Source organism: Platichthys flesus, chromosome 17, assembly GCF_949316205.1.
Source record: "Platichthys flesus chromosome 17, fPlaFle2.1, whole genome shotgun sequence".
Taxonomy (NCBI): domain Eukaryota; kingdom Metazoa; phylum Chordata; class Actinopteri; order Pleuronectiformes; family Pleuronectidae; genus Platichthys; species Platichthys flesus.
Genome location: NC_084961.1, coordinates 14,184,573 through 14,236,463, shown reverse-complemented (window position 1 = coordinate 14,236,463; position 51,891 = coordinate 14,184,573). Strand labels below are relative to the sequence as shown.

The window sequence follows — 51,891 nt, the reverse complement described above, 5'->3', positions numbered from 1 at the left end:
CATGACGGAAGTAAAGCGAGATGTTGGTTCCTTATTTATTACATGACAGTTGGGGCCTCGGGTGCACATGCACGCGCACACAGTCCCTCTGTTATGAGATATCATTTTTGCGTACAATCTTTTTTTATTTACGTCCAAATCACTGTTTATTCAGGAGTCTGTGCCCCGACTGTACATACAGAAGCTTCCTTTTCTCCATACGATGCTATAGTATCTGCCTGCCTCTGTCTTTTTCCAGTTATAACTTCTGTCCGGCTCTCCTGTGTCCTCCTGCCCTACTTTCCGCCTTCCAGCCGTCGCACTGTACCGTGCAGCCGAGTGGACACAGGCCGCCTGCAGCTAATTCCACAGCCTCTTCACAGAATGTGCCCGTGACCGGCAGTAAACCTCAACAGCTCATATGAAAGTGATTAAACCTATCAGTGCTGTTTAACTATTAATCTTGTTTAGAACATCAGATGAATGCCGTCGTTTAATGATTTAATACTTATCATAATCAATATCTCCTGATCTCACGTGTCATCAGTTGCTTGGTGAGGTGCTTCTGTTTGGATCCAGACAGCGCACGTTACTGGAATGTACAGTATACTGTATTTCTTTAGGGGTTTGTTAAGCAGTCTTCTAAAAATTAAGCTTTTGCTGCCCCCTTGTGGTGATAACACGGGACATGCCTAGAGACAGCCGAACACGACACTATTTTTATTTTATTTATTATACATGTTTTGTGCAAAAATAATAGTGGCAATAATGATAAGGAAAATAATAATGCCAGAGGAAGTCATCCTCCCCTGAATCCACAAATCATGCAATAAAATAATATAATGACGTCAATGTTGTAAAACTCAGGACTGTGATACAAAGTGTGTTCATTTGTTACTGAATGCACATTTACTTAATGAACTCATACTTTTTTAATTTACTAATGATACTCGGACTGCGATGCCTTGTTATGGTAAATGATTTTTTTTTGTATTTATGTAGCACCTTTATAGTCTTGTCCTCCACTCAGTGATTTACAGCGCAAGCTGCATCGACCCGTTCACACATATTCATGCAGCACTTCTATAGACAGCTTTTCTTTTATTACACACTATTAATACATTGTACAGAGCTGGTAGAGGCAAGCTGGAGTTCAGTATCTTGTTTATTTCCAAATGCAAACTTGGATGTGGAGGGAATCGAACCACCGACCCTCTGCTCAGTGGACTACCCTCTCCCCCACAACCGCCCTTATCGTTACGCCTCTCTAATTCCTGTCTTTTTTTGGGCACCTTTTGTTAAAAGCATACATAGTTTTCTTTCATTTGTTATCTTCATACACCACCGAGGCAAAATTATTTTTATTGCACAATTCAAAGTGATTTACATTAAACTGAAAGCAACAGAAAGTAGCATTAAAAAGGAAATAATACATAGAAAATCAACTGTCCCTTTACCTTTATGTTTGCTTGTGACCGCTCATCACAAGCTGAACTATTTCTATTTCTATATTTTTATTATTTAATCAGAATAATGTAATTTCTTCATCGCCAATTCTTTTTTTGCTCACGTAGAAGACACACTGTCAAATATGTCAACTTAAAAAAGATGACATGTCTCAGGGGCTTTTGGTGATAAGAGCTAACGCCATGTTTTGACGTGCTGTAGACAAATATGTGACCTACGCAGTGGGATCTATATGTTTTCATCCTGCCTCCTACCTGCTTTACCCCCCCCCCCCCACGCTCCTGGGTATGGGACATTATTTGTGGGGTTGGCAGTGTGTCGCTCTTCATTTTTAGGACATTCACTGTAACAATATGAATGGTAATTACAACAGATTTGAACGATTACTAACATTATGCATCTTACTAACATTTTGCTTGGATGTAACTGAGCTGGAGCCACCATGGTCCTCCACCTCACTAATGACAACTCCTTCACTTTTCGAGAGCCCTCCACGGCAGAGGGCCTGACGATTTCTGTGTCTCTGGTCGAGCTCCATTTCCACATGCAGCCCCCCCCCCCCCCCCTCTCAGTTTCACTTAAACTCACCAACAGGTGGTTCAAGAGGAATGTTGAGCTCAGGGAGCGAAAGCAAGAAAGCTTGTTCTTTAAATGAAAACCACTCAACAGAATTAATCCCCATGTGTGACAGCAGAGGGCGCTGTTGCACACTAAAAGTTTCAGAGCGTTGCTTTAAACGTTGGTTTAATGCCAAACATAACAGCTTTATGAATAATAAAGAGACGTTTATAAACGGCTATAGATACACAACATCGGTGGTTAATGTAATAAATGACAAGTTTATTGTTGCACAAAATGTACAAAATAACAAGCAAATGGACAGCCCCCACCCACCCCTCAGCGTCCCTCCCCTCCCTCCGGTTCTTTCGCCATAATGAAGCTGAAGTTCTGAAACCTATGACTACGGCAAGTCCGATGGTCCAAGCCAAACGCATGGTAATTCTGAGAGACAACACATACCCAATTTCAGCATCACTGAACAATTAAAAATGAATAAAAACACCTTATTTACACATTTCTGTCAGAACTTTTACAACATGCCATCTATATATTTATACAGAATATGCTTGTGCACATACCCCTGTATAGAAAATATATTATAAGATCAAATGAAATTAGACTAAGGGCTATAGACATCCAAAGTACAGCACTTCATTTTTAATCTCCCTTTGAGTCTTTTTTGATTCTCCTTTTTTGATTTCCCCACTTATTCAACAACTTCATCGACCTCGTACAAAACAAAAGAACTCTAGTTGTATGCAGATGTTTGTCGTGTTTTTCCTCGAGGACCCGCGCTGACCATGGAGATGCCCGTTGAGAAAAAGCCTCACATATTTACACGGTGAACACTCGGGTATCTCTCCTGAAAGGCGTGTGTGCAAATTTTGAGCACCACCTTCTGATTTGTGTAATTCTATCATTCTAATCATGATGATGATCTGTGATGTTTTTTCAGTTTTGTTCAAGACTCCATCCCCCTCTCAACCCCACCTCCTCCAGCCTTGGAGTGATGATGTATTTCGAGCGTGAACCAGTCAGCTTTGGCACTGGGTGAAGAAGCACGTGTGCTAGAATGACTTACATGATTCCTTCTCAGTTTTGTCCCAGTTTGTGCACTAAGGTGAAACCACAGAAAAGCTGAGAAGCTCATCCACTGATATTAGAACATGAGTTTCTACATATTAATGCAAACAGGAAGAAGAAGACACCCTTTGTTTTCCTGCTAAGTGAGATCTAACAAAGCTCTGACTGTGATATCTAAACCACATTAGCACCATGGAGAGAAAGAGAGAGGGTGAACAATGTTCAAGTAAAGCCAGAGGACTTGTGAGAAGAGTCCTCTGGTGGAAAAGAAACACGTGGAGGGATCGATCGGGTGGGCGGAGGGGGTGATGGGTACTGGGGGAACAAAATGTGGTTGAAATAAAAGCATCCTAAAAAAACACGTGTGCCTCCTCTCCTTCAGCTGCACCGATGTAGAAAAGAAAAGAAAACGGGTGGAAGCAAATCTCCGGAGTCGTGTCTCCATCATATTGCCTCTCTGGGTGGAGATCGGTGCGGCTGAAGGATGCCGGCAAATCTGAGCGTGTGAGGGGGGGGGGGCCCTGGGGAAAGTCTGCAGGAACCAGTGTGGGACCAGATTTCGGGGGGGAGGGAGGAGATGGCGTTGTTTTCAAAGTGTGTGCAAAAATACTTGTCAGACTACCGTTGGAACATGAACCCTTTTTTTTTTGTACATTATCACTTAACTTCAAGTTCTGACCTTACATTTTTTTCCCAATATAGCTTCTTCTTTAAACTACCTATTTTTCATCTGCTGCGTGTGTTTCACTTGTTTTAATATATATCTATATTTTCTTTTCTGGCTTTTTTCTCTTTTCTTACTTTACAAAATGAGAGACAGAATGATGGACAGCTGACAATATATATAATTACTTTCCTCTTCCTATTATCATCAGGTTGCTTTGTTCATTGTAAACAAACAGGTTCATCAGCCACTGGTGTTTGTTTCCTCCTCCTCCTCTTCTTCTTCTTCCTTCTCCAAGTGCACACCTTCCCTCTCGCCCTCGCTCTCTCCTCCTCTGCTCATTGCAGGAGGGCCCTGATTTGTTTGGAGGTGCTGTCATCATTTAGATGCCGTGTTGTGTACCTGCAGAAGGAGAAAAAGAGAGACGGGGTGAAATCAGGAATGCCTTTTTACAAATCCCAGTGTGTTTCTTCTCTGTCACATTCATACACACCTCAGCGCGTTCAGAAGTCCCTCCACACTGTTGGACGGTTGCTCTTTCAGCACCTTGATGCAGCCCTTCATCTGCCACGCACAGGGACAACACAGGGAGTTAGAGAAAGGTCAGCGGGCTCAGATCCACCTCATCCCCTGCTGCTGCTGCTGCTGCTGCTGCAGCCAAACCCACACTCGGAAACTAGAAATCTACACAACCAATGTGATGTTGAACCTGTATCATACAGACTTTATAAGGTTATATGGTTCATAAACCTCTGGGACTTATGACTGTGTAAACGTCTACCTTTGTGTGGATAGGAGTTTAGAGAAATTTAATCAAAAAGCGATTTTCAATGAGGTGATTTCGTCACAGTTTATTTGTCGGCGGGATTACACAAAAATTACTTAGATGCATTTCTATGAAACTTGGAACATGAAGTATAAGAGAATCGTAAAATGTTGACACAGATTTACTGTGAGACGTTTTTGACTCAACATTTTTAAAGCTTGAGAAGGTGAATTTATTTGTGTTTTCCCCTAAAGAAACAATATATTCAATGATCTTGTGACATCTTTTTGGGTCTCGTCCCACCGGGTTATACCGATGTATGAATAATAATATATTATAGCATTTTTGTATAATTTGAAAACCCAAACATCTGCACAGACACCAAGCAGACTAATAAAAGCCTTGTGTTGGCTTAGCAGATTCTAAAAGCAGAACAAGGCGGCTCAGCTGACTCTAATGTGAGATCATCTAGCACCACACTGTGATGGACTATTGGATAGAAATCAATTAATGATAACACATCGTGAAATGATATGGAGGGTTGGAGCATGACTGGTGAAAGAACCCATATGATTTTAGTCGTGATCAAGGATTCTTTAAGGTTCCTTTACCATTGAGAGATAGGTTGTCCTCAAAGAATAATTCATGGGTCTTGATGTTAAAATCAGGCACAGCTATTCATGTGTTTTTGTCGCAATTTGATTTAGATCCAAATAAAAAGTCGGGCTTGGCGGCGGTATCGGCTCTCTGTCTGCTCTTCTAGTGTTTCGTTTATAGTTGTGTTTATAAGGATGTGTTTAACAGTGTTGGTCCAGTTTTCTGGACTCGGTTCATGAACAAGAAACCTGCAATCAATGATTATTTGTGTTTACTCACATCAATTTTGGAGGTCTTGGCAAAAGCTCCGACAGGGTGAACGTGATCGTAGAGGATGATGACACCGACCATCACCCTCATACAGAACAGCATGGTGTCTGTGTTGGTGAACCGACAGCGGTACTCCCTGAGAGACACACACACACACACACACACACACACACACACACACACACACACAGACAAGAGGAGAGATTGAGGAGAAATTAGAAACACAATGCGACCAGAGAACAAGCTGAGTAAAAATAGCTGCTATTGTTGAAAGCACTTAGTGATGGCCTCGCCAAGTTGCTTCTGACGTGTTCACATGGAGAAATCTAGTGTGAAAGGATTTAGTGTGAATTGTTTTATTAAGTGAATCAGCGTTGAATCAGTGTCTGAAACTTGAGAGGGCATCTTTTGTCTTCACTTTGAAAGGACTTGTTAATTACGACTCTTGACCTTTCGAGAAAATGATGTGGAGAAGAAGAGATGGATGGAAAGAAGGGATGGTGTGGAGAGTACTTACGGAGTCTCCAGCATGACACGACACACACAGGCCATGGTGCTCAGACAGTCAGTGGTGTCCTCTATGGGCAAGGTCTTATTCTGAAGGTTAGGGAGAAACAAATAAGGAATTAGCACAAATCAAAAAAGCCTTTCTATCGCGTCACTGAGAATGTCCACCAATTATTATTACCACTAGGTGGAGACAAAGCTCAAATGCAGAGGTCAGTAACAGCACCAGGACATGAGAGTGACTTTGCTAAAAGGCAATAATGAACAGCATGTCCTCTACATTTTGCATAAGTTCCAGGAGTATTTCTCAAACACCAGAACCATCAGAAATCACTGAGGTGTGAAGCCAGGATCAGACTGCTGCCTCCACACTAAAATACTGTTGTGACAGCAGGGGGAAGCAGAAGTTTTCTCTCTACGCTGCAGCACTTGAGTTGATGACTTACCACGGATTATAAACTGACTAAACACTATAATACATGATACATCCATGCCGCTGAGAAAGGTGCAAATAATAATGTAGCATACCTTTTTGAACTATTTGCACTCGTCTAACTCTCTTGGCATTTGTTACAGGAAGTCTCTGCATTGACCGGCAAACGGTAAACATGATCAATAATGATATTATATTGCAATATCCTGGGTATTTTCAACAGCACCAACTCAGCTGGATTTTTATTTATTAGAACAGATTCAAAACTTTAAATATTATTCACTATTGGTGCTATATAACACCCAACAGCAACTGCTTCAATGACTGTAATTGAAGAGAATAACTAATTTAGAACCAACTCACAGCTTCGTCCCAGGGTGTAGTGGGAGGCCCCACCCATCTACCCCCAACATGCTACGTTGTTGTTCAATCATCGTTCTAATTATTAGTGATCGGTCCTCGATTAAGGTTTGATTCCACTACACATTGTCTTTTTGCAATTCGGTGCAGATTTCTGGGTATGTTTGATAAACTCCACATTAAACCTGTGATTCTGAATTCTGCCAAATGGTGAAGTATTATTTTTCAGCAGCAGTGGAATGTAACTAAGTACATTTGATAACTACAGAATATAATGTGAGTATTTATATTTTAATGCGCAATAACATACATAATGTAGTTTATGAACCACAATAAGAAAAAGACTCAATAGTCTGTAAAATGGATCAAATGAGCTCCACCTTAACCATCTACAGGTGTAAATTTACTCTAAAACACTTGAATGCAGCAGTAGTAATAATATCATATATAAAAATTGTTTAGCATGAATAGGATGTTTTTCTTTACTTTTAGTACTTCTGCCATCGATACTAATAGGAACGAACATTTTGCTGATAATATTTAAATACGTCACATTTCCTGTGTTCTGAGTGTTCTACCTTGTGGCACTGTTACTTTGACTTAGGTAAACAATTCTTCAGAATCTTTTTTCTGTGACATTATCAAAAACTTTGGTCAGTTTTGACTCAGAACACCAGCGGGCTTTAGTCTAACTCACCTCTGAGACAAACTTGGTGGTGGCGTTGCTCAGAGTCTTCAGCATTGGCGTCGCTTCGGCGTAGAACAGGGACATCCGATTGGCCATCTCGTTGTTAACCTCGTTCTCGGCTTCCAGCTGTGAGCCAATGGAAAAACGGCAATGGATATCATAACTAATGTTATCCAGCTGGTTAAATACAGAGTGTAATGATGGAAATAATATATATATATATATATAATATATTGACTACACATGTCTTTGGGTTGTTGGGAGGACAACAGAGGAGGAACAGAGACACTTCCTCTGGGGTCATGAATGATTAAAGAGAGAAAGTGAAGCCACGCTGCTTTGACTCAACACTTCATCATGTGCAACAAAACCAGCCTGATGCGTGTTTTCTGCGCGGACCTCACCTGCTGGTTGTTCAGCCGGTTCCTGCTGATGGTCCTCCTGTAGTAGCTGAAGTCATTCTGAATGGCAGGGTTTGTCATCTGTGTGGTGGGAGAAGAGCTGGTTTATGTTTTCATCACGGATCCATTGAAAGAATCTATCGATTCGACTGTCGGTGCAGTGAAGGTCAGACAGAGAGGGCTGTAATTAGAGCAGAAATCGTTCCCCTTCACCTTTAGTTCATCGAAGCTGAGCGTAAAGTGAAGGATCTCAGCAAACTGTTTGGCCAGGGCCTGCTCTCTCTCCAGGTGCTGCATGGGAGCGTAGGGCGGGCTCGTCAGCGCCTCCAGCAGGCTCCGCAGGGCATTCTCTGCAAAGACATCCCTACATTATTATAGGAGAAATGGATGAATTCACTTCACCTCCAGATTAATACCTGTCGGGCTTTTCTTTCTACTCAGCACTTTGAAAGCACAGTGGGATCTGGCTTCAGGCAGAATAATCGACCTTTGGACGCCCCATTGAAAACAGGGTTTAGGTTTTAAGTCTGAGCCTTTGTGAGGTAATGTTTGAGGTGACCAGATGTTTGGCAGGAGAGCTGGCATAGCTCTACAGAGAAGCGCAGGGATTTTAGTGTTCCCTTAAAATGGTCCGTTTATATTTAGTGCTTTTCTAGTCATGCTGATCATTATATGTCCTATTCTGTGTGCAGCCCTTTCTCTCACACATCAATCAGACACTGTACAGCTGTCAGGGGCTATCTAGGGTTCAGTGTCTTGCCCAAGGACACTTCGGCGGAATGATGGAGCCGAGGATCAAACCACTGACTTTCTTGTCGCTGTACCTCTTCAGCCATAGCTGCCTGGTTTAGCACTAGTCCCTTATAAAACTGTTAAACTAGAAGGATTGAAATGAATGTATCATAACATCAAGCATGAGTTATTCTTTTTAATTTCCTATTCAAACCTAGCCCCTACATTGCCCAGAATGCAATTTACCACTATCAGTTCAATTGAAGATACATAATGTAGTCTATAATAATAATGTAGCCTCAAACCACCAGCCCTGACCATGGGCTGAGGAGGGAGCTCCAGAGGTCTGATCAGGTCACTTTTGTTTAACTCCACACCCGCAGATTATTTGTCTCCCTTTCAGACTCGTACTGTCTCTGCCAACCTACTTTAGGGATTTCCCTCTGGAGCCATAAAGGCCTTTCTATTTTTAATTCCCAAATATGCAGCATTAGCCCTGCTAATGCTGCATTTATTTATTTATTATTTAGCACCGTCATCAGGCCCAAATTGTAGTTTCAGTCATAGTTCAATATTATGGCTTGTGCCTGCAGAACTAATGACTCTGCTCAGCCTCAGTTATACTCTGTCTTTAGTGCTGATTAGCAAGCGCTAACACATAAATTAAGAACGTGAACATGGTAAACACTGTTCCTAATAAAAATGCTAATATTGTCCTTGAGCAGCGACCATCTTAGCATTTAGGTCAATGCACTGCAGTGACTATAACCAAAACTTCACAGAGCTTCATATATGCAGCTGCTGTACACTCTCAAGAAGTTGTCTTCTTGCAGAACTTAACTTGCACATTAAAAAGTAGAGAGGACTTTAATGTGTGAACTCTGTGTCCTGGTTTGACTGTGCTGAGCCCAGAGGGTTTGACCTTTTCTAAGGTTCTGCACTGCAGCTGCACTCTTTTTGCCCTCATGACCACAGGCGTTAACGATATAAATTTCCCTCTACGAGACAAACTAAATGAAGTAAATTTTCGTGTTTCTCCACAGAGATCACATCATCCTACAGCCTGAGCGTCCTTGTGGCCGCTGTATCTGTGACCATACGTATCCCCTGTGTCACACATGCTACTGCCTTTTTCCTTTGCCTTGTAGCCTCTAACAAATCAGACACCATCCAGATCTGGGCGTCGGAGGCCGAGTGTAGTATTGATGCCTCAGAAGAACAGTCTCCAGAGGCTCCATCCGTTCCTCGGCATTAAAAATGCATACGGTCCTTCTATAAATACAGCACACAAGTGTTTCATGTGAAGGGCCTGGACTGAAACCCCACTCCCCCTCCTGCTGTTTGCACAGAGGGTACAGTCCCTACACTGAGCACTGATTCCTGAGGGTACGTGCTGACAGTCTGCAGCTGTTTGTTTTCTGTGCAGGTGAACCCTTAAACTTCATAAGCCCATTTTGGTCAAACACATAAATCCAAAAAATCTGGTTCGTAAACTAGCAACCAATTACAGAAGGGATGATCAGGTCAGGTCTTGAAGATTTGGTCCAGAGGGGGGGGACGTCCACAAGCTATCTGTTGAACTGTATCTCATACACATTAGCGCTGGTACATTATCATCAATTATTAGTCAGCCCTCGCTGTGTGGTAAGCTGAGAACACCATGTCCATGAGATCCAAGTGTTATTGGAAGGCAGAGCAGAGGCGGCAGCCCAACTCTGTTTCTCTGCACACATTTCTCTCTCTCTCTTCATACTCGGTGTCTCTATCTGTACCACTGTTTCCGTAGCAACGGCTGCCTGGCTGCTGGGTCAGGATGCTGCAGAGATGGCTGTGAGGACATCATAGTGTGTGTGTGTGTGTGTGTGTGTGTGTGAGCGCGTGCGCGTGTGCGTGTGCGCGTGCGCTTGTGTGTGTGTGTGTGTGTGTGTGTATGTGCGTGTGTGTATGTGCGTGTGTGGGTGTTAAAGACTGCTGCTGTATGTAAATCACAGTGGTGGTAGGAGATCTGTATTTATTACAGCTTGTAATGATTAAATACCTGTTTTCATTAGTATGAGATGAACCTTAGGTTCAGTGGATGTGCGATGCGTTCACTGTCACTCTCTTTTACTTGTTTATGTCAGTGTTATATACAGTGCATGTCACACGTGTCACGTCCTTTAACTGTTAATTACTTGTCAAAACAATAGATAGTGATTCAAGTGGTGAACAAGCCAACCTTCACATCTCATGTACAACAAATGCAAAATAATATAATTTCATATGTTTCTGATGCACAATGTGACAAAACCATAGAAAGATAATAGAACGCAAAAAAAGCTCCTCACCTAAGAGGCATGGATGTTAGTGACTCTCTTTCGTTCAATGCTTTCACCTTTTAAGCAGTAGCAACGCACCACAGAAAGCCACAATGAAGGCCTTGCTTCTATGCTCACCAACTGGCTAAAATTAGTCCTTGGCTGTACCTGCTTCAAGCTATAATATCAGCTCCTATTGGACGTCCACTATGCCCACCAGAGATTGTGTTACATCACCAGTAACCGTTCTATATGTGTATGTGTGAAAGCCATGCTCACCCAGTCGGAGGGAGAACTCGTAGAACCTCTTCAGCTTGGCCACCAGGGGGCAGACTGCGTTCCAGGCCTTCTCCTGCAGCGCAAGGTCACCTGGGTTCTGGATGGCCTGCAGAAACACAGATGTTACTTTGCAAAAGTGTTTTTAAATCTCGCCATCTCTTTTTTCTCCACCTCGCCCCTTCTTAAAGGACATCTTCACTTTGGTCAAAACATTTTCTCCTCATTCAAGTTTAACGACACTCCTGTACTGAAGCGATTTCAGTTGGGGTCTCATAGCATCTTGACATTTAAAAGTTTTACAAGGTTATGTTTACCACAGACTAGAGCAATCTCAATATAATATAATAAAAAACTAATAATACTGCTATTACCAATAATAACAATGATAATATCGTTATATCTCACTTCCTTTAAAGTAGTAAAAGTAACAATGAAATACATAAAATATGAGACAGTAATCTAACCGTGACCTCCCAATACAATAATAAATACTAGAATTAGGTAAAGTCAGGGAATGTGGTGCCAAAGGTTACGTTTTAAGTTTTGATTTAAAGGCTGCTACAGCCTCAGACTAAAGGCTCTATAGTCCTAGGAACTAGGGACACCGAAACTAAAGGTTCCTAGTAAGCAAAGTTCACCTGTGTTTCCACAGCGTTCTAAAGACCAGAGGAGAGTAGCAAATTAGCCTGCTGATGTATGAACAACTGACAGCCACAACAAGTTGTTCCACTCTTCTGTCATCTAAGTCATCAGTCCATCTATCATGAAATGAATGTATACAGGCCTTTCCAATTGTTTAGCGCTGCAAGCCCCACCCCGAAGGGTCCTTATTCAAAAGTACCACCTGCAAGATTCCCCCTGAACTTAATTTAGACCTTGGTCCCTGTGGCGGAAACAAAGAGTTCCTGCTAAAGTTCCTATAGTTCCTGGAGGTGAAAACACAGCCACGGTTAAGAGGATAACACTTCTATTAGGAAACGCTTCCCGAGTCCTCAGGGTTAGGAAGCAAGGAGAGGAAACGATTCAGCACTATTTTCTAACAAGTACAGCACTGCTGAGCAATCTTCCATGATCCTTACTGCAGAGGGGAACTGAAATCTGAACGTGCTATACTGTAAGTGGTGGTCAGGATCAGCACAGCAGCTTTCGAATGGACTATATGTCTGTGCCCAGTGTAACACTAGCACTAAAACAACACGTTTGATGCAATGTTTCTGTGGAAAAAAAAAATACTTTCACACATTTCTGTCAGTTCCTGTATTTAGTGCCCACTGCGCGGTGCATGACGGTCGAGCAACGTGAATCACACACAAGTGTTACTTTTCTGTACTTTCGACACTTGAGTGAATCTCTGCACTTATGACTGCTCGCTGCTCACTTCTCGTATCTCCTGGCCCGCGCCGTTATAGGACTGCAGCTCGGCCAGGATCCCATGAGCCTCCTCCAGCACAGCGCTGACCTGGTTCCACACGGCTGTCTCTGCCTCCGTGGGCTGGGCATCTGGGAGGAAGGAGGGAAGGAAAATACAGAGGGAACGAAAGAGGAACAGGGCGGGAAAGGGAGGGAAGTGAAAGTGGGATGTGGAAATGGTAAAATTGACGAGAGGGGGTAGACAGAGGAGGGAAAGATGGCGGGGAGGGCAGTGAAGGCGGAAATGAGAAAGGGGGGAAAAAATGCGAGAAGGTGGTTAATGATGAAGGAAGAGGTGAAAAGATAATATCCTAGAGGACCAGATAAAAACCTGAGATAAGTGATGACTCAGCACATGGCTGCAATAAAAATGAAACAAACCTAGAAGAAATGGCTGCATCTCATAGTTTTTTAGCGGAGGTTGCAGCTGAACATGTCCAGGGCAAAAATCTGGATGAATGATCTAATTCATCAGTTACATCAAGAGACCCACAAGTCACACTCTGGCACACAGCGAGGTTTATATTGGAGCGCGTGGTCCCGGAATAATGACCAGAAGAGGACAAGTTTCACTTTCACTTCAGGTAATCACTTGAAAGAGGATGTGGCCACTAATAGTTTCACATTCGAATGGTTTCAGGTGTGGTGGAAGTGTCTGCACCACTTGCACAATGTGTCTGACTCCGTAATCGTCCCTAATGTCCATTCACTAGAGATTTATTCAGGCCTGGGTGGAAATATTTGTCCCATCTGATTCATGTAATAGTCTTATCCATCTTTTTCTCACTTTATATCCCCCCCCCCCCCCCCACGCTCTACCATGAATGAATAATAAATGAAAAATAGAGAGACGGGTTTTATTGCCCTTGAGCTTTAAATTGTGAGAAATGTTAAAACAAACAAGCAGCAGGGAGGACAACCGCTGGGCATACTTGCTCTTTCTCTTTGTCTGTTTCGCATGTAGACACCGAGCAGTACGTGTACTGTAAACTCAGTGTATTTAGCCGCGGGACACCTCCCAGTCACAGCTCTGCGTTGTTTGCCCATGTGGTGCGTTGCATTCTTATGCAGGAGGGACTAAGTGTGAAAAGGAGACAATTTCTGAAGTGTCAGAATCATCGCCAATGTCCTTCTCTTTCTTTTCTTTTCGAACGACACTCACCAACCTGGATGTGTGAGTGGGAGTGTTTCCATGGAGTGGTTCCCATGGTACCACGTGAAGAGGTAGTAATCATGGAATATTTGCTAACCCACCTGCAATAACAGGCACAGCAGGCATTACTATTACTATTAGTAGTAATGGCTTCTCACTAATGCTTCCCCTGCATTATTCTGGTTAACAAGGAGTAGATGGCTACATGTTTTCTTTAATGGATGATAATTAAAGGAAGCTGTGGAACATTTATTTTGAAAGAAATTATCATATCAGCATGTAAATTATGCTGTTTTAAAGAAAATAGGTCACTTTCTTGTCGAAGTTTTATCTGATCTCTGAATAAGAGCATTTAGGCAGATGATCCAGCAGATGACCCAGCATGAAAACTGAAGAACTTGTGCCAGACAGGTTTTAATGAGGTTTAGTTGCTCCATTATGATTTGGCTGTGTGCAGAGACCCCTCACAGTTTGTCTCAAATGTTAAAGACATGCAGCCATTTTTTTAATCTTGTTCACATTCAATAAACTACATAAAACGTGTTTATTTGATAGATTGAGGTGGATTTTAAACTCTTTGGACAGAGCCATGCAAGACGCACTGGTCTCGGCTGAAATCTCATTGGTCCCTGAAATGCCCCTGACCTGTCAGAAGTCTTTATTTTCAAAAACTAACTAGTCACTTACTAACAATAATAACAATGAATATGACCATTTGTTAAGACCTTTTATTTTCTAAGCATTTTTTAGGTTCAAAATGTGCTTGAACAGGAAACGTTCTTTCAAATGATGTGTGGCTTAGATTTAAAGCTGTAGCGCCAACAGTAAACAAGGAATGACCGAAGTTTGCACCTTACTGAATCAGGAATTCGGCATGAATGTTGGACATATAATCGGCCCCTTTGCGTAAATTGTGGCGCCCATACCCCTGATTTGGAGAAATCCTATCCTCCACTGTCAGGATACTGATCCCTCACAGGGTTTAAACATCATATAAGGTTTCTGACATTCACCCACAAATAGCTACATGAGAACTCAGCGTGGAGGTTGACCCAAACTTTGAGCTGTGTGACAGAGTTGACAGTGTGACATGTGTCTCTGGGCTGAGAGGGAGAGCTTACAGATGGTTCGACACCGGGCAGGGAGGGACTGAAGGAGGAGGGGTGGGGGCCGAGTCTGACACATTGCTTTTGAACACATGTGAAAATCCCAGGCATATTAAATGAGGGCGAAATTCAACCAATTTGACAGCTGATGTCTGTTTCCAGGAGTGAGCCCTCCCTCTCTGTACCGTACCGTGGAGTCAGTAAAAGGAGGCGGAGGAGGCCAGCTGTTAAAGAGGGAAAGTGCTTGAGGAGGGGAAGAACATCTCGGGATAAAATGCAAAATATCTCCTTCTTAACATTTAATTTAGTCGTTTCAGAATCAGTCTTGAAATCTTCTTCGGGAGTATTGCTTTAAGTCTAGTAGCAGCACTCTGTTTAGTGCCAATTAGCAAATATTAGCATGCTAGCCCAATTAACGAATAGGGGGAACATGTTCAGCTACAGACTGTATATACAGATGGGTGACATGATCCAGAAGTGAAGCCAAAGCGTCCCAATAGCCACCTGAGGGCTGGCCACGATGTTGTAATCATAAACCCTGCCTTCTCCATGTTACCACATGGGACTTGGACCAAAACAAAAGTCAATTGACAAGTAAAATATGGCTTCTGTCACTTTAGGTAGTTCATGTTTGTCAAAGTGTCAATTTTTGGAGTAAGTTGGGTTTTTTGGTCAAGTGCGTGTATATTCTTATCAGTAGGTGGAAGTGGTGACACGTCATCCATCTTTGTTTACAGTCTGACATTTTAGTAAACATTAGCATTTGAGCTCTTTCATAACAAGCATGGTTGCATGCTGACGTTGGCATTGAGCCCAAAGCAATGCTGTGCTGGACCACAGTAGAGTCTTATAGAGGTTGTTGCTTAAAGATTTCAATACTGTTGAATGACTGGTTAAGATGGACACACTGCGAAGATCTAGTTCTCCGGGAAATGAGAAGAAGGAGGAAATAGAGGTGGTTTTATTCACCAACCTCTCAATCTCTCTTTCACACACATTATCCAGTGCTGCACTCGCACACACATTCTCACAGACACATTGGGTCACACAATATAGGATGAGGAGTTGAGGAGGCTGTGGGATGACGATGGACTTTTTGTTGGCCATAGTCATCCCTGAGCAACAGGAACCAACAGAGAACTGGCATTCACTGTTTATTTCCCCCCAGCTTTTGTAGCTCAGGAGACGAGATCAAAGCATTAACGTTGTCGTTGTGCCACAGCGTCAACAGCCATTGTGCGTCTGTCTGATTCAAATAAGATGTGGCTCGTGTGAATAAGACCCTTCAGGAAGAAGCTCAAAGTTTTTCGAATGCCAGTCTCTGGAGCATGATTCACAACACAAAGGAGGAGAAGGGAAAAGCGTAAAAAAGCATGTAATGATGGCACAATGGTCGGCTAAGATCGATGGAATGAGAAGGGAGGAGAAAAAAAAGGCAAAAGCAACACAGAGAAAGGGATAACTCAAAAAAATAAGAAGCGGATGGTCTCACGTTCAAAGTCAAGGAAAACTATCGGGCCATGCTCAAGTTCGGCGCAAGCCAGCACTTTCAGGAGGTTTCCCATGAGCCCCCTGGAACAGAGAGAGGGGAGAATACTGTGGGTGATGAGGGGACAGGTGTCGGGGGGGGGGGGGGGTTGTGCGCACGTGGGTGTATGTGTGTGAGTGTGGGAGCTGAGTGTGTGTGTGGTGGTGGTGGTGAAGGTGTCATGGTGGTGGCTGGATGAGAGGGGGGGGGTTGCTGGAAAGGCATGGAAGTATGTCCTGGGTGAAGAATGGCCACATGAACACAGAGCCTCTGTAATCCCACTCTTACAGTATTGATTATTGGATTTGAACTGGAACCGGTCATGATGCTGTTGCATTAATGCGAGTAGTCCTCAAGTTTAAAGATCAGAATGTGGATGTGGAATCAAAATCTTATTTTCAAATGTATAGTTTTGTGTCAAAATAAGTATTTGAAATTATTTACTGATTTCTGAACTAAAATCATTAAATTATACTTTTTTTCTTAAGAACTGAATGTAATCTTCAAAGATAAAAAAAGAGATTCAATAAAAATATATAAATAATATAAATTCAAATTCTTTTAAAAAGCATTTTGACAAATTTTGTTTAAAGAAATTATAAACCCTGAACAATATTCATCATTTTCTGGGGGAAATGTTATTTATTATATTATTTACAACATCTAATATGATATATTATGTTACAGCATCATTTAGACAGCGGGGTAATTAAATCATTTGAAATTTAAACCAAAACAGCATTAAAATACCTTTATTTAAACTTTTTAAATAAAGTTCCTGATTGAATTTGAGTAACCCAACTCGGGGCAGGTGTTTACCCTCACAGGTTCTGTGATAGGGAAAACTTAAAACACTGTATTTTTATTGTAGGTTTCACTATGGGAGATGGTGGATAACACAGAAACATATTAAATATCGTAAATTACCTCACTACTAAATTGAATCAAAGTCAGAAACAGTATTGGCAGATAATATATCAATCTGTTGAAACTTTCTTCTTTCTGTGACGTTATTTAAGGACATCGTTGATTCAGAGACAACTGCTAAATTTACTCTTCTCCGAAAACAGAACTGGTTTTGATTCATACTGATGCTTGTTTAGAAAAAACTCACTGCATTTACGCATCATTTTATTTGAACCAACACACCCTTTATATTTCTGTTATATCACAGGTTATTAGATAGAGTACCTTTTTAATAGAGAGTGGGACTAGAGAGCGACTGATAACGACAAACCACACCCACAACAGCACTTCATCAGCTCACACCCGACCCCCACCAGGCGACCTCCCAATGAACACCTCTGCTCCACGCACATGCACACATGCTCTCACATGTCAGGCACACGGACACGTGCCCACAACCAGGTGCTCACTTACTTTCAAAGTCCAGGAAAAAATGTGGACAGTTCTCTAAATCCTTGCCAAGGACCTTAATGAGGTTCCCCATGGCTGGCGACCTGGACAGGAGGGAAACAACAAAATGCATACAGTACGCAGAATCTGGCAACCTGCATGAAAACACACGGCATGCACACGGAGAACACAGCAGGTTGTGATGGTTTCAGTTTTCACTTGTCTAATTATCCCTCTCCCCCTGTCCTCCTCCATCTGTCTGTCCAGAGCAAAGTTGGACGTTCCACTCATGAATGACACTGATCACAGTTTGCATCCAATGCGCGGCGTATGCTGTATTCAATTAGAGGGGAGCCTAAATCCAGTAGTGAATCATTTAGCGCACTCATTGGGAGTCACTAGTCCTGGGCAATGGATTTAATCCATTTATTTGACTATAGTAACCTAATAAGAGCCTGCTCTGTACCGGCTACTCTGGCCTAATGCTCCTCATGCACAGCAGTCTATAGATACTTTATGACAAGCTCTTTATGCTTCATACCCAAAGGCCAGATGCCAGCACTTTATGCAACTAATGATACAAGCTTCATTAGATTATACTGCAGACGAGCAGGGTATACAGGTCTGTGTGCTCACACGTTTGTTTAGAGCAACAGACAAAACAAAATACTGTGTGCCAGTGGTTCCTGGTTTGAATCTCCTCAGTCCTGGCTGGACCAATCAGAGCTAACACAGGTAGTTGAAACAAATATTGTTCAAACTAGATAAAGGTAATCCCTCAAAGACTGGATCTGATATGATCAAAAATGCTGATTTTAAATACAGTTTTTCTGCTAAAAATAGAAAGCATTTCTTCTTTTATTTATTCTCTACTTACTTAACCACAAGCATGTTGTATACAACACTAAATGAATCATGGTATTGTGAATTCTGGGGGATTTAAATAATCCTAAAACTTGAATTGGTATCAGCCGTATTGATGCTGACCTTAAGTTCCAACCCACCCTTTATTTCAATGTTCTAAACTGTCGTGAAGATCTTGAGTTTTGAGTTTGAATGTAAATATTATACAGATTCAATAAAGATTTGCAACAAGCTGACACATATGCAATATTGGAATAACATGATGTTTACATGATCTGTTTGTGTGTGTTGGACAAAACAACACAAGTGGAATCCAATATTCATAAATGACCCTGGCGTATGAAAGCCCTCCTCCTAAATCATCCTCCGCCCGACCCCCTTCACAGTCATGGAGGTGCTTTAGTGTCAGAACGTACGCAGCTGCCGAATTTCACTTCCTCCTGCCGTACCCTCTGTGTGTATGTGCAATGTAAGCACGCACAACAGGCCTCTCAGTTTTCTCACTGCGAGTGCAATTTATGGCCGGTATTAGCATGTTTACGAGAGAGGGGGGGGGGAAGCCAGGACATTTCAATATTACTCAGCAGGAACGGGTGTTGCAATGCAGCACTGAGGTTCAGATAAAGAAGGGATGGAGTTACACCACCAGGCCGCTGAGACAGCTGGCGGACGCTCTGCATCCACGGGGGCTGCTCCCCTTTCAAAACGTTAGTGTATCCTCAGTATTATGTGACGGCTCCGTCTACAAATGGTGTCGGGTGGCAGAGGAAGAGAGCTGTATGCTGAGTCACTGCTGTGACCTATGAGCATCAGTCCGTGGATGTAAAACACACCCCGACTTTCAAACCACCTGCTCCACCGCACACCGAACCGGGGCCGTGCATATATGAATATCGCATGAATGTCCTCCGCCTGACAAGGTGAATACAAAGGCCAAGTCAAGGTTAGATTCATATCAGAGCCTCGTAGGAAGCAATGAGAGCTTCACTCTGACACAGATGTGTGTTAGTAGAAGCCACACATTGGCCACGCACACCTCTACACACACACACACAAACACGCTCGCACATTGAATCTGGAGCAGCATGTGGTCCGTCCAGAGAGCAGAGCTCGGCTGACGGTTGCCAGGCTACTGTTGGCCTGGTGATATCGTCTCCGCAGAAGATGTGGGGGGAGAAAAAAAAAGCATCGAGCTACACACAGAGCCTCAATCTGTACAACCTGATCAGAAATCTGTTTTTAACAACACACAGCCAGGGAGGAAACCAGCCGGCAGCCTCTCACACTTCTCTCTTCTTACCCCTTTTTTTTCCTCCTACGAGTGCTTCACCTCTTCCTCGTTCACACAGTTCCTCCCTTCCTCCTCCTGTCCTCGTCTTTGGTGTCCTGCTTTGTGAAGCTGCAGCTGTGAGTAAAGTCCCAGGTTAGCCCGACTCTGAGTGTTATCTGGAGTCCCTCTCCCTCTGCCACTTTCTGCTGTATTACAGACTGATGTAAACTTCTGTTCTCTTGCTTTTTCGCCCTCTGTCCCCCCCGGCGTGTGTATCTCTGTCCACTTCACACTTCTCTTTTTCAGTCATCTATTTAAAGGCCTGTGGTTTTCTGTCTTCGCTCTGCGTGCAAGATGCAGCACAGAGGGGATAAACCCTCCTGGGTGAGATTGTTAGTGTAAAAGAAGCACAGTATGATGTCTTCAGGTCATTTGCATTTCTCTATCATTTCAATCTGGATGCAGAGCGTGAGGCCTCTCTCTTATATTTGCTTCTGACATCAGAGCAGGTTCCTCAAATATATTCCCTGCAGCTCTCCTCCGCCCCACTTCTCTGTTTCACCACTCAGCAGCACTCTCCCGGCTCCTCTGGCCGTGTCTTGTCACAGCACATTTCTGTCATGGTGCCATTCAGTCCCACTGGTGGCCCAGCTCGAAGTGGCTGAACTGAAATAGTGACCGAGCTGCGCAAACACACCTTTGCTTTTTAAACTTGTAGATCAAGTCCCATAATGTTTGGAAGTCACGGTTTTGTCATCAGGACGTGGAACTCTGTGAATTAGGAAGTGCGTTTTGGTGGCCACTGGTTACAGATTCTGTTACACGCAAACACACCATGTTTGCAGTCAGCCAGCGGGAAAGTGGAGCAAAGTGCTTCCCTTATGCAACGGTGCAGCACACAGCTCTCATCTGTAGTCCGGCAAGGGAAACCAAGGCGGAGTCCTCCTCGAGTCTTAATAAAGACGCGGCTTCGCTCCCACATGGCGACTTGAGGCCAGGCTGGCCTCCCCGACTCCCTTTCAGCTCTCAGTGAAAGATCCCTCCTGTTGCAGCCCAGGAGCATCATCAGTGTGGATTTAGTGAGCTCAGAAACGGCACCGCTTTGCCAAGTCTAACCTCCATTAACTCACCGATAATACCATCTGAACTCCCTTTCTCCGTCGGCGTCTCTTTCTCTCTGCCTCTAACCACAATGATCCCTCTTTCTGTCGCACACCGGCTCACTGGCCTGTGAATCAAAAGCATTCTGCAGCTGTACTGTATACAAAGCTTGCAGCGACTGCACTCTCCCAGCTCTCATCTTTCCTCTCTAACCAGCCTTTCTCCTAAACTGTCTTTCCCTCTCTCCTCTCTTCAGCTCGCCCATATGGTGCTTCTCTGCAATATCCGTATTTTCAGGTGCTGTTCTTTTTATTTTTTTATGAGTATTTTTTTCCACCCTTCATTTTTCATTCCTACCTTCGCTTGTGTTTATCCCTCTGGAACACTTCACTGCATCAACCAAGGCTTGTCAGCTCCACACAGTGGTTACAGCATCAGCACCCACCACCTGACAAAGAGACAGACAGATAGACAAAGAGGAAAATTATCATAAAATTCAACTTCATGTAAAGTGCACTGCAGCGAAGAGGGTTGACTTTGGTTTTAAAATGCGCAGAGTCGACAAGGGGAAAGAAAAGCGTGTTCTGGACATAAACTAGGGGCAAATAAACATTGGAGACAATAATAATAAATATATATAAACTGCCTTGGCTAATGCATCAGATTAGCCTTCATTAGTGAGGTAGGGAAGTTACCCTTACTGTGGAACTTAATCCACACAGATTCAACCCGTTGCTAAAAGTAAAAATCCAATCATTCTATAATAAATAACTGCAATGATTTTTAGGCCGATCGAAAAACAAGCTGTTAGACAAGAGCACATTGGATTAACTTGGTGATGTAGCAGACATGTTACACTTGCAGAGCAGAAGTAGCCATGTTCATCCATTTATTTATTCATTTGTGATTGTGTCCACCTAATGAATCCGAGTCCAATATTCACTCTCCTTTAAGCTCTGTTTTGGTCTCTGCTAACGCCTGAGTAAAATATCTGACTCTTTGCTGAACATGCTCACTGGATGCTTAGATTGCCTGTTTGCCTGTCAAAGGTTTGAAAGTGATGAAAGTGAATAAAACCGTAGAGTTGCAGCTTTAGGCCTGAAAACCAAAACAATGAGCTGAAAGAAGCTAAAGTTTGCGAGCCAGCCAGCAAGCTAAGGGGGAACTCGAGATCAAGTGGAGATTCTCTGTCTAGATTTGTTAGTAAAAGTCCCCCCTTTCATTTTATGTGCAGTTATTTGATCCATTGCGATGATAAATCAAATTAATTTTAACGCTGCTGTAAGTGTCCTGATGATCTTCACGTTGTTTTCTACCCTAACAGGAGCATAACCTTTAGAAAAATACCTCAATGGAAATTGTGTCGTCCACTTTCACAGGTGGTTTAAGGTCAATTGACATTGAGGCCTAAAATATACACACAGCAGATATAAGCGGTTGGCGGTTGTAAACAGAGGTTATTTACTGTGGCTTCGGTCTGAAATAAACAGTATAACGCTGCTGCAGTCTGATCTGAGAACCTAGAAGGTGCTTCTGTCTCTCCCGTGTTAACATTCTCAATAATGGACAAAGCTTGTAAAAGCTTATCTCATTCGTTATGTCTTCCCCGGCCGCAGCGTTGTCTTAACCGCTGCCTGGTGTAACTATTAACACCGCCGCTGCTGCCCTTGCATCATCGAATCTCATTACGGGAGAGTAGACAGGAGGGGGGGGGGGGGGGGGGGGGGCTTTGAAGAATGGTTGCCAGGGAAACACAGCCTCTTATTCTCATGGCAACACGTAGTCGGGCACTGTTCAGTGTTATCAATCAGATGTGGATTGGACGGACGGACGGAGGGATGGATGAACTATGCTTCTCTTAATCTCTAGAGTGTGTGGGACAGCAAAGCATTGACGTTCCTTCTTGTGGGGGTTGTAAACAACATCATCCAGCACTCCGGGAATAACAGGTCAACTACCACAGGGAGAGTTGCTCCGACTACATGTTCCATTCAAGTAAATTTGCTAATGCTCATTGATTTCTTTTCTCCATAAATGGGCAGAGTCCAAAGCAGGTCAAAGGACACAGTGAGGTCAAGAAAGGTGAAGACTTGAACTCAGACTCGGGAGGTTAATTCCCGTGCACATAATGGTAAACTTCATCTTTTGAGTGAGATTACTCTTCCTCTCTGAAGTTATTTGTTATAGTATTCTGCCCCTTGACCTTTCGACCTATTCTCAATTAACAATAAAAGGCCACTATGAACCCACACATCATTTCCAATTTACCATGTTCCAAACCCAAGAGATCGTAGGTCCAGCAAACCATTAATGAAAACCCAGCAGCTGTTTTTATTTATAACTATTAATGTTTGTACCAAATCAAATTGAGAGCTGGTGTTTAATTTTGCTCCAGCCTCAGGGCCCTGACTCCAAATTTTGACTGATGATTTTCAATTCTGCTTAATTAGCTGAGTGCTTTAGTTTTCTGTTTGAGCTCCAGGCCACCTGTTTACTTTCTCAGCACTTTCTCCATCTGATCCACACTCAGACTTCACTTTCCGGCTATGTCCTTGCTCTTTGCCAAATATCCAGCATGTGGCTCTGCAATGATTTATTTTATCCCAGTGGCTGCTTTTTGATGCTACTCAGTTTTGATAATTTTAAATAAAGACAAACCTATTACTATCTAATCTTTATTTTTCCATAATTGATTAATTTGCAGATCATTTTCTTGATTTTAACATTTGTCAGAAAGTGTGTCCATCGCGATTTCTTGAGACCCACTTCAAATCTTCAAATGTCTTGTTTTGTCCAACCGTACACAGATTTAAACAAATTACACAGAAAAGCCAATATTATCATGTTGACGAAACTACGACCAGTAAATAGAATTTTTCTTAATTAGTGATTAAAGGATTATTTAATAATAAAAGCACTTCCTTCATTAATTGATCGACTAATCATTGTAGCTCTCCTCCAATCTATCTAATTGGCCCATCTCCTCTATCACTTTCTACCACAGAACTCCAGAACAGATTCAATTGAAAGTCGAGGCGGTGCTCTAGTGGCAGAAACTTGGACTATGGGCAGAGAGGGTCTCTGGTTGTCTCTGGTTCGACTCCACGGAGATACAACAAAAGACGAACCTGGATTGATCTGTCCAAAAATCCAAGAGTCTCCCTACCCTGTCTAGTGCCCCTGAGCAAGGCACCTTACTCCCCCAACATCTGCTCCCGAGCGCCGTACATGGTCGCTCACTGCTCTGTGTGTCCTGCACCAGATGGGTCAAAAGCAGAGGTTGAATTTGCCTGCCATTGCATGGGTGTGTTGTGCATGTCTGTGCATGTGTTTGGTATGAATAAACATATCTTAATCTTAATCTTATGATTCATTTGTAAATGTAGATTGTAAATCAGAAAAGCTTCTTGACAAAAAAATTATTCCTATACATTCCACATTAATGGTTTTCCATGCACCCCTGTGTCCAACTTTCAGGTAATGTGATAACAGCTTAACTAATTCTATGACAGTTACCACACTCTGCATGAAGAGGAGCAATTGGTTTGATTCATATTGTTTTCATAATCAAGAAACCACGGGGAAACATCTGAAGGGCATGTTTCTCCACAAATGTAGTTTTCTTTTAAATGTAGGAGTGGTCATTTGATTCTGGAACAAATTCCTGTCGCGATAGCCATTAATTAATTACGTTTTCTGAGTGAACAAATTGAAAAGCTGCTGCTGTGGCCCTCGCAGGACTGTAACAAACACGAGCAACCAGGTACGCTAGCAAATCATTTCATTTGGATGGAATTTAATTATTGGCGGGTGTACCTGCATGGCACTAAACAACCCGCCTGCCTGTGCTCTTACTGGAAGAGGATGTATTGGTTGAATAGTTCCTCTTCCCTTTGCTTTTATTTGACACACGCAAGTCTGTGTGAACACAGTGTTTAATATAATCTTCATTTTCTTTAAAGTCAAAACTAATCAATGAGATTCCAGGAAGACTTGATGAGGCCCATCATGAATCAGTGTCATGTTAATCTAATATGTATTCTACTGCGCTGCAGTCTCCACGAGAGCAGGCAGAGTGGGAGAGGTCCGTTTTTTGAAATGTACAGTTGCTGCCTCTTCAGCGACTTCAGTGCCAATGGTGAGGGTCAGAGGGGCAAAGGAAGAGAGACAGAGATCCCAGTCACTGCCAGTAGACATCTGTCTGTTTTATTGAAACTCCAAAGAACTCAGCTAATGTGAGTTCTGCGCACCGAACAGGTCCTTCTTTTAAAAAACCAGCGGTGATCATTCCCTCTCTCGCTCCCTCTCGATCTCTTTCACTTTTTCCTCAACCTTTCGCCCAATCTCTCAACAAACCCCTCTTTCCGCCCCCCCTGTTCACGCACACCCTATTGACCTCTTCTTCCGTTACTGTCTCTTTTATGGTTCATCCATTCTTCCCTTCTTTCCTCTCAGCATATTCTTCCTAAATATAGAGACGAGTGCAGAGAGCTATGTATCACCAGCTCGTGTGTATTTTGGGAGAAAGGAGGGGAAAACAGGATGGATGTAGAGTGCGCTAAACACCCACCTAAACTCAGTTAATCTTCCTTTCAGTTAGAAGAGACATGTTTTATATAATATACGTTTCTGTAGGAGGGGAGAGGAATTAGACCAAAAACAATCAGAGGGGGGAAAGGAATGGAATTAAGGAAAGGAAAGAATAGAATAGACTTAAGGAAAAGGAAAGGAAGTGAAAGAAAATGAATGGAATGGAATTAAGGAAAAGAAAGGACAGGAATTTAATCAAATAAAGGAAAGGAAATGATGGGAATAGAATCAAGGGAAGGAAATAGATAAAGAGCCAGTTTGTGGACTAAGATGGGCTATGGCAGCGTCACACTCAGCTGGACCGTCGCAAAAGATTGACCGCCAATGGAATGCTACAGCCAATTTGCCTCAGGCTTACACACAAACACACACACACACACTCACACAATTATAGATACCGCCATTCGACGCTGAGGTGAGAAAGGAGAATAAAAGTGCAGAGCGGCTGAGCGTGAGAGTGAAGGATGGAGTGGCAGGGAGCAAAAGAGAGCAAGATGGAAATGGAAGGAGGAGGTTACGAGCCTCCATGCATCACCCCTCCCCCTTCGTCCTTGTTCTCACACACATACGCACACATACACACGTACACAAATGTACACACGTGCTCGCTGAGTGTGAGTTCAGAGCCTCGTGAAAGGGCGATCGTAAATGAACATTGTGATTCGGTGCTGCACGGTTAACAAAGAACGAGGGAGGATAGAGCGAGAGACAAAAAGAGAATTTACAGAGAGAGAGAGCGGGAGATGGTATGGAAATGTAAAAGCTCAACTTGGATCAATTCCTGTTGTGTAACATGCGTCAGTGTGTTCATTTTTCAAGTGAAATAAATAAGTGGGCCAGCAACTGAGGGATTCAATGTTTCTCTGCTCGGAGACGGATAATCACTGAACTCTAATGTGTCTAAATTGTGTGGATATTGTGAAGGTTTATAAATGCCTCTGTATATATCCCTGTTATTCAAGATATAGTCATTAATATTTGAATGCCGCAGATTGGCCCGGGGGCGTTTTGAGCCTTGAAAAAAATAAGTAAAGCCTTAGATTTGAGATTTCAGAACAACTTCCCTCCGTGCTTCAGCTGTCAGAGGATGGATGGATGTAAAGTGAGTTCTTGTTGTTTTTTATTTGTGGTAAGTGATGCCAATTAGCTGCTCTCAAAGGGAACGCGATAGGCTTTTAGGGGTCTACATGTACTTGAGGGGGATTGGGATGTGTTTATGTTCCCGTGTGTGTGTGTGTGTGTGGGTGTGTGTGTTATGTGTCGACATCTTTGTAACCCAGACCCTTTGCTTGCATGTCCTTCTCTGAACCCCTGCCGTCTGCAAACAAAGAAAGAAGCAATACACTCCAGGACTGTACAGACAGATTCGCTTTGTCCCTTACACGGTGATTTTAATGGGTCAGGACTTTGTGTGTGTGTGTGTGGGTGTGGGTATGGGTGTGTGTTTGTATATGATTGCAGTAATTTTTGGGGGATAAAATGTGTTGAACTCTGGATTGCATTGCAGATGCAAAGTTATATCTAAGAGCGTTGGGTTAGACAAGTTGTTGTGTTTAAGGTTAGTTAGAGGTTAGAAGTGTGTGTGTGTGTCTGAGCATTATAAAACAGAGCATAATGGCAGTAAGAACTCACTGTCTTGTAATTGTCTCTCCTTCAACTCTCCTTCACTCTTCCGGTCCTTTTATTGTCTGTCTGCCCATTATCTGTGTCAGTCCACCTCTATATACATCAACTAGTGTTCTCTCCTTTAAATAAATTAGATGTGTGTGTGTGTGTGTGTGTGTGTGTGTGTGTGTGTGTGTGTTTTAAGTATCAACATTTTCTCTGATTAGATTGACTCATTACTCAACTGGTCTTGTTCGGTTCCTTTCTGTCCTTCACTTTGTTCCATCTCTGTGCAATTGTAACTTTTTGGGATAATTTCTGCCCTTTGTTAGAGAGCAGCTGATAGCACAGACAGTGGTAGTGATCAGAGAATGGAGCCTCTGCATCAAAGTCCAGCCAATGCACCTATCCGACAAATCATGAGACAATCTCAGCTGTCAATCATGACGTCCCATCCATTTTCATAGCATAAAATAAGCAATTATAACATTTAAAAATAGGGTTAGGGTTAGGTGCCTAAGATGTCAAAAAAACCATCTTATCCACTAACATGGAGTTGGCAGAGGTAATGATGTATGCTGCAGCCATCCACTAGGGGGCAATCCAGATGTTTAATAGGAGAATACTATTGTTAATTTAGTGTGGAATACAAAATGAGTGCTATTGTGATCTATTGTGGAATTGGGTCACGGCACGTGTCTCAAGCGATCGGCCACAGCACATGACTGTGGAGAATGAATGGGTGACCTCTGACCCTAGCGTGACCTAGAATCTATATTCAGCTCCGAGTGACTCCACATACCTGAGAGAGACGCTGTGTCCTTGACAGAGGCAATGCTCCATCCGACTGTGCTGCAGTGTGTCTCGCATGGAAGAGGATGCAGTGTTACACTATTCCCTGTCCCACTGGGAGGGGGGGGGGGGGGGGCAGCAGCAGCTCTCATGTATAAGAGAAGTGTCTGTGATGTCAGGTATGTGCTCAAGTCGATGCAGAAAAATAACTGATTGAACATAATGAGCATAAAGTATAGAGGAGGCAGTTCGGGTTAGGTTGGTTCCCTGGTGTGAAAGTTTGAGATTTTGGCTCTATATTTCAGTTATTTCTTTGCTGTTTGATGGAAAATAAATTATATATAAATACAGTAATTAAATCCTCGCTGACTGAAGCTGAACTAATTGAGCATGTGTGTTTTCATTTGAATATAAAAGGGGCAAATATAGTGTCTGTGTCTGGCTCAACAATCCTGATCAAACAGTGAACAAAAGTATAGTTGCCAGCATCCCGGTGGGCCCACGGCAGATCTGGCATATGAGAAAACACACACACACAGACACACACACACACACACACGCTCACAAAGAAAAAGATACAAATATACAAAGACATAAAGTGAGGAGATGAAAATGAGAAGCTCCACCCTCCATGGGCTAAGTTGTTTGTTCTAAAACGACTGCAGTTTTGACTAGAATGCTGCATACCTCACCCAATTAGTCCCCTTACATTCCACACCCAATCCTACTACCCTACTAACTGAAAATACATCTCAAGTGCTGTTTCCTTACTAAATCACCATTACCTCAGATACACCTTGCAGGTTTCTAGCCTACCCAAATATAAAACCACGTTTAAATCTGATACAGTCCAAAATTACATTGACTCATGGATATCAGTCCCCTAAATAAGCCTATTTGTTTTTCATCAAGATCCATGCATTGTCCCATTGGGAGTTGGTCAAAATGTCATCTCAAGCAAATATTTTAAGGTACTTGTAACGCTGCATGTTAACCTGATTCCAATAAAGGAGCCGGCAAAGCAACCATTATCCTAAGCATTGATATTATATTTTGTATAGTATACTTCACTATTGAGATTAAAGGGAATTTTCAGAGTCGAACGTTCTTACAGCCCTTATCACCAAAAACCCTAAAATCTCGTTTTTCTTTTCAAGTTGACGTCCTTGTTGGCTCTCACCATTATAAGTGTAGCCTATTGAACAGAATAAACCAATTCCTCTTTGACAGGCAAAGTCTTCTTATCCCATTAATGTATATTTACCTTTCGATCAAGTACCCAAACACTTGGTTATATCATCCAGCAGAGCTTGTTCCCAGAGCTGGAGCCTCGATTGAGATAACATTGCTAAGTAGATAATTTGCCTCTCCACTTATTAAACAGTAATTGCAACACCGGCTCACGTCTTCTCCTTCCGCTTTGCTTTCCACAACCTTCCATTGGCCTAAATTGGCTTCACCTTCCCACTGAATTGGGTATATTGATCTTATATATGGCCAGAGGGCGGGCGTTTGTGCTAGTTATTGATTCTAGTGGACAGCGATTGATCTGATCGACAGACAACAGGCCATGAGGCCTTCTGAAGTCCTCAGAGAGCAGATCTGAAGTCATATGATTACATATAGAAATTGATCCCGTCTTTTATTTCTAAAGGAAGAGAGAGTTGGACAAGTTAAGTCATCTGTGGTTAGAAGTGGACTCACAGAGGCAGGAGAGGAATCACTGTGGCCTCTTTCTTTGTCTCTTTGGATCTGATATCACACATTTCAAATGGCTTCCGCAGAAACGTGGCAACTGGAAGATAACAGAGCTTTCCATGGGTTCCACACGAGCCATCCAGAGTTGATATGCGGTAATATGATTGAAGAGTTATCAGATCTGGCCTGCCATGTCGTGGAGAATAAGATCACACCACCGTGTAAGTCTGTTTTCTCACTGACTCAGTGTTTTGTGTTAAACAGTTTAAATTAAAGACCTTCACGTATCTAAACTTGTTAACCATGACACTTGATGAACCTTTAACAAAATTGTACCTTTAAAACAAGAGGAATGATGAATCGGAAGATTTTATTTTTCTAGAATAGAGTTTTCTACTTTAAAGCAACATTGTATGTTTAGAAATGCTGACTTTATTCATGAAAGTTTAATTGCACTGCAAACAACTGACATTACCTTGCCATGCAGAATATTTAATTTGTTTTAATTAACTGAATAGTTCAACATTTTAGGGTAAGGTGGTTATTAGCATTCATATTTGGAGTTAGATGAAAGGATGGTACAAATCTTATGCCTGTACATGAAGCTACAGTCAATAGTTGGGTTGCTCAGAATAACATAGAGTCTGGAAGCAACATCCTGGTGGTTTTCAAATGTCACTGAACCAGACTAAGCTCCCCTTAAGCTTACTAATTAACATGTTTATACCCCCCCCCCCCCCCCCTAACTCTTTGCAAGGAAGCAAATAGATGTTAACTTGAAAAATATCAAAAACGTAATTTATACACACAGGCAACATTCCCAGTTCTCTAAACTGAATGGTGTAGATAGCGGCTCCTTCGTAATATATCGGGACTTGCCCTCACACCCTGTATCCTCCATCATTCAACCCTGTGTTCTTTTAACAGGATCATTTCTGTAATCCCTAATTCCTGACAATACTGGCTTAAAATCCACAAGATATCCAGGTAGAATTGGATCACATCTGAAATTCCTAAATGATTTAAGTGCTAGATACAATACAAGTCTGATCCAGCCTCTAAACGCATGAAAATTAAAAGATATATATATACAGCACGCTACAGTGAAAGCTGTTTGAATGACGGATGTTGCTGGACAAAAGTGGTCTTTCAGTCAATAAAACGGGAATTATTCAGATAAACTGTGGATTAATGTCACATATTTTTGTGGGGGGGGAAACTGCTGGGCTTTACGGACAAACATATGGACGATGTTGTGTTTTAATCAACATCCATGCAACATGGTTGTCCATCCGCTTATTTTCTGGCTTCTATGCCTGATAAGCTTCTCTAAGTAGAAAAGAGCACTAATCCACCATCACGTCGCCGTTGCTCCTTTCAACAAGTATTGAAGGACAGACAGTGCACATGTTTAAAGATGGTTTGGCGTGAAAAACAATACAATTATCCACCAAATTACAAAAATTTGCAGTTGAGGCAGCTGTCAAAACCTTTAACTCACACAGAAGGATCTTGGATTCATAGAGCAATCTAGGTAGCAGCTGAATCCTCTATTTTATATATACACCCTTTCATTTGTGATGAAAAATGCTCTTTCAGGCTGTTCTATTAGCAGCGCCAGTGCATTTTGACAAAAACACTTTTAATGACATGACACTGTGGTCCCCGACATTTCCGTGTCACTGTACGTGTCACTCCTCCGCCCTTATTCACAGGACGTCAGTCGAGGTTGCAGCGACCTGTCTGGTACACCGAGGGCTGGAGAAGATCATTACACATCATTACACCTGATGGCCTGTGTTGACAGTGCCTTCCTCGAAAATGACAAATAGCGAGAGAAGCCGCAAACAGGACCAACTCTCGCCTTCTTATTTCCCCCTGCTTTTCCTGTCTCTCTCTATTCCAACCCCATAAACCACAATTTCCTATTCCCAGTCCCTCAACATTGTAATAAGTGACATTCCGGAGCCACAAGGTTACACACTTCAGTAATGTGAAATACATGTTATCATGTCAACTGAGTAGAGGGTGTGAACTTGAGTTAATTGCCTTGATAACGTGAACACCGCTCAGTTTGACTGTACCTATCGCCGAGGAGAATACTGGAGCACAAAGGGTGATGTACTGTAGAGACGTTACATTAAGGGAAATGTAAAGACTCTCTGTCTCCTCCAACCCCCCATGCCTGTCTTCTGCCTTGTCAAACCTGATAATCCCGACACATGCTAGGCTAATAACATCCCGCAACTCATATGGACAGAGGAAATGAGACATTGTGAGAAACGCAGATCACTAATCCCCTGCAAGACAGCAGGATGGGGTGATTGTGCAGCGCTGGAAGACGCCACCGAACGCTGTCAACACCATTTTGCGGTGAGCGAGAAGGAAGTGGCAGAATGTACCGAGGTGATGAAGACTGACTGGAGCGGAGCGGAAGGAGAGAGAAATTATGAGATCGGGGGGGATGAATTCAATGCTGGAGTTAATGACTGAGCAGAGAGAGGTGAATAGAGAGAATGGACGAGAGGGGATATGCTGACGGACAGAAAAAGGGAGAGGAGAGAAGGAGGCGGGTAGGAGACAAAGGGTGGCAGGGAAGGAGAGAGGAGAGAGGAGGAAATGCAGACGGGCATGTTTCTATGGGCGCACAGGAAAGATTCGGGGGTGAGGGAATCTTGCATCATCGCGGCGGGCCAATGAAAAGGCTTGGTTCAAATGTTCAAAGGGAGTGTCCTAGCAACAGCGGAGTAAATACCATAGCAGCCACCATTCCATCTCAGACCGGAAAAAAAACCTTAACACACACACACACACACACAGCCACCCACACACACACATACACATTGATTAACACAATCGTGAACTAGAGCACAAACATGTTAGCTGTTTCAGCGATCCTTGTTGTTTATTCATACATGTTAATAGGTCATAATCTACATAATTTGATTCGTTACCATTCAGCTGTATGGAAGCATCTTAACGTGTGTATTAAAAAATGACAGTCATAAATATCATAATTAGAATCAAAACATTTTTTTCTCTCATTTTATCAGATTACCAATATATAGTATTTTATCAAATTATATTGTAAGTTTGAGGTTACTCTGTACACTGTAGAAGGTGTAGGAATGTATGAATATATGAATATACAGTATACATTTGTGCTACAAAATATAGTTATATTAAATATATTGATATTGATATTTAATTGATATTTCAATGTGTTCAACAACAAGCGCAAATATGTCTATACACTATGTGCACAAGTCAATATATTGTATGTATATACATATATGCATATAAACGTATACAGTATAGCTATGTGGAATTTTGACGTGTGTGTCATGAAAGTCAACATGGCAGTAAATCATCAGTTAATCTACTCTTATGGATTAAGACCAGAGTCAGTAGATTACAGGAGGGATAGACGGGGACCACATCTTTCAATTACACACCTCTCCCGTCAGTTTTTCCCTCCCTCCCACCTGCCCAATGCACTCAAAGTACCTCATCATGCTTTCACTTTCCACCTTTCTTTTTTATCCCTCTCTCCATCCACAGCATACCTCTCGTTCTCTCTTTCACGGGCACGCACAAAGAAGGCCTGCAGAGTCACACGGCAGCCTGGCGAGTTCTGCCGTCCCCTCTCCCTGCATTAATCTCTACACCCGCTTTTTCTTCCCATTTGAAATAACTCCTGAAAAGCCTTACCCCTCGTTCATTCATCCCTCCATTCAGTTTTCTTTTCCCTCCCTCCTTGCTTCCCTCCTCCTTGTTTTCCACTCCAGTCGCATGCACCCACCCCTTCTGATCAGCAGTCTAATCTGGGGCTATTGTTTTTATCATGCTGTTTGCAGAGACAAGCTCGCAAGAACACACACACACACACACACACACACACACACACACACACACACACACACACACACACACACACACACACACATCTCAAACACCTCCCTCGCTGTATAGAATCAAGCACCTTTCTACTGACGCTAACCATTCCTGATGCAATGCAAGTGTGTTAAGGGAAGTGAGAAGGCAGGCAGGCATGCTTGACATGCAATTCACCCACATAGTCCATAGAACACTCCAGTGCATCAATATGATATATGATGCATGTGCTGTGATGGTTCTAGGTCACATGTGTCCTGTGACCAAACTGTCATCCATCACTGAAAATACAATATAAACATACATGCTGAGGTGTGCGTGCGGGTGTGTGTGTGGGTGTTTGTATGTGTGTGTGTGTGTGTGTGTGTGTGTGTGTATATGACTGTGGCAGTGACTATGGCAGTGGCCATACTGCTCTGGCTAAGCACTGCAGTGAAAAAAGAACAAGTCCTAGTTGACCAGTCTTACAGGGTTTTGATGTGGTCAGGCCAAATGCAATGCCCCCTACCCTGATACGTCCAGGATCCTGAACCAGGCTATATTACACCACATCTAGCCCACCTACCCGAAGGCAATAGCAGCATACCGCAGCTGAAATCACCCACCAGCCTCCACCTAAAGTCTAACCCACATCCATCTTCCATCCTCTCCTCCTCCTCAGCCTCCGTCTCCAGCTCGCAGCTTCTCTCTCAAGATGCAGGATGGGACTATCCAGACCGTTCTTACTATCAGTGCTAAATAGATGAACTGATGGTGAATGAGACAAAAAAGAAGAAGAAGAGGAGAGTGTTGGCTCAGCTTACCGGCTGGGCGTGCAGGAGGGGAGGATGCTGCCTCTGACTCTGCTCTTCCTTCCTTCTCTCCGGAGCGAGGTGAAGCAGAGATGGATGCAGGGAACAAAAGAGGAGGACAAAGGGCAGAGAAGCGGAGACAAAACGCAGACGCCGGGAACTGGTGGCTAGTGAGGGAATGAGAGACAGAGGATGTAAAATAAAAGAGGAAATAAGAGTCCCGGGGTCGCTTTTCTTTCTCTTCCTCTGCGAGGATCCTTTATTCTTGTGAGCCAGAGGGCTGTGGATTCACCTAAACACTGAGCACACGCACTGCCTCACGCCACACAGCCCTCCCTCTCTCTCTCCCTCTGCACTAAAGACAGCAGCTGTTGGTCTATGAGAAATAGAACGTTCTATCCCCCTCCCTCTCCCCTTCTCCTCCCACCTCGCTTGCTCACAAAGACCCCCACCACACACACACATACACACACACACATTTGCCATGTCCTCACAACACCCCCTCCCCCTTTGACTGACATCTCCCACTAGCCTGCTGTTAATAAGAGGAGGGGGCGCACTATGCTGTGTGTGTGTGTGTGTGTGTGTGTGTGTGTGTGTGTGTGTTTGAGAGAGAGAGAGACTTGTATTGTGTTTGACATTGTTTCAGCAGCAGTGACTTTTTCTGTCCACACAGTGTGAAAGTGAATCATGGTGAGTAAGGATGTGCAGCAGGGTATTTTTGCAAACTGTGTGGGTGACTGCTGAGCATCGTTTGCCGCTGCGCTGCGGTGAGGAAGGAAATTCACAGCATTTGTTGTGAGCATGTTTATATTTATGATGAGTCTGAAATGCACAGAGAGACTATCATCATAAGTGAGCTGAAATTAATGAGATGTGGCGCTCAATGTTTTTTTCCTTCTCTCTGTAACAGGTGGAAGGACTCTTGAATGTGAGTGTGAGTGTGTGTGTGTGTGTGTGTGTGTGTGTGTGTGTGTGTGTGTGTGTGTGTGTGTGAGAGAGAGTGTGTGTGTGTGTGTCAGCCCTTTCCCTCCCTGTTCTTATCCAGTAATGTTTTGGGATGCAGAAAACCCCCATTAGGCACCCTCACTTCAGGGTCGTCAAGACAAAAGGGCATGGTTAAATGAACCATAGCTTAATTGACATTCTCGATATATTTGTGTGTGTCTGTGTGTGTGTGTGTGTGTGTGTGTGTGTGTGTGTTCGTGTGTGTGTGTGTGTGAACATGTACAGTGCCAGCCTTGTAACAGACGAGTAGCTGTGCGAGCCAGCCCCCCCGCAGGACTATGCCATGTATTGGGGCCAAATTAAGTGTAGAGTATAGGGGTTAGCGTGACCCGGTGCCCTTATGAACAAACAGCTAATGAAGTGGAACACTTTGTGTGTAAACATGAACTGGAAACTCCATTCATCAGATATAGAAAAACAGATGAAGAAACTCTGCAGGCATTTTTTCAGAAAAACGTGTTTCTACGGTTACCACGAAATGGACACTAGAACAAAAAGTACATTTCCTTTCTGACCTTTTTTCTTCCGTCAGGTGATAGTACTGCACAGCTACAGGCATGTATCTTTTTTGACATTTGTAGCAAACGTTTACATACTAGGGTGATAATCTGACACATGCAAATGCTCCATATGCTTTCTGCTAAACCTGAATAACGAAGAACAGGAAGAACATTATGTCTAACAATAAGTATGGGCCTGTTTTTGTGGTTTTGGGTCTCTGCTACTTTCACATCACCAAACCTTACGGACCGACTCGAGATAGAACTTTAAACTCTGTTCTGTTTTTAATTCAAATTCCCCAGTGATGATACATGATTAACTCTGTCGAGATCACGTGTTATACGAGTGAGAAACGTCTTCAAAACACGTTAATGTGAGAAAAAAACAAAAATAAAGAGGTGTAATGTAGTTCATCCACATGCTGAGCATGGTAGCCTCCAGGCTCACATTCAAATAAAGTGTGAGTGAAGGGAAGAACTCTGAGTTTGACATGTACCAGGATACCGCTGAGTCATCGTACACCAAACGCAGAGGCCATGTTGCAGTAGTTGTTGCTGACACTCAGGCTGGAGACTGAGCACCACGAGGATGGAGCAAAGGTTAAAACACAGGCGAGGCAAATCTGTGTGGAGTTGACGAGAGAGCAATCCTGCTTTCATATTTAACATATTTACCGAAACACATGCTGAGACAAGTGTGTGCCTCCAGACTGAGGAGAGGAGCGGAGGAGGAGCTCCGTCAGAGAGATTCTCATGAGTCACTGAAGCTCATTAAGTGGGAGGATATTATAAAGCTGGCGTGAGACTCATTGTAATGATGCGAGCTTCAATCTGCTATCATGTTGCTGCCCAAATGTGAAATGAGCTTCCCCCAGCAGTCAGGTAAACAGATGTTTTAATGCAGACAGAAAATGCCAAACATCAACTCTCGAAACCAATGTTCGCCCACATTGATACGTTATACAATTGGTTTAATATATTCAGTGGAGGATCTAAGATTTTTCTTGGCTCTGTAAAGAGGGGGCACAATTTGCACAGAGAGGCCATTTATATGTTCAACATCCATGAACAATTCCTGATTCAGCAAGGTAAGGATTTAAGTCATTCCTTGTTTACTACTAGCTCTATAGCTTTTAGTAAAGCCACACAATATTGAATATAGCCAATTCTACTTCTACCGGGGACAGTGCCCCCACTGACCCTGCCATTGAATATATTTGTCTTATTTGACGTCACTCTTAAAAGGTTTCAGCATAAATATATGTGTTTATCCTTACTTTATGAGGCTTCAGAGAGAAACAACATGGTGAAGTAACTGATGGTCTAGGAGCCCTGTGTTTTAACCAATCGGCTTAGACACACACATGACCGCGTGATCTCCACTCTAGATCTCTTGCCAACATCAGTGTCGCCTTTCTAATTTCCTCATTTCAAAAGGACTCCAGCGTGGACTGAGATCATTTGTAGACTCAGTGCATCGCAGTCTGGAAGGCTTTCAAACAACAAAATACTTCAGGGTTTCACTGTTCAAGCCCGCAGCGCCGCCCCTGATGAGCCAAACACACACCGGACCAGATGTTGTCTTTGGAACAACGGGGGGTGGGTGCGACTGGTGGTGATGGAGGGGTGGGTTTGAATGTTGTCTGTGAATAAACACGATCTTTGATGTGAGGCGTCATACTGAACCCTCCTGACCAACTCGACTCCGGCTAAAAGATAAATTGTTCACATCCCACCAAACCGTGAAATCCAATTCTGTATGCTATTGAGAGTAGACTCACACCACTGTCTTTCTTTTGTGTGTGTGTTGGTGTGTGTGTGTGCTTGTGTGTCTGTGTGTGTGTCTGTGTGTGTGTGTGTGTGTGTGTGTGTGTGTGTTTGTGTGTGTGCATGTGTATGTGAGTGTGTCGGTCAGATTGAACAGCAGATACCGCAGACCCTGGCTGAGACACATGATCATCACCTGATCTGTGGTGTGTGGCTCTGAAACATGGCAGCTGTGCATTGGAGGACACTGAAATGAGGAAAATGGTTAGATTTCTATTTGCATATGATTCTAAATAAAGTTTGCCTCTGGAGAAGCCCACGGTGTACAGTCACAAAGCACATAAATATCAAATAATGATTGCTAAGTCCTTCATTAACTGCTTAATTGCACAGAAATATCTGTTATTCAATCTGAAACTATACTGTATTTTAAATTCCCAGCAATTCCAGTCTGATGTCCTCTATTTGCTATAGAGGTGGAAAAAGAGAAGAAGCTGCATTTGTAAGACCCAGCCTAGATATGGAGAGCCCCATTTTTATTACTGAAATATTTATATCTGAGCATTATTGGCAAGCAGAATAAGGTAGAGCACCTTCGATTATTTATACAGTGTCTATTATTTTTTTTAGGTCAATTGTCCCATCTTGTTGCCATTGCATCGGTGGCTGCCTTTGGTGTGTGAGCCCACGGTTGGCCAAAGGCCTCCTTTATGAATAATGAGGGGAAGTAAAGTGCACTGGTACCATTACTGCGAAACGCTGTGAAAGAGCAACTTGGAGAGAAAAAATCAGAGCTGAGAACACTCATTTCTGAAAGATATTAAACATAAAAATGCTGCATTTTACAGCCTCTGGTAAAAAAAAAAAAAAAAAGTTAACACAATAAATGTTGGTCTTAAATCTTTTTTGGGAACTTGATTTCTTGGATTTTTCACTCTTCATTTGTTAGAAGGAAAAAGAAGTGCTGGTATCTCTGGAATTAATTTGATGTTCATTTTTTACTTGTGATGGTACAGATGTGGAAATCTGAATTCACTATACATATTGTTAACATTCCCGAACTAGAGTGGCAATCAGTTGAGCAATTACCTTAAAGGCCCAACAGTTCCCTGAAAATTGATCAAGTTGCACCAAATTATATTCACACTCACATAGATGTCAGTCTCCTAAATATATCTATTTTATCAAGATCCATGTATTATGGAAATTTGTGAAAATGTCAGAAAATCTCACAATGTTTAAAAAATAACCTGGATACCGGATCAGAGGCTAAAAGTAAATCACAGATTCTTTCTTGTCTCCAAGAAATTCCCCAATTAACATGACCCCAATCTGCATGTCTTTGTAGGCAGACTCCGGAGGAAGATGTCCAGGTTCAAGGTTTAAATGAAGACTTTGATATTAGACATTTCTGTGATGTATCTGTCGGCTCGGTGGAGCGGTAATCAGCGCTTTCTTGCTGTCGCCTCACAGCAAGAAGGTTACCGGTTTTAATCCCAGTTTCGGCCAGGATCTTTCTGCTTTCAGTTTGCATGATCTCCCTGTGTCTGTTTCTCTGGTTTCTCTGGATTGGTTGTCTCTGTTTGTTGGCCCAATGTCTACTGGGCACGCGAATCTCAAGAGTAAAAGCAGTATAGATATGTTTTTTATGTATTGTTTTTTCCTGATTTACTTATGTAACCTATATTACTTCAACCTTTTACACTATCTTTTGTACACATTTGATAAAATATAAACCATGATATTTGTTTTTCACTGCTGATAATTGTTGCGATTAATCCCATGTGTTGGTTAACGTGGACTAACCGTGGGATCGTAGGTATTTAAGGTGGCTAATCTGTATTTATCGGAGGTCTCTGATCTTATCTGAGGAGAGACCCTTGTTCTCTAAATGCCACGTCAGCAAAAAAAAATTCTTTAACGGGAACCTTTAATTGTCTTCGGACATGTGCATGTTGTCTAGGTTCACCCATTCAAAGGGTGTCATACTCCTTTCATCGGAACATCTGAGGCCTGGGCCAGTCACGTTGCACTACAGACTTCCGCACTGAGCCACCCACGCTCCCCCCTACATGGCTCTCAGCAGCTAAATGCTTCTATATCGATGAGCATGTGGGCAGCCGGTGAGCTGGCACCAAGCAGACTCACAGAGTCGGGATTGGGAAGAAGGAGAGCTGTCCATGTAATCACTGTGCAACAACTTGGGATGTAAGTGTTGCTGGAATAGGGACATTACCTCGAGCTGACATTACCACAGCACACACATCATCCCCCCCCCCCTCACAGATACATTCACCTGCCTCTCTCCTCACATGCCACCCTCTCCAGTCTCCAGCCTCTCCTCCTCCTCCCGTGTGCCTATTTCTGTCATCTTATTTGGAGTCATTGACAGAAGTGGGGGAGCTTGACACCCAATTTCCCCACCACCCCCATACCTACCATCCACTCTCCGTGCCCCTGCAACACCCCCGTTGAGCTTGCACGGTTAGTACAGTCTGCCTGTGCTCTCTCCTTATAAGGGCAAAATACATTGACAGAGGCAGGGGGGGGGGGGGGGGGGGGGTATCAGTACAGGCAGACAGGTAGAGGGACAGTCGCTGGAACCGGAGGAGAGGGAGAGAGAGATGATGATGTAGCGACAGAGGAGTAGAGATTTGGAAACACTGAACAGGGAGGAGGAAGGAGGAGGGATGACGATGGAGAGGGAGAAGGAGAGAGGGTGATGGGGATGGTGTGATAAGATGTGAAGCTTTTGGGGCTTTTAAAAGCAAATACCAACAGGCCATCATTTGTTTTTCTCCTTTGATTTTGTGTCTTCACGGGATTAATAACCCACAAATAAACATCCATATTAACGATATGCAAATGCATAATACAACACTAATGCCTGGTTAACCCCTGCGTGGTTTATCTGCAGTGAATCATGTAAAGTCAATGCTTTTCATTAAGTGAAACTGATTTTGCTTTATTACTGTTCAAGTGTGTGGTTAGACTGATTTACTGAACTGGGGTTATTTTTCATACGTTGCATGTCGACTATATCCGAGGTTTGTTAAATAACACATCGTCTAACCCAAGGTCAAAATCTTTCAAAATAAAAGCGCTGTAATTCGGCTTTATATAGATCATTACAGCAACAAAAATGACCGTTGAGGTTTACTTTGAAGACAACTTGCTAAAGAGGAAATGAAGGCACACTGCCCCATTCTCGACTGACTGATACAGAGCACTGGTCACTTCTTTATTTACATTTTATTAGTATTGAATGTATTATGTGTCCAATTTGCACCAAATTCAGCAATGCTGAAGTCACATTACTATACAGTTCATATACCAATTGTGAGGCAGATTAGATGAACGGTTCTCAAGATATTTGTTCCACAGACAGACAGACAGACAGAAAGACAGACTTGTAGTAGATAACAGATTCATATTGACACTTTGGCTGCAGAAATTTCAATCTACATATTCCTAAATGCATAGTACATATATTATATCTTTGAACTTTTAAATTCTTCTAGTCAGAAGATATTCATCATCCCTGAAGGTCATGTCAGCAGATCACAGAACATAACACAGGAAAATGTATTGGGATGTGGCTGCAGCGCACTCTGCATCAACCCTGATGCCTCACACTGTGGCATCATTAAATCATCAACATCCTTTTCCTCCTCTCGGTGATTATGCAGCATTCATGTGGCCTAACTGTTATCATGTTCATATAAACACAATCCACTGCGCTTGTGTGGGGTCTGATCACATGTCATTTTACAATCAATTCAGGTTAACTGCTGCTGAGCTCACAGCCAGTAAAATATTGATCAGTTATGCAAAATGTAAACAAACAAAAAGCTTCATACGTGTTGAAATCAGAAATGGACGATTTCTCATCGATCCAGCTTCTATTAAAAATCTGAATTATTGATTGTGGACGATTAAAGGACTTGTGAGAGACATAAAGTGGTCAGATCAATACCTTGTATGGCCCAAGCTCCAAAAACACTTGATACTACACTTCCTGTCATGCAACTCCTTAATATCCTGATAATCCTTAATATATTTCAGTAGATTTCTCCCTGCTCTGTTGACGACTATTCTTTCCTTACTGACATTGTTAGGAACTTCTGCCTATTCATCTTATTTAAAGTACTGATGTTGCTTATAAGACCAACACAGTGTTATGGATCAACAAATGATCAAAACACAAAATGCAGCAATATCTGGGACAGACAACATAACCACTTCCAAAAAGTGGAGCCAAATCATGAATCACATCCTAGTGGCTGGTTGCAGTAGAGGTCATAGATCCCGCCCACATCCTTGTTAGTGGGTGGGACATGGAAAAAAACACGTAGGGTGAATTTACTTCGTCTTGGCCATTTTGAAGTTTTCACTTCATATTATAACTTGAAGATAGAATTAACATATCATGCGCAGAGAAGATATGACACAGGTTTAGATAGTCCGGGACGCTTTAAAAAGCATTATGATAAAATAAATAAGAAAATGTGTATTATTGTATTATTATATATATATATTATTATCTGATTAACATATAAAATGTATGCCTAAATTATAAAAACAAGCTAAATTCATTTCAAACCTTGTATTTCAGGTGTCTCACATATATTTAAAAAAACAATTAAAATCCAATCTGCAGCAAGCAAAAGTGCAGTTAATGTATTCAATAATTCACCATTCGATTCGGTTTACTTGGGCAACAATCAGTCCTTACAGGTGAGAGACCATCATCCTCGATCACCCCAACGGCTGACACTCTTCTGTTCTTTTTGGATTCTCTGTCCTAGAGAGCTAACTGATTATATGAGCTAGCTAAGCATCAGTTTAAACAGATAGGGACAGAGTGTATTGACCATTAACTCCTGCAACAACTGCAGATCATAGGCTACATCTCTAAAGTTTGTCTTTAATGCATGTCAAATAAAACATGTCTCCATTATGAATATCATTCCATTTTCAAGTGAAGGTGTGTTTAAAGGTTGGGTTAAGGTTAAGTTTAGATTAAGGTTAGGGTAAAAAGGTTAGGTCAGTAGGAACCAGTAAATCAATGTAATGTCCTTTGAAGTCATGGGGACATGGGTGCAGTGTGTGTGTGTGTGTGTTGGTTCAGCTGGAGCACTTCTCAGCGTCACACCTCCTGTTCTGCCTGCCAGTGCGGGGCAGGTGCTAATTGGGCCTGATTCTTCTGAATGGGGCTGTCTGCCATGAATGGAGGCAAATGTGATCCATGTGTGTTTGTTTTGCATGAGCCCGGTACATCTGCGTCAGCAATGCCACAGAGCGCACAAACAGGCCTCCTGCCTGTGTACTGGTATCTGTTGCAGCTAAGTCAAATAGACCCCTTGTTTCGCTACAGATGGAGGGATGACATCCCATTGGGAATAAATGCAGGATGAGAGGGAAAGATGCAAATCCATTTAGTCACAGGTCCCTGAGTGAAGTAAAAAGCAGACACAGAAGGGAATTAAAGCCAAATAACACCCGGTTGCTAAGTGTGTCAGCATCTACGAGAGTGCAGGCAGGGACTTAGTTAATGACACACAGTGTGTGTGTGTGTGTGTGTGTGTGTGTGTGTGTTTTGGTTTCAGCATATTATCAGTATGAAACATCTGCTGTTGTTAATATCCACCAACCTGCAGGCAATAGTTCATGTAATGTGAGTTGGGGGGCAAAAACTGAATCCCACTCTAAAGCCCACGACTGATCTCAGAAGAGGAGATTGACGGATCAGATGAATAAATAGGATGTTGATTCAGAGGCAGTTTGGAGTTGAGCCGTCGCTCACCATCTCAGGATACATCAGTGAACCATCTCCTCCTGCTTCTCCATCAGGTCTCCCTGTCTGTATTCCCTTTGAAGGGTTTAGGGGGCGAAAACCATCAGCACGGAGATGAGGTTTGAAGGCTCTCACTGGTTATGTAAAGCAGCTTCTCCAGACTTATTTAGGTCGGCAGGTATCTCACCGCCCCACATCCGATGAAAAACAATCACAATAACCGAAAGATATAAACAACTAATTGATTCCAGGCATCTACTCTACGGAGATCAGGAAGTGCGACAGCAAAGCAAAGAGCCGGGGTGAAAGTAGGAAAAACCAATGGGGAATCAACCTTGACTCTCAGTGTCCCCAGACCATGGCCCACATCCTCCAAGTGGTCCCATTTGCTGTGACAAAGACCTGAAGGAGCCATATAACACTGCTCTAGAATGGATCTGATGGTGATGACGGCTGGCTATGCAAAGAGGATGTGATATAACCCGAGAGTGTGAGAGAATTTTGGACCATTCTCACACATGAGGAGAATAGAGCTCCTTCCACAAATACTCCCTTCCCTCACCGAGCAGTGCCCAAGGTCAGGCTACAGATGAAGGGCCAACCAGCAGCCCATTGTAGTGTCTACATGGAACGACTTTCTTACCAAATTCAGATGCTCAGACAGAGAGACACCAATCTCTGACTCTTCTGCCTATTACACCAGTGGCAAGACGTAAGAACTCAACGTGATTTAGGAGTGCATATATACACCTTGCTATCCAATAGGAATCAAACACCTACATGTAACATAACGAGTGACAATGACAAATCAGGCCTTTCATGGGTGCGCTGTTGGAATGGGTGACGCAAGTAGAGGGAGATATATGGGGATGCTGTGTGAGACATTTTCAGGCTTTGGGGTCACAATTGCTTATGTTGATCTGTTAGCGTTGGTATATTGTTAAACCTTTTTGGTCTCCTTGATGCATCAAGTCTACATTCGACCTCCTGCATAGGGCATCAGCTGCTGCCTGAGTTCTCCTTCTACCAACTTCCAGAAAACTTCCATCTTGGAGAGGAGAGCTGGAGCTTGTGGGCTGAGGAAGTTGAAGGACAGGCTGGATTGAGGTCACAGATTTACGAGTGGAGGTTTGCTGTCGGAATGACACATGCATGTATGTGTACACAGAGTAGTCCTTTACTGTGAGAGTAGCAGTACTAGCACCATACACTCACCTCACATTACTTTGAGAGTATGCAATGCAGAGTTCCCCATCCTGGGGGTCAGGACCCTCCCTACTGACACCTGAGAGGTTGTGTAATGATTAACAGAAAAGTGAAGCAATCAGCTTTCCGCTACATAAATAGGGTTTTTGTGTTTTTTCCTAAATTGTATATTTGGGTTTTGCTTTTAGGGAGGGTATGTTTGTTTGTTGGTGTATTTGATAGTAGGCAAGTTTACGCAGAAACAACTCAATGGATTTCCACTAATCGTGATGGAAGGAATCCGCCATGGGTCAGGAAATAAACCATGAAATATTGGTTTGGATCCGGATAAGAATGCAGATCCAGGAAATGTTTGATCACTCTCTTTAACATTGTGGGATAGGAAGTTGTTTGATGATTTCACCAATTTCTCAGGGAGTAACTCATGGATCTTGGAAGAAATCAGGCGTATTCAGGGTCTGATGGATGATTGACTCCAGCTCCCCCAGGGACCCTCAAAAGATAATGGCTGGATGGTTGTCTATGAGTGTTTGCAAATTGGTCTAGCTTGATTGAATTCAAGGGCACAGTCGGGTCTTGGTGGTTGTATGCACTCTGTGTGCCATTCCAGTGTATAAAAATGTCAAAGGAAGAAGCTAAGAGGTCAAGGAATAACACGGTGAGAACTTTTCAGTGATTTGCACGGATTTGGACTCACCCCCTACTTCCCCAGTGCCTATTGGAACAACCAGCAAATAGTTATAGTGAGGAGAAAGTATATGTATTTTGCTTGTAAATTATTTAACTCTACATCTCTAGACACCAAAAGTAATAAAATAAAATTGGATATGTTTGGTTTAGAAGGCCACTATGCATGAACATATGCAGTATAGGGATCCTGAATAGTGATGATGAAGATGATGACGATGATCCAGCCTGACTTGGAGGCGGACTTTCAAAAGCCACTGACTCGAAAGGAGTGGTGACGCACAGCTGAGTGAGGCACGGTTACTGGGTAGAGGGAACGGCTCTAATGGTGCCAACAGGGGAATCTGCAGGGGTGGGGGTGTCCCAGAAATTGGCCACCCCCGCCGCTCACCCTTCCCCCTCGCGTTGGGCATCCACATGGACAGTGACAGACAAGAAAAAGAGGAGGGAGGGAGGCGGCAACATAGAAAGGGAGAGAGAAACATGGTGGGGTGCCAGGATGCCTTCCCCCTGGTACCCAGATGATCCTCACGGCCTGCACACTACACCCTCTTTGTGTAGATCCACTTAAACGCTATCAGTTGAAAACAGATCCCGGATTAATTCAGTGTCTGTGCTGGGTGTAGATATTTCCCACACAGTCTATAGGAGGAACACATCCTCCTCCCTCTGCCTCTCTAACATCCACCCCCAAACAAACACTGTATGCAGCATCCCGCCATGTATCCATATGTGTCTAGACCGGAGATTCCCAGTAACCCTTCGTCGTCCAGACCTCTCCATTCCCCCCGGGGCTGAGCTGATTAACAGTAATAGGGAACAACAATGCATGATAATGTGAATTATAATGGACCAATGGATGCGGCCTTTGGCCCCAGTGCTCCATATGGGGCCAAGTGACGCTGTACATGGAGCCTGCAGGGATAGGCCAGACAAAAGCATGCCAGACTGTAGGTTAATCTAAGTGGAAAGGACATGGGAGGCCTTGGGGGGATGTACAGTATATGGGTCCTCAACGTTATCGACAAACACACAAAGATGAGGAAATTAGTTTATTTTGAACAGTAAAACTGCTCATTGGCGCATTGAGGTCATCCTCGGGCTCCAGCTCTCATACCGTTATATTTGAAAAAGAATGAATGGCACGTCACCTAAAAACGCAGCATTTTTATGGTTCCTGAAAAACGAATACTTTCTAGATTGTGTGTTTTTCTTTTTAACTCTAGAGCAGCCAAGTGTGGTCAGAGTGTTGGTCTCTCCTGTTACAACCTTACGGGAAGCTGAGAGTTGAGTGGGGTCTTCAGGGAACGTGTCAAAACCAGGGATGTACAGTACCCTGGGTTGTGCAAAACACACGGACACTGGTTTGTGTTGCTTTCTTTACTATGACTTTATTTGGACTTCCAATCATTGTGGACAACCTAATTAAAAACCTCATCCCGTACCTTAACCATGTCCAAATCATGCCTTACCTTGAACATTGAAAAAACGCACACACACACAAACACACACAGACTCTGAAACTGGAGGTCTTACCCCAAGTGACTCCCGACTTGTCTCACTAAGGAGAGGTGGGGAGGTCAGAATATTTACTCTGGAGAGGATCCCTCTCGGTCTTTGGTCCAAACACACTCACAAAATTCAGAGAGAGACAGAATTTGTCTCCTTTCACCTCATTTATCACTCAACAAATTGGACAGTTTCTCCGGTGCAGTATGTGCTGTGTGATTATGAGGAGCTGTAGGAGACTGAGCTGATGGTTAAGGGATATTAATGAGTCTCATCTACTGATATTTCTCTCGTTCTCTACAACACCCTCACCCGCTACTTTCTCCTCGCTCTTCCTTTTTCTCTGCTCTGTATACTTCTCTCAGTTTTCCCATCACTCTCCTACTGATGGATAACTACAGTCAGGGCTGTGTGCAGATGATGAAAACTGTTTGGGAAACAAAACAAGCAAGAGCTGAGGGCCTGCAATAATTATCCTGCTCTGTCTTCGCCCCACAGAGGAGTGGTCCACAGGGGATTGCTGCTGTTTTGTGTAGACATTGGGGACTTACAAAAACACATGGGGATTCTTCCTTAACTGCAGTGATGGTCACAGTGAAAATAAAAACATGTTAAATCAACCCATGAAATCTCCAGCTCTTAAATGGTAACTCCCACACCTGCTGTGAGAGCCTCGGAGACAAACACTTCGCAACACGGCCAACGCTTGTGTGGATGTCTCTCCCTCCGGCAGCCGCACTGTGTGCTCAGCACTGAGCGCCAAAACTAGCAGGAACAAGAATTGTTTCTTCCCAAAGGACATCACAGTCATGAAGAGTAAGCTCGGCCAAGTGGATGTTTCCCTGCAGTGTCTGCACAATACCCTGTAATTACTGTGAAATTACTATTATAGTTCTGTGTGTATGTATGTGTAAGTTATTTATATCTATCCTGTGCTGCACTATACCAATCCACAGGTTTTCTCACAATATTATACCACCTTCACTCATAAGAGAGCTTGTGTAACTGCACCTGGACTGCACATACACCAGCCTCCATGCTTAATTTGCATTACCAATATAAATTCATACACAAGTGCCAAAACCTTGAACATAAACCTGTTAATGTACCCATCATGCAACACCTTGGCAATGTTTGTTTTTCTCCATTTATGGCTCTAATTTATTGTAAATAATTGTTTCATTTCCTATATCCATTCATTACCAATTGTTTCTACGTTTGTGGCATTAGCGGTTGACTTATTTAAATCAAACTAGATTTCCTTTGTGTGTGATAAGACATGTCCAACATTGTTTGTTTGATAGATCACCCAGTGGTGGGTTAGATCATCTCATCTGTACAGAAGACCTGCACATCTGACTCCACCTGATGGAGATTATAGGGCACTGCACCCTCGCTGCACATCCTCTTAACATAAATGTTCAAATCATACTGAGTTTGACACATATTTTTAACTATAATTTCAGAAAATCCCAATTAAATATGGAATATCTTTTAATATTTTCCATAGAATTAAGTCACATTTATTCAAATTTTCTCTTTATATTTATGCAAAGGTTTCAATAAAATGCTCTGAAACAGCAAAAACCTACGAACAATGTTTTCTGTAAATGTCAAGATTTATTACAACATATGAAAAGAGGTCTTGTGTAATGAGTCTGGTTTCTTCAGCACTTGTTTCACAGAAATAAGTCGACAACTTAATTTGAATAAACTGAATAAAATGTTTATCTCAACACACAAAGACAGACAAAAAAAACACACGGCACAATGTTACACAGTCATGGGCATTAATAAGAGTCTTGTTTTCCTGGTAAAAACTAAAAGGTCTCAGATTTCTGTAACTCGAGTCTTTGTGTTGTGTCACAAAAATGTATCAGAAGAAAAAAACATCTTAAAAAAATAAGGAAGGGAAAAAAAGAATCAATATCTGTATTTTGTAGAATAATCCTTTGGAGACACCACCAGACCTCGTCCCTTTCTTGCTCCTCGGTATACAGTTTCTACAATGTCTATCATCTCCTGCTTGTCCTCCATCGTCCAGTTGATCTTGTTGTTGTTACCGGTGCCCAAATCAATCATGATGTGTTTGTTCCTGAGGACGGACAATAACAATATCATGAGATGGGTAATATGAGTAACACTTCACAGGTAATTAAAGTAATAATAATGATTTATGGCTTGATACTGGGCAGTCTAGGCAGTGAGTGTCCTACCTGAAGAAGAACATGACAGTGCAGGGGTCATACAACTCGTACATCTTGTTGAAGTCGGGAACTTCTGTGATGTCCACCAGGTAAATGACAGCAAAATTCTTAACCTGTCAAAATATACATTTATAAATTATGAGGGTGAGCTTTGCTGACATCAGCATACATTCAACAAAACAGGAACAACTTTCTGCGACAGCTTTTTCTCACTATTCCAGTGAAGTAATTCTAAAACTGGGCAAATTTAAATATACTTGCACACTTTCATATGTTAAATCTTTAAGAAATGACTTCAATAAGTGAGCTATTTGGCAGCTTTAATATCTCCGGGCAGCACGAACTGGAATTGGTTTATAAATTGCTGACAGAGAGCAAGAGACATCAGCATAATATCCAGTAATGGAAATCTTAGTTGTAAAATCAGCAGTAAACTGCCAAGAGCAGCGATCACAGTGATGAAAATAGTGTTAAATCTTCGTATCCTCTAGCAGCTAATACAAAATCAGCACTAGAGGAAATCTATAGCGTCCAAATGCAGGACCCTTACATGGTTTTCTGGTAACGTGCACTTCGATAAGACTGTCAAGCCAAACTGTGCTGTAATAAACTTTAATGCTCTTGTTAGTTCTGAACGCTCCACAGCGTATGTGGATTTTACAGTCAACCATTTCGTTAAGTTGATTAATTCTGCAACAGTTGGAGACGCTGCGATCGACAAGGATATTCAAAATGTGTAACTCAGACTGGAGTACCAATAGGGCTGGTAACAGAAAAAAGCAGTGTCAGCAGCTGTTTGATAATAACATTATGTGATTTCTACAACACCTACAATTTGTGATCATAATAGAGACTGACCGATATATGGATTGTGGTGTCGGATACCGGTTCTAGGGCATAACAAATGTGATTCCAATGTAGTTTAACAAAAGCTTTAAACAAGGTTTCAACAAGTAAATTCAAGACTTTTTTTGACACATAGGGATGAAACATCAGTGTCCCAGATTTAAATCCATCCCTATATTTGAGGAAAAACTTAAAGTATCCAAGTGAATGATATCTCTCAAAACGCCTGATATCTCTCAAAAGTGCAAGCCTATTATTCCCAGTCTGTCCCACAGGCAAACTGAATGTCTTGTGATGATTGTGAACAAGGTATTTGTGGATTATCAGTTCCACATTGGTTTTGTTCGTTCTTTTATTACAGGCTGCTAAAGTCTGAAGAACTGAAACACACTAAGACATTGCAGACCTTGCATTCCACCAAAACATTTAGCTTACAAAAAAAAGGCTCTGTGTGATGGACTTTAACATAATTAGGACCTACCTGAAGGCATTCAGGTAGGTAGAGTAATATCTTACCATATTGAATACATTTTAATTTCCAATTATCAATATAGCTATATTGTTGGACTTTTTAGGACCCAGTGGAAACAGTGAATATTATAAATAACCATAATATAAAAAAGGAAAACATAATATAATGTCATGAATGTCAAGACGTCAGTTTTGATCAGCCAACTGGTTGAACTGAGTGCATTTCACTGCTCGAAGTGTTGTTTCTCAAAGTCTAATGTTTACATTCACACAGATCTGACCCCTTCAGTTGATAGCAGACTATTGTGCTATTGATCATGTTTAGATGGCTAAGCTAATATGCTACATCACACTGTTTACACAGAAAGACCTCAGACCTTTTCTGCGATGCTGTACAGAACCTCGTCCATTTTCATGCATGTTGGGTCCCAGTCGTGTCCGAAGCGGATGACGAGAACTCGGTCCTCCTCGGACAGGATGGCTTGGTCGACCTGCCAGCCATTGTGGAGATGAGGGAGCATGTACGACATCTTGACTCCGATCGATCAACAAGCTGAAAAGCAACACATGTGACTTTAGCTTCACATTAGCAAGTATTTGATGACGATAAGCACCAGAACCAGGATTTCGGCTTAGGACTGTGAGTGAGTACGAGCAGTTAGCCTGAAGATAGCATCGAGCTAAGTAGCTTAAAGTGGCTAACCGAGGGAAAAGTCAGACAATGGAGAAGAAAGAAACAACACTGGGTGGAAATGAGCTAAAGTAACAAAGCGACACTAATCCTACCTTTAAAATATAAATGAATGTGTGTGTATGGCGAAGTAACCCAGTGAGTCCCCGCTGGTTTTTGTTCTATTTTCCCGTCGGTGCTGCGTTGTCGCGCTTGCACCACGTCATTGGTGTGCGACAGCGACGTGGCTACGTCACTGTACGTGGCCGAGCACGTTCTGAGTTTTTGTTTTGATTGCAGCCATAGACACGATTAAAACATTTAAAAATACCAAATGCAGTCAATGATTAACCAGATGAGTTCGTGGATACTTGTTAAAACCTAATATGCAACAATACACTCAGATGAATTGGTTAAATAAGTTTGTGTTATGTATTATACAATGACTTGGTATATAACTAACAAAGAAAAAAACTCAGAACACTGTAGAATTTGACATAAAATACACGCTTAAAGTACATAGATTAAGGAAGGGACCTTGGTATGAAGACCATCTTCTTATTTTTTAACTCCACTCTTCTCAACTAGTTGTCCTTCAGTGTTATCTTATCCTGGTGACTGTTTTACCCAGGGAAAAAATAAGCTCTATTCATACATTACCAAATACTGAAATTCATTACTCAGGATGGCATTTCTTCTTACTGCATGTTTAACAACTCACAGAACCAACATTCAGTCGACTGGATCCTTGTCTTAGCATGCCCACCCACAGGGAGAAATAACTTCTGTAAACTTTCTCCTGGCTGGTCTCTACTTCAGGAATCATTATTGTTTGGGGGAATCTAATATAAATGCTATTAGCTAGGATGTCATAGACTATTGTGCCACTTTGTCATAAGCATACAAATCCAGTTTAATTTCCAGCCTGTCTACCTTGTGTATAAATATCTATTCAACGTGAAATACATAGATGAAAAAACG

The 51,891-nt window shown here is 42.5% G+C and overlaps 2 protein-coding genes across 4 annotated transcripts; both read right to left on the bottom strand.

Annotated features, from left to right (window-relative positions):
* Nucleotides 1-2,329: 2,329 nt before the first annotated feature.
* On the bottom strand, nucleotides 2,330-34,573 carry fam49al (family with sequence similarity 49 member A, like). Of its 3 annotated transcripts, XM_062410233.1 has the most exons (12): nucleotides 34,255-34,573; nucleotides 21,230-21,320; nucleotides 17,662-17,741; nucleotides 12,463-12,584; nucleotides 11,085-11,190; nucleotides 7,990-8,126; nucleotides 7,780-7,857; nucleotides 7,385-7,501; nucleotides 5,905-5,984; nucleotides 5,397-5,523; nucleotides 4,248-4,318; nucleotides 2,330-4,156 (listed from the first exon to the last, which is right to left on the bottom strand). In XM_062410233.1, the coding sequence occupies exons 3-12, from the start codon at nucleotides 17,729-17,731 to the stop codon at nucleotides 4,093-4,095; spliced, it is 972 nt and encodes a 323-aa protein (XP_062266217.1). In that variant the 5' UTR covers nucleotides 17,732-17,741; nucleotides 21,230-21,320; nucleotides 34,255-34,573; the 3' UTR covers nucleotides 2,330-4,092. The 3 variants fall into 3 exon arrangements, with proteins under 3 accessions (XP_062266217.1, XP_062266216.1, XP_062266214.1); XM_062410232.1 differs by lacking the exons at nucleotides 17,662-17,741; nucleotides 21,230-21,320; nucleotides 34,255-34,573 and adding exons at nucleotides 16,246-16,325; nucleotides 19,802-20,054; XM_062410230.1 differs by lacking the exons at nucleotides 21,230-21,320; nucleotides 34,255-34,573 and adding an exon at nucleotides 16,246-16,325.
* Nucleotides 34,574-48,426: 13,853 nt separating this feature from the next.
* Nucleotides 48,427-51,173, bottom strand: txnl4a (thioredoxin-like 4A). Its single transcript, XM_062410519.1, has 4 exons — nucleotides 51,027-51,173; nucleotides 50,618-50,793; nucleotides 48,933-49,036; nucleotides 48,427-48,811 (listed from the first exon to the last, which is right to left on the bottom strand). The coding sequence occupies exons 2-4, from the start codon at nucleotides 50,768-50,770 to the stop codon at nucleotides 48,640-48,642; spliced, it is 429 nt and encodes a 142-aa protein (XP_062266503.1). The 5' UTR covers nucleotides 50,771-50,793; nucleotides 51,027-51,173; the 3' UTR covers nucleotides 48,427-48,639.
* Between the last annotated feature and the right edge of the window lie 718 nt (nucleotides 51,174-51,891).

Bases quoted from the DNA above. Each gene is read 5' to 3' on its own strand.
- fam49al (XM_062410232.1), bottom strand. From the start codon at position 16,318: ATGGGAAACCTCCTGAAAGTGCTGGCTTGCGCCGAACTTGAGCATGGC. The intron at 5,985-7,384 runs GTGAGTTAGACT...CCTAACCTTCAG, and splicing joins CCACCAAGTTTGTCTCAGAG to AATAAGACCTTGCCCATAGA. The intron at 4,319-5,396 runs GTGAGTAAACAC...TGTGCGTGGCAG, and splicing joins CCAAGACCTCCAAAATTGAT to ATGAAGGGCTGCATCAAGGT.
- txnl4a (XM_062410519.1), bottom strand. From the start codon at position 50,770: ATGTCGTACATGCTCCCTCATCTCCACAATGGCTGGCAGGTCGACCAA. The intron at 49,037-50,617 runs GTCTGAGGTCTT...ATATTTTGACAG, and splicing joins TGTACAGCATCGCAGAAAAG to GTTAAGAATTTTGCTGTCAT. The intron at 48,812-48,932 runs GTAGGACACTCA...GTCCGTCCTCAG, and splicing joins ACTGTCATGTTCTTCTTCAG to GAACAAACACATCATGATTG.